At 35.7% G+C, this 72089-nt stretch overlaps 1 protein-coding gene across 1 annotated transcript; it reads right to left on the reverse strand.

Moving 5' to 3' along the window:
• Positions 1–25657: 25657 nt before the first annotated feature.
• On the reverse strand, positions 25658–30496 carry LOC113404681 (UDP-glucosyltransferase 2-like). The gene is made up of 8 exons (XM_026645641.2): positions 30311–30496; positions 28577–28664; positions 27783–27960; positions 27285–27461; positions 26778–27000; positions 26476–26695; positions 26097–26316; positions 25658–25965 (listed from the first exon to the last, which is right to left on the reverse strand). Exons 1-8 carry the CDS (start codon positions 30449–30451, stop codon positions 25692–25694), a joined length of 1521 nt encoding a protein of 506 aa, XP_026501426.2. The 5' UTR covers positions 30452–30496; the 3' UTR covers positions 25658–25691.
• Positions 30497–72089: the final 41593 nt, after the last annotated feature.

Genomic DNA, 72089 nt, shown 5'->3' on the forward strand with positions numbered 1-72089 from the left:
CAGAAATGGCCAAAATGAATTACCAGTTTAAATGGAAATAAGTTGTGATTATAAATGACATAACATGAATATTATTGTTGGTGGTGGAAATGTTATTAAGGGTACGATGGGACTGACATTTAGCTTTGTCGCTTAAAAGTCCCAAAAACTGAATAAAAAAATAAATAAATTAGGATATGCACATTATATATGCATAGGATAGGTACATTTAGGAAGTAGGGTAGAAAATTCGTTGTCGTTTCTCAAAAGAACTCCTCAGTTCAGAGAAAGGTGTCAGAGCAAGTAAAGGTTGATCTCTCTCTGGTAGTGTTGGGTGGCCGTCCCATGTTAGGACGATGTGAGTGAAGCGTGAGGAGAGGAAGTAAAGATTGCGACTGTGTTTATGCACATCACATCACACACACATCTGTCGTGTTGACTAGGCAATATCATGATAATATGATGTAATGTTTATTTCTTTGATGTAAGAGGTAAGCGGACGGACAAATGGGCCACCTGATGGTAAGTGGCCACCACCGAACATTGGTGCTGTAAGTAATATTAACCTTAGGAGCTACGATGTTTGGTCCCTTGTGCCTGGAGTTACAATGGCTCACCCTTCAAACTATAATACAACAATACTAAGTACTGCTGTTTAGAGGTATTTTTAGATATATTCAAAACCAATAAAAACTTTAATAAACCTGCGTATCTGTCTTGTAACGACATCTTCGATATTTAATTTTTGGGTGGAATCGTTTTGGCTATATATATAAATATAATAAAATAAAATCTTAAAATATAAGCAAGCACGCTAAAGAATTGCACGGCCCATGGCGAGGACTCATCGAAACATAAAAAAAAATATCAGAAGTTATATAGCACATTTTCATCGTTAATCACTGTACTGCCATCTACATTTACTTTTTATCATTATTACAACTTTCAGCACACTTGTGCCACCATGTGCCACATGTGCTGCCATCTATAATGTTGTAGGTAAACTAATGAATACCCGTAAAAGGACACATTAAACATTTGCCGAGCAGTTAATCCAAATTTCCGCAAGGTGGCGCTGTAGGTATTATAAGTACATTTCCCCGTTAGCGTATTTTTATTTGATTCGATAGAAAGTTTTGTGTTGTAATGTAGTAAAATTAAACAATAAACGTTTTATTTGTAAGCATGTTTATTACATAAAACAAAACGTTATTACGTAAGTAGTTGAGAAATATTTTGAATTGGCTTTAAATAATATTTTTTTGATAATTCTTTTTGAATAATGTTATTGGTTCCTGTGAATTTAAATATGTCATTTATAACTTCCGGTTTGAGTTGCCAATATTGCTTACAGTTTATAATCTACTTACTAAATTATAATAGCCTTTGAGAGATAAACTCTTGGGCACTACAAAATTACAGAGCACTTTTTAACTAAGTAAGCTTTGAGATACCTACGTAAGAATTAACTCATTCCGGTTAATAAGGAAGTACTTGTACATATATGTATCCAATCAAATTTAGAAATGGTTCATGTACCAATCATGACCCCATGGAATAGTGACGTAGTTACGTTTGCCGAAAATAAACCCACCTGTGCCACATGGTGTAATAACGAGGTTGCTTATGGGTTTAAAATACTATAATATTTCTAAATTCAACTGATTTTTTCTGTTATTCTAATATATATAATCCTACATCCGCTAACCGCTATTAAACCGAAGATAAACTGCCAATTCATGATGGAAAAGAATCTTGTCCAGCCGAGGGAAGCTCACGCGCTGTTCGGAGATGCGCACGCAATAGTCGCAATAGTCGCAATAATCGCAACATTCGACTTTCACGTGATGAATCCAACGCGTTCAAATTAAATTATTAGATTAGTTTGCTTGATCGCGCCGTTTCCAGGAAATAATGGAATGAATAAATTTGTGTACATTTGTTTATTTTCGGAGCGCGAACTGCTCGAGCTTTCGACGCGATATTTTTACGCCTCATCGATTTTAATGTGAAATGTATTCCAGACTGCTTATTTATTAATTCTTTCTATCACAACGATAATAATATGTTCGCGAGAAAAACACGCCCTAAATTCATACAACTAGCGATCCGCGACGACTTTGCATATCAAGCAGACTATCTCGCCGAGCACTAAAAACCAGCTTTGTATGATACAGTAATAACATTTTAATATAAATTAAATGATATAAAAAATGAAAGCGTCATTATAAATGAAGATGGTTTTTGTTGCATAAAGCGATTTCATTACATACTTATATTATTAGATTACGACTCCCGAAATCGGAGATAAAGCTGTTTGTAAAGACCCATTGCTATTTTATCTATAACAACACTGTTATAGAATTTAACCTTTAATAGTGATTCCAGGATTTATTACTGTAATTTCGTAATGTGTAACATTCAGCTCTATTTATAATTAACATCTTAGAACTATAATGATAAATTTTCTGGAGTCTGTCAGAATCTATAGATGGTTCTTAACGAGGGGGATATTCCACTAAGATATAATGGTCACAATACGTTTCCGATTCCATTCCGAGCCAACTTCCACTATATCTCTCAAAAATAAACTTCAGCTTAATCGTAACTGAGGGTCGATTGTACTTATATCGATTATGACACGACTCTTATATTCCGATCGAACTTCGACCGAACCGCAATCGGACCGTTGTGTTTGTAGAACAGGAAATCAGCTGAGCGGCAACATTAACGTTTCGATTCGATCGCGATAAAGTGATACTTTGTTAATACAATTGGCGCACGGAGCTCTGAACAAATCGCTCTCCGACGGGCAATCCGTATCGATGCGGTTACGAATTTTTGGATGAACTTACTTTGATAATTTAATTTTGAGTACATTAGAAATACAATAATTTCAGTTCTCTTAACAAATAACCCAGCCTTTATAAGTAAAACGAGAAATATTCTGAATATAAAATTTGTTGGTTCAGATTATCCAAAGCCATTAATTAGGTTACAATACAATCGGTTACAGTAAATTACCTACAAGTGCAACTTATAATAATACTACAACAATCTTTTGTCGGTACTTTTATTGAATGACTTATTTTATTTCAATACAAAAATAACTGCGATGATAAGTTATTATATATTGCGGTAAAAGCCCATGAAATTAAATTATGACCATTTATTTTCTTCTTTATTTCATTTAAAAAAGGTATTTATTCATTTTTTAACCGTGTCAATAGCTTTTGTTTTATTATCTGTTGCGGTTACGAGCAGACTTGAACTGGTTTAATATCAAGATTAAAAACCAAAGGGCTTCTATTATTAGGTACAGGTCGCGAATGCATGAATGTATTCAAGTTTACACGAACGTAGTCGCGAACTCAATCCCGTCCGAATTTAATACAATGAGTTGTATTACTCGTACTTCAGATAACATCTGTGAAGGCGAAATTAATTTCAGTTAATATCTGTCAGTTATCAGAGATAAATCTCGGCGAGCGGTATCCCGGGGTCATTGAACGCGTGTACTTCCTTGTTTGTTTTTAAATAAGGTATTATTTACATTGTACGTCGTGTTTGGGTGCGTGCGCGCATGTGGGCAGTGTGAACGTGTATGTACTCACGTCGGGGTTATGTTCGCGTCGAATTAAAATAAATATGTTGACAGGTTTTATGGATCTGTAAAAGAATCTTGTCGTCGAAATAGAATTTAAATGTTCATTTGTTTAAGCTTTTATATAAATTCACATTCCTAACAATAATTGTAATTACTTAGTAAATCTATTGATTCTGTTATCTTTTACCTGAAATAATTGTATACAGTGACATCTTTAAAAATATAACAAAAAACTTATCATAATTTAGCTAATCGTAGTCCGCGACTGGAGATTCCCCAGGCTCCTTTGGCTCGTGCTTTCGGCTTGGCTTTCGGCTCGTTTGCCACACCGCGGACTTCACTCAAGCAGTGTATACTATTATGTCAACTATATATTAGAAAAACAATCATAACATCATTTTACGATTTCGTGCGACATGTTAAGGCAAATCTGTCTCACGTCCAGACAAATTGAGTACTATGTGATTTTATGTGATCAGTTTGTAGCACAAACGCCTCGTATCAATACAATTCAATTAGTATACGATGTCGCCAGCGGCGCGTCTTGCCAAAATAAACTTTATGAGACGTGCGGTGTCTGGAACGTGTTCATGTGGATACTCTATTGACTATCCCCTGGGTAAAAAAATGACCTGAAAAGCCACAAGAATACAGTTCTCAGTTGCCAGTTTTATTATAATCTTTTCGAAAATTTCTACTTCTACTAGAAATAATGAGGGCTCAGACGATGTGTTGTTGTGCCAGTTTAACTTTATATCATGCTGACTGCTATCCTATTTTCAACGAATCGGATTTTAAAGCCTTTGAATTATTTTTCCTTTGAAATATTTCATTAAACGTTGGTAAGTGATTTCCGATTTTTAAATCATTATCATGCTCTGCTCGCGTTCTGCCTTCTGAACCATCATCTCACTCACAAATAAATAAATAACAATAATTGTAAGTATAATAAACAATCTCGCGTTTGCAAAATAAGCTCCCGTCTAAACGTAAAGGATCACCAACCGTGTGTACTGGTCCTTTTAATATGCGAGTAACGCGCACTCGCCGCAAGAGACTCCTACACGTTATCTAATATCAAGACAATCAGAAACAAGGACACAAACTCCGCATTGAGTGCTAAAACTTCTGTTTTCAAAGCCATTGGCATAGCACTCGCGGTTACGCCGCGGTCAGTCAAGTATGGTATTGTTATTTACAGACAACAGGTAAGATATAGTCTTAGAGAAACCATCTTTAATTGCTAATATTGTTAATTATCCATACATAGCGTCGCAACAGCGCAAGTTTCTAAGTTGACCGTGATATATTATTATTAACAACAATACAGCAATTAATTTGTTTATAATACACAAGTTTACAAAAAAAACTCGCAGATTATTTTGGAAATTACATTAAATAATATCGAATTAATATTATAGGGTACGTGTCAACAAGTACGAACATATGTGTTTTAAGAAATTATGAATAGGTTAAATGCTTGCTCGTGACATCTTTTGATCATTTGACATTTTATGTAGCACATGTTTCTCCGTGATTTCTTGTTGTCGGATCATCTTCTAGCCGTGTATCTAAAAAGCAATATAATGTATAGCAATCACAGGCTATTTGAAGAAAAAAACTAATATTTAAAACGGCTCCGAGGCGGTTGTAGGCTTGTTGTCGTTTGCAAGATCAGCGTTTAAGAACCAAAAAATAAAGGATGTACAAAGTAATCAATGAACTACAAAACTGGAGTAGGTCGCCGCGGCGGATTAAATAATTCAAATCCAGTTACCAGCTAATCAAAAGTTTCCTAAAGTCTTCCATCATTTCCATTAGTAAATTTCAATTTGAATAAATCGAAAGTCGGCCGTAACACAACTAACTACATTGAAGCAACTTTTGCATTAAGTAATCGACTGTTAACGCCAGACACGATAGTTAACAGGGTAAATGTTATAACGACTATTGATTTTTACTTTTTCACGAATCAAAAATTTAAAGTTTCATTTTCTTAATTCATAACTACATACATGAACATTCGAGGGTAGGTTCTGGACCTCTGAGTTGGTATGATCCACTTTTTCATCACTATGTCAATTTTTTATAGATTGGCGGACGAGCAAGTGGGCCACCTCATAGTAAGTGGCCACTACCGCCCATAGACAATAGCGTTGGAAGAAATATTGCATTCCTTACATAGATAATGCGTCACCAGCCACCACCCTTTGGAACTAACATGTTATGTTATTATCCCTTGTGTTAACACGACAACTGAGAACTGCTGTTTAGCGATAGAATATCTGATGAGTGGGTGGTACCTACCCAGACGGGCTTGCACAAAGCCCTACCATCAAGTAGGATCTTTATCTGTATCTATATTAAATATTACAGGCACAGGTGGTATTACAGTATGATAGATCACACAGCTCACTGACATCTGCTTCTAGCAGTGATAGTGTCTATAGCGACTGTGACCTCTTATGATGGCGGCGAATATATATATGCTGTTTGTCTTCTCTAACTAAAAAAAGGATAACATGCGCTTGGGATGAATTACTACCCCGATTAAGTACATAAAAATACTTGACTGGATTGGAATCCACAATCTTCGATTAAGATTCTCGTGTTCTAACAATAAAGCCACCTCGGTATCGTATGTTCCAAATTTTATAAGATATGTTAGTTGAATATCAGCTTTTGCAATGTAGGCTTAGAGTGGCGCAGTTCGGACGAGTTCAAGGCACGTCGGCTCTGCATCAGACGTCGGCCGAAATGGCGCGCTTCCAAGTTTATTTGTGACAATTCCCTCTTCCTTGTTATCATCGTAAATACTTCGTGACGTTTGTAATCGATAATTTTCATGTAATGAAAGTTTAATATGTGACATATTTAAAATTATCCCCCGCTTTCAGATGCATACACTGTGCATAGGAATAGAACATATTCAGTTAACATATTTACTTCGTGACATCGTGCAAGCCCGTCTGGGACGTCTAGGTGCCACCCACTCACTAAATACTCTATCGCTAAACAATAACACCGAGTATTGTGGTGAAGTGGTGAAGGGTGAGTGAGCCAGTGTAACTTCAGATTCAAAGGACATGGGTAACATCTTAGTTTTCAAGATTAGTGGCGGACCGTATCTTGAAATGAAAAATATTTTAATTAATATTAATTTCCATTTATTTTAGAAAATATAGTCATTAAAATAAAATATCTTTAATTAATTTATTTTTTAAAATTTAAAAGTATTTTATTTGACAGGTGGTTAGTTTCTTCATCCCACTAAACACTTGTTAACGATCGTTCATTAGTGAAAGATAATACTAATTTATATCTACATAGTATTAATTAGATAAAAAAATAACTAAATTTAAACCCGCTTCTTGTACAACATAACACTTAAAATAAAAAAAAAATACTGATGTCGTTACAAATTTGACATCCTATTCGATTAAACATTCACATTTTATATAAGTATAATAAAATGCAGGAAACGAACTTGTACGACGGGATTTTAAAGTAATTTATATAGCCTTCCACGGCCCGTGTTAGCCGATTTTGTTCGAATAATTATACATCTATGTAACTCTTGGACTTGTCCGGTATATGATATATATATATAAGATATATATGAAATTATTTAGTCATGATCATTCATTATTATCCACATTAACGCAAAATAACTACATATTTGCGTATACATTTTGTTGTTCGTATTGAATAATCGTTTTTCATAGTGTCAAATATCTTACTAATGGGCGAAGATCTTCTCCCGGACATACTGCATTGCAATCTTACATTTCAATGAATGTAAGATTCCCTCATCGCCGAGCACGGGATGTTTATTACTAACACAAATTAAGCACTTGATAACGATGTTGTGGCTGGGGCGGGGCTTAAACCCGGGGGTAAAATCGAAAAAAGGTTAAAGTCATCAGATATTCTACTACCAAACAGCAACACTTTGTGTTTCAATTGTAATCATGTGATCACCCTGGATCACGTGTGTATGTACACATATGGCACGAAACTTCTTTGATCCCGTGTTGGCTGCGCATCGGATGTGGAGGAAGTGTTTATATTTCTTACAGAGGCCGTCTGTTTGTGTGAAGATGACCACTTACCATTTCGAGGCCCTTATGTTCTTTTCAACATCAAATAAAAGAAAATGTTAAGCGAAGTGAGAAAAATACGTCGATTTTATGAAAATACGTTACAAGTGCCCACACCGGTCATAGATTTAACACACTTTTGGATTCTTACAAATCAAACGTCGCTATAAAAAATATCTCGAACGTACTTTCTGATACAAATATTTGGTATCATAAATTATAGATTAAAACATAACAGAGTGAGCCCACTTCACGATCTAGAGCGGGTCAGCTCATCGTCGGTCGACGTACGGGCTTTTAGATAAAAACAATAACTTTGGTTCTACAACACATAAAGAGGTCGTGATTATTTAATAAATATTCGTAGATTCGATGAAATTTGCTCTTCTTTCTTTTGTCTCTTGCTACTAGAATTGGTGTTGTAACGCACGACTAAAGACGATGTAATATCGAATGTTTGCATTCGGAATAAAACCCACTCTTGCAATTAAAATCTGCGATCAGTTTGAAAATGAAACTTAAGGTAAAAATGTTCATTGTTCCAGCAGTCTTGTTAAAGAAACTATTTCGATTAGAAAATGATTATTATTGTAAAGTTGTTGGACAAGACATAATGTATGAACATCACACATCCTATGATATCATTTGAGTTACGAAGTTATTAACTCACTCGGCACAATTATTATCAGTTATATAATAAGTGATCTAACGGTGTTTATCACCTGTTCATTTGAAAACAATTACGTCAATATGTGTATTCTATATTAAAGTTCATAAACCTAAAAGAAAAAACAATTGCACCGCCAAACAATAAATATATTTTATGGTCATAGAAATAAAAATGAGCCTGACACTTTTTCCTAAATGCATTTCACAGAGTACATTATAAGGCAAACAGGCGGGACATATTGTGGCAGGAAGCAGTCAGCTCAGTGTAAACAACGGCAAGGAATAGTCCATTACGACCCAGCATTTATATACGAGTATGTTCAGTAAACAGACATCAAAACACTAAAGATCAGCATGTATTGTATTATATAAGTATACGCCTATATGTTACAAATACTTTATAAATGATTAATATTGGAGATACTTTAAGGCGATAGATAAAGGAATGACTGGTGCGCATACTTTAGTAAACATTATAATATTATTTCATCGGCAAACAGCAATACTTTTTATGCTGTGTCTATAAGGATTGATTAATATTTGTTACCGTGTCAATGTCTATAAGTGGCGGTTACCGCATATGTCAAGAAAAGCTCCATCAGGTGCCGATTTGCCTTTCCTTATTTGTCTTCCTATATTTTATAGGTAACATAATTAAAACATTGCTAGGTGCAGGCATCAAGTAAGTAGGTAACTTTGCTCTCTAGAAGTTAAAAAGGACACAAGACTGCAGAATTTCCTGTCAAGTCGCACAAGCAAGTTTATGAAACCTCTTTCGGCTCTGTGGAGCGTGTTATCGACAGTAATATTTAAATATATTAAAACTCGCGTTCGTGGCAGATCCTCCACCATTTATAAATAATTTCTTTACTGGAATGTGCAGCTCTTAGATTGACGTCAGAGCTGGTTCTGTATCGTTGTATATGTTACAATTTCCCCTTTAGAACACGAAATATTCAATTACGTACAGTTTCTATTAATCGGTTTCCTGTTTAACTATTCAATTTAAACTATTAAACTAATTGAGAGCACTTTTACCTTTCACGAGAACCCTGTTAATTAAAATAATTAGAGTTTAGTAGGTCGTACAACCTTGATCTTTATAGTTTTTGGCGTAAATGTTTTTATGTGAACAAATTTAATATTTAAATCATTTGCCTAATTAGCAGCTAACACCCGCCATTCGCGGTAATGGCTCATTATTCGTTTGTTATTCATTATACCGCGGCCCCATGGGGGGACACGCGAGTAGACGACTTGGTGATGGTCGTAGATATGTCAGAAATCTTTCCGTATGTTTCAATAGCAGTAACACAACAAAGTTGCAACTATATCGGATGAATGGAAACGTTTATTTATGTATAAGATGTTTATTGATGCAAATTAACTTCCGTTGACTTGCTTAATTATCGTATAAAATTACTCAACAAAAGCTGTGTGTGTATTTGTATTGGAAAAACGTTCACGGTGGCGTAATATAAACACTAATTGTCTTTACAACGCCTCTACAAATATTTTGCTATGACAGGGTTAGAACAATGCCCACACTGTGAGTGTACTCCGATGTATTTTTAATCGAAATTATTACACAATACAAGAATATATTGAATATATAAGAGCCTAGTTTATTTATTTATTCGTTGATTTCCATTTAGAATCTGAAATAATTTCTTATCGGTAGAATTACATTACGGAGAGATTGTTTAATGTTGTCCGCGTTAAAACCTCCTTGGTAAAGTATATTTTGATTTGGATTATAAATCGACAATTAAACTGTGACGTCATACTTGCATTAGCGAATTGAAAGTTGAACAAAAGTATCGTTTTTATGACAGCGTTCATAAACGCTATCCTCGTATTTACTCGGACTTCCTTTGAAAGTCTCTTAAACGAATATTACAAGAGATTTATTTGAGTTATTAAACCGAATTGTTTCACGAAGAGTCTTTAAAAATATATTTTGTAAGACTGTAAACTTAATGCGAAGCTTTTAGATTAATTACTTTTATTCGACTATAAATATAAAAGACTATTTGGGTTATTTAAATATCCTAAATTAAATTAGTTTTTACTGTAACGCGTCACGTGCCATTAACATATGTATGTTATTTATAATTTTTATAATAACATATAGTCGTGTTGAAGTGTTGATGAATCATTCGATTTTAATATTAGACTTCTCTGGTATCGCGCTCTGCGAGCATTTTTTTTAAATCTGGATGTCTTATTCCTACGTTTTAACAATAAAACCCATTAAGTGCTAATCAAGTAAGCCATTTCTACATTCGGAAGTTCCTCTTGAAAATGGTTTTTATTAAGGCTTTAAAAAAATACTGGTGAAGCTCTCCACCTGCCCCGAGACTCCCGAATTCCGTTTCGCCGGCCGTTCTCAAAGAAAAACTACGAGGATGGGCCAACTGCGCAACTGGTTACTGAGAATTTGTTGACAGAAAAACGCAATCACTTTTTATTGGCCGACGTTAATCTCCAGACCTCGGGATTTGTAGGTTCATACGCTGGCTGCCAGACCAACGAGTTCCACAAAAGTCTTATCATATTATACGTAGTAATCTTAATAAGAAAATATTAATACAATTGTTTCGCGTGAATGTGCTCAGGGGACTAAGTGTACGCTAATTAGAAAACATTGATCCAGACAATTTGCTTATTACGGAGGACACAGAGTTTCTCTCGACGCGCGAAAACTAAATCTAAAAAGTTATTCCAGACATAATTGTATCAGAGGTTTCTTATTGGTTCGGGTATCAGCTCACAGATTTCCCACGCGACCGACGCAGCCTCGCAATGATAAATAATATTTTTTGATTTTATCGAAATATTTACTTGAAACAAGTTCTAGTTTCAGATGATTTGTTATTATGAGGGAGATGAGCAGATAACTTGGTAATAAAAATAAAAAACCAATAAAGTTTAAACTAAAACCTCACCTTCGCCGAGTTTGACATCTAAGATGTCATCGCCTTTGTGCCTGTAAATGCACTCTCAGATTCATCCATCCTTCCAATCGAAATTAAACATTACAAAGATTTAACAGAGGACTATCACTCCATTTTGCGTTGGAGGTGTTCAATATTAATAACCTACTTTACTTGGTGTAGTAGGTACCACCTAGTCATCAGATATTCTACTGCAAAATAGTAGTAGATACTGTTCCGATTTGAAGGGTGAGTGAGCCAGTGGACATAACGTCTTAGCTCCCAAGGTTTGGTGTGATGTAAGGAACGGTTTTTATTTCTCTGTCTATAGGCGATGGTGACCACTTACCATCAGCTGGCCCATTTGCCCGTCTGTCAACCGATTTCATAAAAAAGGTTTAACGAAGAGAAACGAGCAGTTTTTCTAAGCACCTTCATGTAGGAGTTATTTAGGGAAGAATCGAAAATAGTTCACGCAATCAGTGCAAACTATTCAATTTATTGTGTTCGTCCAAATTTTGAGATTTCTAATAGTTCCCGCTCGCCGATAACTTTTTAGTCTTCTAGCCTTTAAAGACCTTTTTGCTTGGCTTACCAGCACATAAAATGCACATTTCCAAATTCGTCAACTTATTACGTATGAATCGTTTGTTTATACTTATAAATATTTAATTTGAAACAAATGAATCGTGATTCATTTAAATTTGTTGATATTGCACGCGCAACTCCAGGTGACTTAGTACAGTACTATTTACGAAGATTAACGATCTCTCAATAAATGTACGTGCGTGCTTGGCCTCGGTCATGCCCGAAAACGATTCACATGACCATAGCTCTTATTACAGTGCCATAAGGTCTACGTAACGGTAACGTTCACGATAAAGCGGTTATCGGTTACGATGAAAGTCTACATCAAACGGTGGTCGTAAATTCTGATGGAGTTCGGTTTATTTGTGTTTGTATTTGCGATGCGGTCCTTTGGCCGCTTTATGCTCCTCCTCATTATCCTGTAAACAAGTTACCTTGATATTTACGAGTCGGAAGCGCTGTACAACTCACTGCTCCGGGCACCATGGATTTTTCAGTGAAGATTAATGTGTGTTTCATCGACTTTATAAATGTTTATTTACGAAGGCTACCATGTTCTGCAACTTTTTAATACTTGTTATTTCGTTTCAATGTAAATAGACGTTGCGAATATCTGCTTTATATTTACTTTAATTCGTTGTTTTTAATTTACATATATATTGATATAAATATTTGATTCTTCGTATACAGCTCATATATTCAATGCCCAAAGCGTTAAACATCACATAGATCGGTATGGATGTGTTCAATTTGGAATTAAGACATTTATTTTGTTGTCACCGCCTAAATTTAGCTGAACTTGAGAAGATGTTGCACGGTTATAAGAATTTTGAAATTGTTACTATATATGCTTAATATTGGACGTCGGTGTCTGTTATTTTGGGAAGTGTAACTTTCTAAAACAAAACTTATAGAACGAATTTCCTCTTACTTCTTATTTCTTTTAAGCGACTACAATGTTTGGACAGGATGCAATATTTTTTGCTTAAACGCAACGCAAGTGTACCATATTTTGCATTAATGTTTAAAATAATGCAAATTTGTGAATTACTCATCCGGCACTTCATCAGAACTCGCTTCTGCTCGACCTCGAACTGAGTTTGAGTGTTTTTCATTGTTTAGTCTGAAGATATAGCGAAGAAGCAGACCGTTGCACAATCTCGCGTCTCGCCTACGTATTTCTATAAACAAATCCTCGTATTTATAAAAAATAGAACTTGAAATAAAACAAATTTAATCTGTGGAGGTCGATGGATTAGGAAGGTCGTCCATTCACGAATGAATGAATGAATCCATAGTGTATAAGTATAACACACAATGTGGGTTAATTGATCATTCGGAACGGAAAGAATCGAAACGGAACCTCTTCATTCATTGATCTCTCCGCGCTTACTAAATGTAAGTGTTAACGCTGATTTGGGTTAATGACTAGTTGATTTTGGGTGCTGTTACAAATTTAGAATTAACTATCAGAGATTTGTATAACAAACATAAAGACATGTACAGACGTTGTACCTATACATTTCAATCTTTAATGAACATAGTATAGTTTTGAAATTTTATTTACTTTTCTCTGAGTTATTTTAACATTTGATACATAAAATGAACGTTTAAAACTGTTGCTGTGACTTTAAATTCAATTTTCAACCGTATAAATACGGTTCATGCCATTTCAAATTCATTCAGCAGTTATTTCAGAGGAGCTAATTGAATTTGCTCAATCGAAGAAATTGAGTATTCGATAGAACGGCAGTGTGAGACGAATCGAATTAATAACTGAGAAATCACTTTTCATGCCATTTAAGAGTGGAGTCGACTGAGAGCCGACCTTAAAAGGAAACGATAGTTTATATCACGATATTGGCTCACATTAAATAGTATCAAAAGTGAATTTATGTGAATGTTATTTATTTTTTATCGTTAAACCCCGTATTCTGTTAGACGTATTTCTTTGTTTTAAAACAAGCTTGAGGTCTAGTTGCTCGCTACTGAAGTCGTAAGTCCTGATGTACTAGGTTTTAGCCTTGGGTTGATCAAATATAAAAAGTTGCTGAGTTTCTCAGCTGCCTGGTGTCTATGATTTGGATGTGTGTATACTGCTGCTCCTCGGAAGCATCCAAAAGCCTGTCGTGTCTGATATTTCTATTCGATCGGATTATGAGAGTGACGGAGTAGAGAGTGCATTTGTTTATTTTTTTCAAACTCAAACTCAAATTCCTTTATTCAACGTAGAAGCATTACACTTTCTTATTGATGGTCAAATTAAAAAATTCCACCGGTTCGGAAAAGGAAACACCCTGACCTGAGAAGAACCGGCAAAAGAAACTCAGCGGGTCTTTTTTTTGTCAAATTAATTACATACATAATTGTATATAAATAGAAACAGCCAGGAGGCGATCGTTTCATTCCCAAGGTGTGCTATCAAACATAAACTCACTAATTGTATAGAAACCTTTAGCACACAAGCGTTCCTTAACAATTTTTTTAAATTTGGCAACAGAAGCATTTTGAACGCTTTCTGGGATCCTGTTGTAGAAGCGTATACATTGCCCCACAAAAGAGTTACTGACTCTATGCAGTCGAGTAACAGGAGTAACAAGATTGTGTTTGTTCCTTGTACCAATGGTATGAGAATCACATTTTCTCATGAAAACATTAATATTTTTCCGTACATACAAAACATTACAGAATATATATTGAGAAGCAACAGTTAATATCTTAATTTCTTTAAATTTATACCTTAATGATTCCTTGGCTCCTAGGTTATAGATTGCGCGAATAGCCCTCTTCTGCAGCACAAATATAGTATGGATAGCGGCTGCGTTACCCCAAAGCATAATACCTTAGGACATTATTCTGTGAAAGTAACTGAAATAAACTAAGCGAGCCGAATCAACATCGGTAAATAATCTAATTTTTTTGACCCCAAATGCCGCAGAACTCAGTCTACCCGCCGTTCGTATGGGGGAGCCACTGTAACTTGACATCAAGAGTAAGGCCAAGAAATTCAAAGTCAAAGGAACAAACATTATTTTTTCGGAATTGTTTATTTTTTTAAAATGGAAATTAAATAAAGCTTGTTGTCCACAATGATCTGAATTTAGTTTATTAATAATAATTTTATTTTGTGGAATATGGGCATATATGCAAATACGTTATCTATGCAAGTTGCTGTGGAATCTGTTATTCTAGTTGATTCTAAGAACAGATTTACCAGATTATATGAACTTAAAAATGATCTGAATCTAATACTTGTGGTTGTATTATGCAGTAAATTTATATTAAAATCTCCACAAACAATAATTAATTTATTAGATTCAGATAATTTCGATAAAACATTTTCCAATATATTTTCAACCAATTCATATAATCCACTAGGGGGCCTGTATACGCATACAACAATGGTACGCTCAAGCTCTGCACAGGCTATTTCTATAGTTTGCTCAACTTTTTTTGCTGACACTATTCTGTGTACGAGGCAACAAGTATTTATTTTAGCAAAATGTGAAATATCAACGATAAGCCACCGTGTTTAAATACCCCTGCGATAGTTTTTATTTAGGTTAATTTATTTTCTTATAGTACATATACAAACACAGTCAAAATGAAGGCCACCTCACAAAACAGTATGAATGATATGTTCTATAATTCCTGCCTTTATAGACGGACTGTCGAACTAGCGCATTCAGTAGTATTCAGTTTCTTTGTGTATTTCATAAATACCTAAAACATTGCCATATCATTGAATCACCAACACATGAATCATTTGTCAAGGCCAACTCATGGAACATTTTCGCACGGTCTTTGATTATTTAGTGAATAACAAGGAAATGACAAAAGTGAGAGTTAAGAGCAACAGCACGTAGCGAGTGACCCAGTGGACCTCAGATCAAATATTCCTAGTGGAAGAGGTAAACGAACGTAACTAAAATGAACCGTTTTAAATTAAGCTTCTAAGTTTTAAATTTAGTATTTTTAGTAACGTTCTCGTATAATAATGAAATATACTTGGGGTATTAGGATAAAAGAGCCGGTGTAAATTTAAATAAACACAATAATTAAGATACTAAAATCACTGTTGTCATTAACCAGATGTCTAGAGATCAGTAAATTTTGTTCAGCACAGAAGGCCCTAAGAACTATCATATGACCAGCGTATTTTTATCAACTAAAATTTATTTTCGCGTATTTCTTTTTAAAATTAAACCAGTACAATATTTTAAATAAGCGTGGTGATTTGAGTATACCTAATACTCCAAATTGTGGCAACAGGCATGCTAGAAGCATTTAAAATAAAATAAATAAGTTCTTGATTTATTTACAGACAATAATTAATCGAACTGAAGATAAAGTTGACTATTTTAAATATACCGAAGAAAAGTTTTAAAAAATATAAAACTTGGCATGTAAAACAAAGATAATACATTCTTATACATAGTTTGTTGATGCCATTTCCATTAAAATTCGTTCCGAGTCGACTAAATGTTTGCAAAATAAACAAACGGCCGGTGAAAACCGCGAAAGTTGGCTCAGGACGGCCGGCGCTCATTTACTTCGAAGGCACTTCATGTGATTGAATTAACGGTTAATCATACCGTTATTGTGTACTCAGATTAACAATTTAAATTACCTCCGTAATGGGATTTGATTTAGGACATAATTTAATAATATATATATGACTTATTTACGTCGGAATTATGTATTAATTAATAACCGTCATGTTATGCAATACCCTTTCAAATTGTTTGCAAACTGTCCGATACAACTTGCACGAAAATGATCTCCGTGCTTAAATATATGCTAAATGTTATGACGGTTGAGTGGTATTGAAGTATGTGTGCAGCGCCATATAGCAGCGGCCTATAATAAGGTATTAAAAATTGTCACGTGCAGAAACAATATCAATCAGTCAATTGATGTCGATGTCTTCTTTGACTTCACCAATGCTCCGCCAAACTTGGGAACTAAGCTGTTATGTCCCCACCTGTCACTGGTTTACTGACCCTTCAAACCGGAATACAACAATACTCATTATTGCTGTTGGGCGGTAGAATTTATAAACAGTGGATTCGTCCGGTAGTCCGGTCCGGTATGTTGATACACACCCAGACGGGCTTGCATGAGGCATTACCACCAACTAAAAGAACAGTTTTAAAGTTTAAGAATCCTCTAATAGAACTTCTATTACAAAATTTCATTCAAAATTCTTAATAGCACGAACACGCATACGCACTCACACGTAAACATAACACACACACGTCTACTAACTCACGGTATATATAGCTTTATAGAACATTCGTACATCAACATATAGTAGTTTATTCACACTTTACAACATATTTACGATTATAGCAATTCGAATACCTTCGCAAGCTTTACACGGCTTTATAGTATTAACGCTAGTTATGTTAGTATTGCGCACACGCAAACAAAGATATTATGACGTCGTCAGATGACGCCGAAACTGAAAGTCCAGCTCTGAACGGGTTGGCTACAAAGTTTCATTACTTACATACGTTATAAATTAATGATATTGTTCACACATTTATGTCTTTACTATTCAGTTCAATATTATTTGAGACAAAGATCGTTGATCCGCTGATGATACTCCTAGACTCGACACCCCGCTGAAGCCGGAAGTTTCAAGCCGGTCCTGCGTAGATTGACTGGCAAACAAATACCTAGGTCACCACCGGTCTTAGACTGGCAATGTAGGAAATTTTACCATATTTACCATCCCTAACCTTGTGCCTGTACGTATACTGGAGTACCTACCCGCACCACGAGAATAACAACTATTGCTTTTTAGCGGCAGAATAGATAAGTGGAGGAAGGAGGTGTAAAACTTTGTAATCGATGCTTATATAATATTTTTATAGACATTTTAGTATAGTTTACAAGTTTATAGCAACACATACAATGATTTTGGATAATAACATAAAATATTTTGGACCGATATGATGTTCTGTGATGGTAAATTAACATCAGCTGTAGAGTATTTGTTTTCGTATAAGTGCCTCTCTTATTATTGTAGATAATGTTGCACATCATGTTTTAAATTTACCGATCATGTTTCCGAAATAGCTCGCGGTGTCGAAATTAATTTTATTGTATTGTTGTTTTCGAATACCTTATGCCGCGCAGCCTTGATGATTTTAAATTTTTTGATTCGAATATATTTCGAGTTTTGACATATTTTATTATGTAAATAATATGCATTGAATAGGCTAGATGTGAATAAAAATATAAAATACCAATTAAGGTGTCTATATACAATTTTTGATTTGATTTTTGATATCTCAATTACACTTAACCCGTCAAAAATATCTTAGAGAATAACAATAAAAAATATCTTAAATTGCGAAACTATATTGCAGACTTATAAATAAAAATACAATCTCAGCTATACGCGCCAATATAAAATTAATTACGTTACAGAATATTTCGCCTCGTTCAGAATTAATGGATACATTAAAATCTCCTTTTACGATCACATTATAACCTTTAATTACAAAAGTTTACGCAAGACTGGACCATAATCGGCCGGATGAAATATTTTCACGTCAACAAAAAACACGCGGCTGGATTGCAACGCGGATATAACGCACGATGTCATATGATTTCAATTCTTGTTATATTTGTTGCCAAAAGTATGTGACCTTCGTATCAACTGAAGTCAGACAAGTTATTAAATTTGCTTTTGTTTGGATTTAACAATAAAACACACTTAACATTGAATTACGTAATTGACTCTATCAGCATCGACTCTACAAGCATCAACAATTGACAATTGACTCTATAAGGATCATATCCTTATAATACCTTATTTCCTTAGAGCTTGTATAATGTGTGATAATACTGCTAGACAAATGATTTGGTAGTATTTGCGTCCTCCGACAGACTGATATTAACTTTATGCTTTTACTTGCGTTTTGTTTTTTTGCCATCGTATCTGTTCGGTTAAGGCGCAGTGCAGTCTGATTAAAGGACATGTTTATAAAAAAATCCCTTAACCGAAACCCGCCGCGGGTTAGGTTTGGTTAGGTTGGAGGCTCACTCTATTTTACTCTGCCTTAATTATACGACCAATAAATAAAATATCTATAAATAATACAAACTAATATTACCCCAGGAGGGTACCATCAGCGACTGCGGTGGAGAATCCCTCTCTGGGCATCCATGCTCAGGACGTACACCACCTGAGCAGAGATGTCCAGACTGCCCTCTGAATTGTGGGGGGTAGGGCAATTTTGCGCTCGCCACTGTTCGGGGCAAACGGAGCAGGCATCATACGGCAACCCCTACCACCCTCACTGTGGACTTCTGCAACATAAGGGAACTCCAGTCCAACTTGAACGCCGTTCACTTTCACCTTGAGACGGCGAAGCCGGCCTTGCTCTTTCTTAGCGAGACCCAGATATTCTCTCCTGCCGATACGACTTTTCTTTCCTACCCCGGGTATAAATTGGAACATTCCTTTGTACCACGAGCTGGGTTGTGCGTTTACGCGTGCCTTTATAGGTCCCATAACGGTAATGCCGAAAACGGACGGACTGGTCGAACACGTCCAAATGGCTACAGATTCCGTGCTGCAGCAGATCCCATCCGCAGAGATCGTAATTCTTGGCGATTTTAATGCCCACTATGCCGAATGGCTTGGATCACGCACTACCGATCATTCGGGTAGATCTGTTCTCGACTTCGCTTTAGCATATGATTTGACACAACTGGTCACCTCGCCAACGCGAATACCAGACGTGGAGGATCATACACCTTCCCTGTTGGAACTTCTGCTGACTTCCCATCCCGATAGCTATCAGGTTATCGTCGATCCCCCTCTGGGCTCGTCGGACCACTGTCTCGTTCGGAGTACAGTGCCGGTTGCGCGGTACTCACGACCTCGTTTCGTGGGCTGCCGCCGCGTGTGGCACTACAAGTCAGCAGATTGGGATGGGATGCAGTCCTTCTTTGCATCCTACTCATGGAAGCAGGTTTGTTTCTCGCCGGATGATCCGAGCGTTATTGCTGACTCTGTTGCCGATGTGGTGCTTCAGGTATGGAACTGTTCATTCCATATTCTGCGGTGCCCATCGGTGGCAAGTCCCAGCCCTGGTTTGGTCATTTCTGCAAAACGGCCTTACGCCGAAAATATGAACGTTACTAAGACTGGGCTAACGCATCTGCGTCTCTTGATGTAAAGATCAGCGCATTCAGAAAGGAATATAACTCTGCCTCTAGGTCCTTCAAAAACGTGATTGCTAAGGCGAAGACGGAGTACATTGGCAGAATTGGCGAGAGACTGGTGCGTCTCCCTTCAGGAACACGTGCGTTCTGGTCTCTTGCTAAGGCTGTTTTAGGGAATTTCTGTCAGCTTTCCTTTCCATCTGTGCACAAGGACGGTGAGTCATTAGCCCATACCGCGAAGGAGAAAGCTGATCGTTTAGGTTCTCTCTTCGCGTCGAATTCGACTCTGGATGACCAAGGAAAGTCACCACCAACAATCCCGCGATGTGATACCACGATGCGGAGGTTAAATTCCTGCAAAGTACTGTTCGTAAAGCACTTCTTTCCTTGGGCATTCATAAGTCGAGTGGACCCGATGGCATCCCTCCAATCGTGCTACGGACTTGTGCTCCAGAGTTGGCGCCGGTCTTAACGCGTCTTTTCCGGCAATCCTATGCATTCGGCGTCGTCCCGAACTCCTGGAAGACTGCTTTGGTGCATCCAATCCCTAAAAAGGGCAACCGCTCAGACCCATCCAATTATAGACCTATAGGCATCACCTCCTTGTTCTCCAAGGTAATGGAGTCCATTATAAACTGCCAGTTCCTGCGGTACCTAGAGGAGTACCAGCTGATTAGGGACCGCCAGTACGGTTTCCGTCGGGGTCGCTCAGCCGGTGATCTTCTAGTTTACCTTACTCATAGATGGGCGGAAGCAGTTGAGAGCAAGGGGAGGCATTAGCAGCCAGTTTGGACATAGCGAAGGCCTTCGATCGCGTGTAGCACAAAGCGCTTCTTTCAAAGCTTCCTTCCTATGGGCTTCCCGGGAAATTATGAAATTGGATTACCAACTTTTTGGCAGATCGGAGCATCAAGGTCGTTGTCGACGGTGCATGCTCCGACTTAAAATTCGTCAATGCTGGTGTTCCACAAGGCTGCGTACTATCCCCACTCTGTTTCTTCTGCATATCAATGACTTGTTGCAAATCAGTAACATTCACTGCTATGCAGACGATAGCACCGTAGACACCTCATACACCGGCCGTGCTAATATTTCTCGGGAAAACGTCGAAGAAAACCGGAACAAACTTGTATCTGAAATCGAGTCTTCGTTAAACAAAGTCTCGAACTGGGGCCGGCTAAACCTAGTCCACTTCAACCCCAAAAATACACCATTCGTCGTATCTCCACGATTTGAGAATATTCCGTTAGCCGCCACAGCAAGTATCGGAATACTTTGTTGATATTTCGAGCCTCGTTCAGTTCCGCGGTCAATTGCAAGGCAAAGCCAAATTGGTATCAAAAAAGCTCGGTGTGCTCAGCAAGGCAAGACAGTATTTCACGTCGGCCCATCGCCTAAGACTATACAAGGCGCAAATTCGGCCTCACATGGAGTACTGCTCTCACCTCTGGGTGGGTGCTCCCCAGTACCAGCTCCTTCCATTTGAACGTATCCAACGTAGAGCAGCTCGAATTATCGACGATTAAGCCCTTTCTCGATCCTTTGGCTCTGCGTAGAGATGTTGTACTCACTCTGCATCTTCTACCGAATCTTCCACGGGGAATGTTCCGAGGAATTGTTTGGATTAATCCCGGCAGCTGAATTTCACCTTCGGACATCTCGTCAAAATTCTAAATTTCAGCCGCAACCTCGCGATTTTTACGACATTTTCTGCCTCGCACAACCACTCTGTGGAACCAGCTTTCGCCGGCGGTTTTTCCGATACGACTTGGGAACCTTCAAAAAAGGAGCGTACTCCGTCCTAAAAGACCGGCAACGCACCTGCAACCCCCCTGGTGTTGCAGATGTCCATGGGCGGTGGTAATCACTTTCCATCAGGTGAGCCTCCTGCTCGTTTGCCCCCTATAACATAAAATATATATATATTATTTTTAGACTTCCGATCACTTAACATTTGATACTTATTTTAAAATTACAAACAAACGTTCCAACTATGTAGCATAAGTTAAAATAACGAAACAAACTCATCGTAAACGTGGCATTTATTTTATTTAAATTGCAAATTTACTTATACATTTAATTAAAAATGCTTTAGATAATCGTAATTAGAGTTACTTTTAAAGAAGATGTAATTTGATGTATCTTTACTAATTTATTATTGTTAACATTATTTTATTTTAATTAAATGCTTGTGTTCAGATTTTATATTAGGTTAGATTGGATAATTAATATATTAAATTAAATTCATATCATTGTATTCAAATTGCTCTAATTCTGTATCATTTGTAAGTGGAAACTTAATTGGTATCTGTATTACCTTTTTTAATCATATATTTGTGTATTATGTTACTGTTTGTTTCCCAAATAAAATAAATAAATAAATATATATCTATACTTATAGCAAAAATATTTGCATCTAACTTTCACTTATACTTACTTCCACCTTGATATTTTGCCCATTTTGGATGAAGAATTTAATGACTGCAGACAGCTATCACAAATAACCAGAATTACATTTGAAATCGATCGCTCTACGTGATTAGTGCGAGTAAATCATTCGACCTCGATGTTTCTTGAAAGCTTTCGATGAAGTCTTCAATTAGAATGTGCAGAAGTCGAGCGTGTTTCGGAAATCGATCTAGGTCAACGTGTTAGGGAAATGTTTGTCTCATTTATTGATCGATTATGAAATACCATTCAAGGCGCGGATTGCGACAGGTTGGCTTTTTGTCAAGAGATGGCTCTTCAATTGGAGAATTTAATCATTACATTAACTATGACTGTTCAATCCCTCAGACTCAACAATAAGATTTTACAATAAAACATCGTCGATACTTCTACGTTTATCGATCATAATATTCTAAGCGAATCATAATATTCTAAGCTTATGTTATAAAAAACTTTAACGCACCTGCAAGCCCCCCGGTGTTGCAGATGTTCATGGGAGGTGGCTCCTGCTCGTTTGCCACCTCTAACATATCGCATATTGCAATGATGATAGATTAGCATTACGAGCGCATTCGCTGGTGCAGGTGACAGATTAAGTAAGGAATTATTAAATAATTAGATTACATTACATTATTTATTGAATTTTTTAATATATTCTGTAATAATAATAATTCGATTTAAATTATTTTTGAATTGTATTGATAACATTGATACTAAATAAGAGGGTACTTTGACTTTTCTGTTCAATATTGCGAATCATGTGATTTGTAGTCAGCTTATATAAGTGACGGAAGCTCCGTACAGAACATTTTACGACTTTTACTTTGTCCTGGGCCAGCAAGGTGTTAACATTTAAGATACGATATAATTTTGTGATAAAGTATAATTGTTATTGCTTGTTAAAGTATTGACTATTTATAAAATATATGAATTGTTTTTTTGCAATTATCAAGATACAAAGTTTGTATTAAGGGAATTGGTGTTAATGTAAATGTTATTTAACACAATATTACGATTACTACAACTATTATAATGGTTAACTAAATATTTGTGTTTCATATATAATATTTTATTGTCTTATAACCTTAAAATATAACAAAGAAATAGTAATTATTCTTAAAATATAAAAAATCTAACACAGGCTTATATATATATATATCTCCATCCCATATATATATATATATATATGGGATATAAATATCATTAAATATATTTGAAGAAAAAGAGCAACTTCTTTTTGCTGATTCCACTCGACACAGCCTACTCATTAGTTGGTGCCGCCGGTGGTAGCTTTAGGAACACATTCACGCTACTTATCTACTTTAATAAAGTATATTTAGTCTTTGTTTTTTGCTTAATAATTTTGCATTTTCTTATTAAAACATCATCGTAGTCAAAACTATTTCATAACGAGTTTAAGTTACTTGTTTTTAAACAGGATCAAGACAGAAGATGTAATTTGGATCCTTCCGCTCACGTGTTTGTGAAAGAGGTATAAGTAAGTATCATCGAAAGAGGTGATATGAAAAGGAAGCTTATTAGTGTGTACTATTTTTTGCTTGAAATGAAATCTAATCAAGCCAAATTTCTTTATTCAATAAAGAAGCATTACACTGACTTATTGATTGTCAAATTTAACACTACCATCGGTTCGGACACTAAAATAATGAGATGAGAAGAACCAGCAAAAGAAACTCCGCTTGTTACTAAACTATTTAAAAATCGGTTGAAACGGTAAACCCTTAATTGGCAACGTAAATAGACACCAAGGATAAATACATTCTCCGCGTATGGCAAAACGAGTTATTTGTTATATTTTTAGGAAAGAGAAACACACAATCACTTGCGTGTGTATTTGAGTATTATTATACAATTTTCTCAGCAAAGTTTTATGTTTCTTTACAACATTTACGAAGTGAAAATAAAAACACGGCATTAACAAGTCCATATTCAAGCGTATCCAGGCGAATGACCTCTATAAACAACTGCGCTGCGGACGTAAATCCTATTAACGATCATAATGACAGACGATTGGAGGACGCAATCGGAATACTACGCCTGATTGACGATAATAGCTGTCCCGCGTTCTTACCCCGATAGGAAAAGGATGTTTAAAGGTATTTTAAAACGAATTTCAACGGCATTTTTTGCGCCTACCCCACACCTCAATTACAAGTTGAAAAGGGACTTCATAAAGAATTTCACGGTATTAGGGTCCGCTTATTACGGCATAAAACGTATAATTGAAGATCATTAACTTGTAACCAATGCAGAATACGAAAATCCAATTAAAAACATAATATTAATTCAATCAAAATACACGATCTTTTATTTGAGGAAGTACAGAAACACGTTGTTTTCACAAAAAGTAATTAATAATTATTTATTTTACTAAAATAACCGAATACTTTTTTCCACTAAAATAACCGTTAAGGTTGTGATTGTGGGATAAATAGCTGTGGCGGTCAGGATCGAATCAATAAATACCAGTGGGCGCCTTTGATCTATTAAATGTCAGACAATTATGCACAACGTATGAAGAAGCGTAGAACAGATCTATAAATCTCAATTGTTTCCGTCAGTTGACGATCACCGAGACCTTGGTTAGGAAGTTCAAGTTCACGTGCGATCGACTACTTTGATCTGGACTCAGATGGACCACAAATAGACAGCCATTAATCAATCGATTTAAAGCGTCGTGATCTCGAAGCATTTGGATTGGTTTAGAAATCAATAAATTACTATTAATTATTTTGATTGTGATACGATCTTATGATACCGATTACAAAACATTTGTCATTCGAATGATTTAGAAAGTATTGTAACTGTTTTAATTTCTTTCGTCTTTAATTACCTTTTGATCAAAGTGAATGGTTTACGACACCAGAAAAAATATAGGTTAACGAGTTATTTGTAGAATATCGTTTTTATTAGCTACTCTAATAGCTGCAGCAGTTTAATATTGTAGATCTCACAAGATAATTACGTGTCCTATTTAACATCGATCAATATAAGTTTCAATTTAAATGTAATCATTATTAATGGTCAAACAGATGTTCGATTTCTAAAAATCACCTTAATTAAGACAAATGAGTTAATTTATGGAGACTGTTATTAAATAAGTGATCACTTTCTCAACTTATTTTTTTATTATCATCTAATACAATAAAACCATACAAATCATAAGTCCTTCTTATCTAAATCATCACTATTATTATTAAAATGGACTTTAAATACCTTTATAACTTTTGAAAAGAACCAAAGTAACATAATAAGTAGTAGAATTATGTCAATATTGTATTTCTCTAAAGTCGAGACGGTTGGGTTTGAAGAGCGTAGATGTGGAGCTCCTCGAGTGTTGATTATCATTTGGATCCAATGTTGGAATTCTTTCCGAGGAGATGTCAAGCGGTATCGAAGTATAGATTGTGCTGCTGCCGCCTTCGCTAGAAAGCTAGGCAATGAAAAAATATAAGAATTTATTAAATTGAAATGCATAGTAAATTAAATGACATTAAGTGTCTCATATTTGATATTTGAAGATTTCCATGTTTTAAAATTAATTTTATATTATTTTTCACAAACCTTTTATCACTTTCAATTATATCAATGGCGTCTAGAATCTTCCACGACAATTTATTATTAAAATCTATTTTGACCCCCCATTTTTTTTCTATCACGGAATCCATGTTTGCAATCTGATCCTCCATCACTGGGATGCCAATTACAGGCACACCATAGTGTGCAGCTTCAATTATTGATACCATATCAGCATGGCTGACTAATGCAACAGTATTTGCATGACCTGATCATCATATATGCGTTTTAACATTTTGATTAAATTTATATACATTCAAATCTTTAGTCGAGTAGTTGCTGAGACGACTTACATAATTATTATCTAAATTCAAATACCATCTAATACATTTTTTTAAATTTGTATGGCTGTAATCAAAAATCTTACTCAGTATGCTTTGTTGTGGCGGTTTCTTCATTGTATACAGATTCTTTGGTAAATTGACTAAGATTTCATCGTACTTCCATATCACAGTTTGTTTTATTTGACCAAACGCTTCTATTAACTCTTGCATAATGAATTCTTGCAAATGTTGACTGAACAGCCTAGTCTCTAAATCAACGTAGATTACGCCATCTTTACATTCATCCATTATTTTTTTCAAATTCTAGAAAAATAATACGTATTTTACTTTTAAATTTAACACGAAAACTATTGCAGCTCAGGTCTATTATTTTGGCTTTCCTTACCTTTGGCAATGGCTGTGCTACTTCTTCCATATGATGACCTCCTATATATTTAGCATTTGTGGGTAAACCTGATATTTGATCAAGATAAGCATGTGAGTTAATAAATAGTAACGAACTATTATGTACAACCGTTTCATAGTTAGGAAGTTCGCGTTCACGGTTATTGAAAGCATCACGAAAACTTTTTTCATACGCTGGGAGCTCTTTGGAGCTGATGTGGTAACTAAAATGAACGTAAAACATTTTTTATCTTAATTTTAATTCGTGATTGATTGATTCTCATTAACAGCCCGGGATCTGGAAGTTTGAAGTGTGTGCACTCCCATACCTCGAAAAGCTCTTCAAGCCGTTGTTCACTGTGATATTTAAAATTTTTAAGTAATATAACATTATTTCAAATTTGTTTAAGAACCTTTACTTATCAATCTTTTTTCATTTTTGATACAGGAACAAATATAAAAATACAGAAACACAAATTTAAAGACTTTAGTAAAAATGTACACCTACTAATTTAGAACAATCCGGTTAAGCTGCGTCCAAATATTATGTATTCTTTCAATAATTGTCAAACCTGGATTATATAAAGAGAATGTATTCACTTCTGAGCTGACTAAGCCAATTGATTTCCAAGAAACATCTGTTGATGAGTACCAGATAAGGGGACACTCATACAGTGGTGATAACCTAAAACAAAAATACGCAATAATTATATTAGTTAATTCTATCTTCCCACAAACTTAGGATTGCAAACTAATGTTGTAGGTTCAAATAACGGGAAGTTGTTGTTGCGTACTGAGCTTTGTTTATAAATAATTTCGTACTTGGTAGTGAAGAAGACCATCGAGACTAAAAACACCCGCGTCGGTCAGGTAAAGTTCAGCAATATATATAAACAACAAATCACAGAATAATTTAATATCTTCTGAGAAAAGTCAGTGAGTGAGTCAGCAATGGGATACTTACGGACTGTTACTCAATTTAAATCATAAAATTGTTTAATCTTACGGTGCTAGTAGTCCAGAGTAAAACCATTCTGCTATGATTAGATCGAATGAACACGTCGTATTCATCATCAACTCCTGCATGTTTGGATGCAACAGAGCTCGCTGCGCATATTTCAATCCAAGGTTCTCCATGTGCAAGGAGTTATTAGCTGTATTTTCTGGCTTCGGCCAGTAGTCTTCTGAAATAAAACAGATAAGTTGCGAAATAGTAAACAAGTTATTTTTTTGCCCTTTTTATAGAATACTAACAAAATGCAAGAACAATATGTAATAAGAATTGATGCGTCAATAGTCCAAAGATTAAGAGCTGTAGCTTTCCCATAGTGAGTATACAAATTGTAAAATAATATATTACTGTAAATAATACCAGCTAAGTAAGCTCGCACTCTATGCACTCAAACGCAATGAGTGATCATTACCAATATAATAGTATAGATATTAAGACGGGTCCTACTTTTTTCATTGTATTTTGGTTCATTTCGGTGTAAAAAAAACACCTGCATTCAACATAGAGCATTGAATATTTTATTCCAGGAAATGAAAGTGTTAAATTTGCTTTGGAGCCACGAGCCACACACGGCGTCAGTGGCGACTATCAAATAAAATGTGATGATATGACTCGCATTCTTGTATTATAATCATTTTGTTTTGAGCTTGAGGAATAAGAGTCTCCTATTTTAAATCCCTTCCCAACGGTTATAGTAATGAGAATATGTAAGATTACTCCCTACATTTTATTTAGTAAAAACGAAGTGAAAGAGTCTGTAGTGAGTCAGTAACACCATCTTTAATTACCTGAGTCATATTCGATATTTGAACTTATGTCAACATATTTCAAGTTGTGCACTTTCGTCTTTTGCGGAAATTTCGTCACATACGTCAACTGAAAAAAAATACAGTGTTAACAGTACCCATATAATAGTGTAGGAATAGTAATAACAGATCACAGGTTTTTAACGGATTTTTCCGTGTGCGGCCGCATCCGGGTTTGATTTAGTCTGCTCGCACTGTGGTCGGTTTTCAAAACATTAAAATTTTCTTTCATCTATCATTTTATTTTATTTACTGCATTAAAATATCAAATGTTAAAAACATTCATAACATATGGAATGGCCGATTAAAATTCGTTTTTAGGTCTAGCTAAAACCAGCGCTAATCTGTTTCGTAAAATCATCATATTACATCACTTTCGAATGCTTTTCTATATATATATATATAATGTCATATTTTATTTGATTTCAAGTCTAAATCTAATGATAAGTTTTATTTTCAACTCAGTGCTCTCTTTGACCTAGCCCAGTTCTGATAAAATGATAGAAGCCGCACAATACAATCAAAAACTTTTTATATTTAATAAAAAGTTCTTGTTCGGAAGTTTATATTTTTCGCCGTCATCAGTTATATTAATGAGTTATCTCAACTGCACGAGGAACCGTTTTTTGTTGTACTTTGGAGAAACCCACTTTTTTATAAAACCAGGTTAAATACGATGTTTATTACTTTTACAAGTTAAACTGAATTTTCATTTACAAGCTGAATAGTCAGCAGACGTTGCCTGCCATGCACTACATCCTAAAAGCTTCTCGGAATCGAACTGCGTCTTCTGCTATAAGATTTATATATACTGGCTTAATATTTTCAGTTACAGAATCCCTATATACATTGTTTCCTTATTCATTAGTAAGAAAATGCATATATGAGCATAAATTAATGAGTAGACTTTATCTTATAAAGTTCTCGAATTTATGCTTTTGAGAGAGTTAATACTGCAGATATATTTTGTGCATATAGCTGTAGTTAGCTAGTTATAAATTGTAGTATTGTAGTGGCTAACTTATATGGCTCATTCATAAGAGAATAAAATGCATCGGTGATTACAGAAAAACTTATTAGGTTAGTCTATGATATAGGCTGCTGAAATGCAGGATGCCGTAATATTATCAAAAAATAAGGTATTTATCAATTCGGCATATTTGTTTTATTTGGATTTTTTTCGACTTCTTCTATGAGTAGAAGCCAATTGGATATATTCATAAATAAGAATAAAAAACAAAGTCACCACTAACTAAGGGAGGAAGTGTTTAGGAAAACTATCTCTAGTTTTCCAAAACACTTCCTCCCATTTAAATACCTACTTTAAATATTCATATCTAAATATTTAACCCAGCCACGCTTTGATTTCAATGTAGAGTGCTTCCACTTAATACTAAATACCACGTGCCACTTAAATATGCTGTCACATTAGATATTTTTTTCAAGTAGATTTACAGTCAACCTCTAAAAGCTGTTTTATTAACACCGACCATATACTTTGTTTGTTATAAATATTTGTTATTTTTTGGATTACCTAATAAAACCACCTCTAATAAATGTAATTGTTAAAGTCATTGACCTTTGCTAATGCACCGCTAAACATTAGATCTAAGTGGTTATGTATTGTGTTTGCACCGTAACAACACTGGCTCACTCAACCTTCATACCGAAGATGTGGAGCTATGATGAAGTTTTAGTAGATTTGAGCCTACTTACCTCGTGTCCTTCTTCCAAAAGTGCCTTAACAAGAGAGTCACTGAGGATGCCATGTCTCTTCTCCGGCACGGGGAATACCACAAGAATTTTACTACTGTTACACAATCTTACAAAATATAATAATATAGCAAGTTTTAACATTTCGATTCAATTTGCTCACGGCCTTTGTAAGTGTGTCAGATTCAAGACTAGCGCATTGATTCGGCCAATGTTATCAGCTATCGAGATGATATCACGGGGCGTTATCTGTAGTCTCTCATCGTGTATGTTCTAAAGAGCGACGTTATAACTGTAAAACATTACTTGATAGCCGATAGTTAGCCAGAACACGAAAACTTATCGAACACATTTCACTTTTCTAACTCAAACTAGTTCTTCGAAAGATTCCCGGGCCCTGGAATAGAGTACAGGATGACATGGGACCATTATATACTCTATAAAGTGTTTGCCTCGGATGGAAATTTACTAGACGTTGCAAAATGTGGTTCACTGTAATTACACGTACATATTTATGGTCTAGTCTTCTTTCTTCGTTCGGGTAAAATCCATACAAAGTTATCCCTCTTATTTCCCTCCCTTGAGATTGATATTTCTTAACAACTTTTTTTAGTGAGGTTGAACGTAAACGACGTTGCGAAAAGAGTATAGCGTCCACCCACTTTAAAATATTATCGTAGTGTACGAAAAAATGGCATGTTATTAAATGAAATTATAGATTTTTATGAAATTTGTCTGACGAGGTAACACAAACTGACACTGAGTTGATCTGGATCATCTTGTAAATTTATTACCAAACTGAAATGTGTGTCGAAGTACAAAATGTATGTGGCAAGTACATGTCATATAGGAATTTTGTGTACATAAATTCAACAACATTTTTAAATAATTTTGCTGCCGTCGCCTCACAAACACTAAGACATACTGTGCGCACGCAGTTTATTTAACGTTTAGCGCGCCACAGTGAGTGGATAGATGACTATGTTATCTTTCAAGTCGATTGAACCTGTAGTTTCGGAGATCTCGTGATGTGTGATATTGTGCTTATTATATATATAGATTGGTTTAGGAATAAGGCGGCTAACGTGCCATATACCAACTATTGATTGTCAGGATGACGTGTATGAGACGAGGATCACCTGATGGAAAATGACTACCAGGGGGCTTGCAGGTGCGTTGCCGGCCTTCAATGGCGTGTGGCCAATGCCTTGCCAATGAGTGTCAGTTTTTGTCAAAGTAATTATAATTCATACGTAATAACTTATTTTAATTGTTATTATTTAAGTGCCTCGTGAGTATGTACAAATGTGGTTGCCATCTTTTATAAAATTTAATTTCGCTTTTTTGGTTTTAAAAGTTATCTCAACCGTTAATTGTTTGGGTTTAACATTTTCTCATATAAACGATACTTAATATTACAGACGGTCTTAGAACTTTCTTGTCGTAATCGCCGGTCTGTCTCGAACGGAACAACTAAGTTTCACTTCGAGATATCAGAAGCGATAACTACAACACGAGCCGTTGTAGGTAAATAACAAGAATAGCTTGGATTACATTTACTTACTCGAATATTCTCGAGCAAAATATTATAATAGAAAACCTTGTTTAAGATAGTGGATGAAACACGCTGAAGTAATTGTTATTACTTTAGTGCTCAGACATTAATAGTATATTTGACTTTCATCAAATTTAAAGGTCATTTAGAAAAAATATTCAGAAAGAATAAGCGGATTATTCTGAATAAAATTATATGCATTATAAAATATCTTGTAGGTAATATTTGTTGATTTTATTACAGAATAATCAAATTTTATTGTATGATTATTACGTATTTGATTTATGAAAAACAATAATTACGGAGCTTCTAATCGGCTTGGCTCGTTAGAACCTACATTCTTAATAGGCGCGCCGGTGGCTTTAAATTTAATTTATTTTCTAAAATAGATACGAAGGTTTTGGTAAGAGTCGATTATTATTTATTTTTTATTTAGTTTTGATTGTAATATGAATAAATCATCAAATCTGCATACGTGGTGGACGTGAACGGTGATAAAAGTACTGGATTTGAGAGGAGCGAATTTGAACAGCGAAGATTCCCCAGTAACGTTGCTGCATAGCTTAGAAAAACTAGGGCACGGACGCCAAGTCTATGGAGATTTAATAACAATGCATAAAAGAGAAATGCATCTTGTAGTGCACGTGTCTACGTTTCACCCATTCTGTCACCCACCACTAAACAAGTCACTTATTGTGGAAAGAGGCCCTTTAGATAATTATAATACGAAATCGAAACAGTTAACTGTCGATCGCACTCCTGATCACAATCATGTTGAAGTTAAACCTAAGTTGTAAGGAGACAATGAAAGTGTGTGTGGCTTTTTTATGCACTTATTTATTAATTAGTTTTTACTCTTATGATGAATAGCGCATTAAGGTCGACATAAAACTTTTACAGCTATTGTTTTCCTGTTCTTTACATGAAAATACACAATTCAGTGACATTATAATATAACGAAATACGTATAAATAGTCATTATTTATTGACATTCATTAATTATACATCGTCGGTATTGTAAAACACATTATTCATATTATTTATATTTTCAAAGAAACAATTGCTGTCGCTTTGATATATTTAAATTATCTGCTTCGAGATATTTATGTTTATCATAAAATATTATTATGTTATAAATGATCACTTGACAGATTGTACTAATATAGGTACTTCTGCATGTAAAGTTCTGTTTCCGAGACTATTTGATATATTCTGGAATAAAAAGTAGCCTATACAAAATCGTTGATGATCGAATCGATGAAATCGTTTAAGTATAGAGTCATATGTTTGTATATGTTTTTCAGGTGGACTCTGTGCTCATCGGGTGGGTATCATAGGTATCAGTTATTCTACCGAATGTCAATAATGTACTTCGATTTAAAGGATGAGAGCTTGGTTAGCACATCTTGGTATCTATGTTCGACCTTTGTTTGATGATTGACGGCGCATATTATTATTAATAATAATCTCTAATTTAATGAAATAATAAAATAAATTAATATTCGTATTCTCTACTAACAGAGATAACCAATTTACTTTGAGACAGCCAGAGTTTGTTTTATATAAACTAATATAAAACGTTGAAGCGTTTGTTTGTTCGTACGCGCTAATCTCAAGTATTTTTTGCTTTAGATTAGATTAGCCAATTTATTAAGAAAGGTTATATAATATATCACGTTTCGAGCAGCGGTTGCAGATCAGTAACGTTTATAGCGGATAAAACCAAGTGAAGCAGCTACTTTAACATAATATAGCAATCAATAAAATAGCCCCGTTGCCGTACTGTATGTGTTACAATAAAGTGATAAAGACGTACGTCGCCGTCAGTGATGGGCTCCGCCGCTCCACAGTACACCGATATTTATTTTCGCGTCCGAATGTCGGCCAAATGCCTCTGAATCTATTCCTAGCAGATGCGATATTTTTATTATATGAAATTTATTTCGGGTCAGACTGTCGGTTGTAAATCATTACGAATTCTTTTGCGAAACCATTTTATTGTTTATTTGTTAATGTAACCGGTCTAATGTGTTTGTACTAAGTGATATGTTCTATGCGCTTCGGAACGACAGCTGCGCCCACATTTACTCCAGTAACATTTGATAGTCTAAGACGATTCAAAGACTAATATCGAAGTTATATCAATATTATAGAGCTTATATCACTCTAATGGACATCTCACTCGTTTAAAATATAATTAGCAAATACATGCAGGCTCATTACTTGCAGGAGGGATATAGGTCATCGCCGACTGGCGATTTTAGACTAGGTATGTACAATAATATCAAATATTAAATAGTTTGACTGGAATAAAAGTCATAATAAATTGTCACTTTTGTTTATTTTTTTTTTGTTTTCGACGATAAAAAAATGACTTAGACTGTAAATGGGCCTTTTACAAAAATGTAATCCCCTTAACTCAACCTCATTCTCATTTTCATGAGGCAGACGCGAGCTGGTGGCCAGTTTTATTTGAATGTACATGGATAAAAGACATAGCCATTTGGAGTTAAAACAATTGGCGTGTATGTGTGTTTGCTGTACATACAATACAGAACATCCTTACTACATCCCTACTAGAAAGTAGAAAGTCGAATACCAGTCGACAAAGGTATACTCATAAAATCACTACGTTGTATATGCAAAGAAAAAAGCTACAAGCCCAAATTCATGCGGGCATTCACCCAGCTCTGCAGCTCGCTAAAGAAAGCGGTGACCTGGAAAACTGTATTTCCCAAGTCTTAACGCGGAGATAAAGGGATTTACACAGAATTCTTAGTGCCTTGCCTTGTCGTGATGGCTGAACGCGTTTTTATTGAACCATTAAAATGTCATAATGTCTTAACCCTCAGGCTACAGTGTTGCTCGCTTTCGTAGCGATTTGTCTTTCGGAAATTTTAATATATTTAATAACACGAGGAAGATTTATTGTTCAGGTTGTTATGTTTCGAAATTAGTTACTGCTGTTGTTATAGTTAATTTAATGATATTTTAACAACTCGTTTAAAGTACACCTAACCACGCAGCATACATGCCAGTGTCCTCGGACTACACCACTACTGGTGTACATAAGACAGTTCTTTTCATTGTTTTAATAATTCATTAGTTCATTTATGATCATCAGACCATCCATCTGGCGGTAATTGGTCACCACCATCCATAGATATCTATGCCAAATTTGTGAACCTTGGGAACTAAGAAGTTATATCTCTTTAGCCTTTAAAGAAGCTGGATCACTCGCCGTTCTAAGCAATACACAACAATACCAAAGAGGGTTGTTTAGTATTAGAGTGAGTGATGAGATGATGAGTGGGTCACACCCAAAGTACTAACCAGACAACATTTATTAAATCTATCTATCACTCCTCTGACCTGGCCATGAAATAATTATTTATCACAAAATAAAAACACAATTATTATTGAAAAGAGCACGTCATCATACAAATATATCAATTTGAAAATATGACTGAGCAAAACACTTTCCGTTATAAGATTACTTTAATAAGACGTTTATACAAAACATATAATTGTGTTGATTTCCAATTTCCCCCATACTTAACTTTGTTACCAATTTCCTCCCCCAATTCCCCCTACCACTTTATAAAGGTTAGGTTAGGACTGTTAATCATTCAAAACATTATTGGGGATGTTTTAAAATGACTGTCGAACTTATTGTCACTGCGATTCAACAAGATGATTTTCTTAAAATAGCTTTAAAATATGCCATCGTCCTTGAATAAATTTACACTTTCAATTCTATCTCGGTACCTGCTATAATACCTCAGCTCGTAAAATGCGCTACGTTAAGATTATATGATAACAATGGATTTATAATACAACTTTAAAATCACCGCGTCTGTACACGGAATATATTTATTTTAATAAAACTTCAATCGTGAGACATGCCTTAAGTTATTATTATAGAATCCAATTACATCAACCGAATATATAGCTAAGTTTGGTTTCATTTTATTAATAACAGGACACGTTATTAATAGTAATAAAATTAAAGTAAATTAATTTAATTTTTATTTCTGAATGTCGTTAGCATGTTCGAGACTGCAATATCATTAAATGAAATGGGTATTATTCAAGGATTTACAGTGGACACATCCGTCTATAATTTTCTTTTTTGATACAAATGAATTAATCTTTATTGAAATACTTTGCCGCTGCTCTGCTATAATCTTTAGGCATTGCGAAGATACAAACAAAAGGCGAGTGAAATACTTCAAAGTCAGAATTAATTTAATTCCCGCAGGTTTCAAATAAAACGCCATCTGAGCGAGGAATTCTCTTCGTCAGAGCGAACGTGACGTGTGTACGGACGGACGTTTTATAAGATACTATGTTGTTTTAGGTTTAATTTTCGGGGTTGGTATTAAATTAAAGTTAATTAAATCATAATAATGTTATGTAATTCTGGAAGTATTGCTTCTCTAATGAATTTTTCCTTATTTATCTGTCCATATCCAATTCCAATCTCCTTTGTGTTTAATTCCAAAATTCCGATAACAACTTCTAAGCAATGACATTCACAAATTGGCGAATTCAATATCGAATTTATGAATACCTGTAGTGATGTGATTTACATCCTGGCGCTCCTCGGCGATGAGAACGTCTTCCCGATAAATACCTTAAGTGAAACCAAATTAGAAGAAGTGAAGATAATTTACTTGTAACAGATCTAGATCAGATCTCGCTCTGTGATACTACTCACTAGTTGTAGATACATACGACCGCCAAACAAGAGTAATTCGGATCGCAATTCATTTCATGCTGAGCCAATATTTACAGACGGAAAAGAAAGTAACGACTAAGATCGGTTTAGTGGCAGGCAGAAAGTCAAAAGTTCATATTTCTATAAATTAGCACTTTCATCCAGCCGCCCTGCGCACGCTGCGGTCCGTATTATGTTAATCACGTTACTGTACTCGTGTGAGTGCGGCGAACAGTAAATTATTGCGTGCACACTGTTGTCACTGTACATATGTTCGTATGTTTACGCGCGCGATTGTTGTTATTGTTGTTGAAAATATTATTGAAAAATATATTTACGTTCTATTTAATTTCGCCAAATCACTGTAATATTATTCTTATAAAAAGATCACGAGTATCAACGATATTTCACCGGCACCGGGAGATTTTATGACGAGAGGATACATAAATTGTTACTATCGTTACACTGACCGCTTTATGAAGTCTCGCGGTGAAAACGTCAGTTATCAAGTATGAGGAAAACGAGGCACTCGCTGGTTCCGGGTTGTATTTTTTACTGTTTATATCGTAAGTATTGAAATATCCTTCTTACGATTATGAAAATCAGCTCGATTACAATAAAAGCTTTTAGTAGCCCCTCTTTAACCTGATGCAGCTCAGCTGTCAATCAATAACTATTTATACCTCTTTCAGCAATTTTTTTTGTTTTTTTTTTGTTACAAAATTAATTAATCCGTTTATTAATAATATATTGTACAAGTATGTATACATTCTGGACCGTAGGTCCGGCTCGGACGTCTTTGTCGCATTCCATCGATGAATGTTTGACATATTTCTAGAAGTTAACGAAACCTTAGTTTTAAATTAAACGTAATATTAAATTGTGCCTGTTGTAAACTACATAGATGTCAGGTATCTGGGTAATAACAGGCACACAATTCTTACAAGCAAAAAAAGTTCACGGGCTTCCAAACGTCGCTCCCATTAAAATAAATTCCACCCACCAGTAGTCTGCGTACAATATCAGTAGAATCGTTTGAGAAGGACTTCATTGAAAAATCAGCTGCAAGATTTAAATACTCAGTATTACTAACAAGGATAAATAAAAAATATATATCAAAAACAATTTTATGAGTCATCATCTCAAATACTTTTTAAATACCCATAATTGTAAACATAAGGTTCCTAAAACTATTTCAATTGCGTTATTTACCATTCGATAACCAGACCACGATGTTTGAGATTTCCCTTCAATAATATAAGATCTGTTTTCTGATCGCGTACATTTTAAATTTGGTTTTTGATCTTGTGTGAATTAAATTCAGTTCACGTACTGGAGATCAAAACAAATTTCTCATATGCGACCTACATTAGTTCGCATCAACTGGGCTGGAAATTTGTTTATCAAAAATATATGTAATGATAATATTACGATGTATAATATATAAAATAAACTTGTAAATGTGTTATTCATTTCGCCAGAATCGTTAGCAAGTACGTCCGCGATTCTATCACCGTGAATCTAGGTTCGAACAACATAGTATATGTGCTCATTCGTGTATAACAGCTTACAAAAACACATTTATATAATAATATTACTCAAAACGCTATCGATCGAATAATAATTGGGTAGATGGCAAACTTTTGAACGGATTTTGAATTTTTAAACGATGAACACGTGACAGACGTGAAACGTTCCATGAGAACATTGCATTCAAATTTAGACTCAACGTTCTACTACTCCATGCTCGCAAAGAAGTATCTCTTAAAAAAAATGTTTTTCTGACCACTTACATACATACATAATTCATATTCGGAAATATCAGAGTTAATTCGAGACACTAATAATGAAAACCAAGATACACGAGGTATCTTATATCATTATGACTTCTGTCTGACGTTCGAAGCTCATTTAGTGAGTTGATACTCTTGAATCGATAGTTATTGCGAATAGAACGACGGTCGGATTTAAGTTGAATCTCTAACAAAGATAAATTGTATCTATTCAATTAAATTTGTAATGATTCTGTTTTGAATTCCTGTAACTTTGCACGTGTACGCGCTAGCCGTGAGCCGCGACTTCGAATACGAGCTCAGCCGCAGCTCAGTGACGTCGTCACTGTCATTTCCTTTATCTTGAGTCAACGTAATACCGATCTCACGAAATAGGTGTTTATATAAGGTTACCGGAGTATTATGTTCACATTACCGACTAATTCCATTTGCCAAATTCACCGCTCGAGAGTTTGATACAAATTCCTTTTCGAAGCTGGTGTAGCGCAAAGAATATTCCTGTTGAATATAAATAATCTTTCTGTGTGAATGTTCATAAATGTACGGAGAATAACACAACTTTAAAAACTGTGTCGTTGGTCTGAAGGCTTGCTTATCTGCCTGCAGATCCAAAGTTTCTGGGTTTCAATGCTGGAATAATAAGCTATTGGGATTTCCTGCCAAGATCATTTCAGTATCAGTGTGTAGTGTTATATGAAGGGTCACCATCTCGCGTCTCGTTGAGCACGTAAAGCCGTTGCTCTTCCGCCTAATCTGTTTCTGATCAGTGAAAATTACGCAGCGTACGAAAATATCTTTGAATTAATAACTAAGACTACATTGTTGTACAAATTTATTTCAATTGCAAAGTTCACATGAAAAGGTTAGTTTATATGAAAATACAAATAATTTTATATTTATTATATTTCTTTTATTATATTTTATAATAAAAGTGATGAGATTAAATACTTTAAAAGTCTGTGTAAATATAGTTATTTTACGTTTACTCTTTCAGCCGCGGTGAATTTGTAAAACACCATATAACAATGATAAATGCTAAAACCTTGCAATAACGACGGAAGCAAAATAACTTTTTTCTTCAATCACCGGGAGTTTCCAAATATATCGCCTTTTATGTTTTTTTATCGCAGGTGGACGACGGGCAAATGGGCCACCTGATGGCAAGTGGTCATTACCGCCCATAGATAATGGCGCTGTAAGAAATATTAACCATTCCTTACAATGCCAATACACCTCCAAGCTTAAGAACTAAGATGTTATATCCTTTGCCCCTATAGTTATACTGGCTCACCAACGCTTCACACCGGAACACAACAACACTGAGTAATGTTGGTTGGCGGTAAAATATCTGATTAGTGGGTGGTACCGGCCAAACGGGCTTGCACAAAGCGCTACCATCAGATATTGTTTTAAATGATAATTACTGACTGTTATGCCATAACTTTTGATAAACGCAATCGATGCTGAATACAAGAATGAATGAAGAATGCGGAATAAAGAATAAAATATACTTTGGAAATTGGAATTCCCGCTATAATAATCCATTAAAAAATTAAATTTACAAAGATACAGACAGAAATAAAAATCATGTTTTTCATGTTTTGTTAATTTAAAATAAACAGACATTTAATGTGATTTATTTTTATACATTGAACGAATAATATATTGCCCCAAAATAAAGACAACCAGACATTCTTTATAATATACCTTATGATATTTTTGTCTTAAATACGCGCTATGTTGTCTACAGTGGAAATTGAAATTCCACTAAAATGTAATTGTAAATCGGAACGAGCACAGTGGTGGGGTAACGTTCGTAACGTGTCCGTCTGACTGATGTGTGGTTAGACTCGGAATGCTGTAATGTAGTCGAACAATTCAATGAGGCGCTGGAAGCGAGCCAGCCGATACATCTGCGAATTGACACAGTGGAACTATACAAATATTCTACTCATTTTACTCAACGGGACTTTTCAAGGTTTGTTTTGGTTTTGGGCCATAAATGTAAACCACTGTCATCGATTTTTTAACAGCATAGTTACCACGAACGTCGTTTGCTATGATTGTGTGAGTCCGATACTAATCGCTTTAGTATTATAGCTCATCTATCGCTCCAATTTAAAATTATATTTTTATGTATGGGAAAGCTTTTACACTGACGTCGTACCGTAATGTTACAACATTACTTTACGACCCCCGGGTGGAACAGTTATAGTAGTAGATGCGCGGTGGACGCTAAAATTTGACTTAAATGTCTGATGTCTCCAACCGACACGAACATGTGATCGTTAGAGTCGCTCCACGATCAAACTGCACGTACGCTCGCTACTTACGATAAAAGATAACCCACGATTTGTATCAGGACCTCTAAAAATTCAAAGCCTGCCCTGGGACCACCCGGGCCTGTGTGGCCCGGTCCGACCATGGTCAATGAAAAGGCGTCGAATGCATGTCCAGACGGGGCGCCTAGTAGGATAAGGCCGGCCTTGTTGAAACTGCGCGTAGCAGTTAGTGTAATAGAACAGAAAAATCTATAAAGGTAACTCATTATCCACTTGTCATTATGGTGGTAGGGCTTTGTGTAAGCTCGTCTGGATGGGTACCACACACTCATCACATATACTAACAATACTCGAGTGAACTCTGAACAACTACAGGCAATTAGGGCATAACATCTCATCAGTTCCCGAGGCGCATTGGCGATGTAAGAAATAATTAGTATTTCTCACACGGCCCATGTCACGACAGTCGATGGTGACAACTTACCATCGGCTCGCTCATTGGACTGACCGCCTGCCTATTTTTTAAAACAGAAGATGAAAAATTATGCTATTAGGGTTATCGTAATATGTTTAAACACTGCAGGAAAAACGGACTTGGTAGACTTTTACGGTAGGTCACCTGCCTAACACCAAACCACCCTGGGACAGCTATGGCTGGTTGGATAGTTTCCCGCTAATATACCCGCATACTAATCGACCTTGTTGTTTAATGTAGGAAAAATTATTCATACTTATGTTTAAGAAAATCCTTTGTTTTGATTCAGACGTAACACAGAACAGGTTTCCCAAAGCATTAATGTTTATAAAACTTTGGAAGAACAGTCGTTTCAGCGAACGATTAGCAAATATTTACATTTAAAGAGATCGCAATTTATAAACAATTCCAACAGTGATTTAAATTTTATGGAAAATTCGCTTCATAGAAAATTGTACCAAACACCTTTACTGATTCTACTACATAAATATTTGCTAACAACATGTCTTAGAACATGATGAAGCTGATGTGTGTAAAAAGGTCCATTTGCCAGTCTTTAGTACAAGTTTAAAAAAACATTTAAAGACTAATTATAGGAAAGAGTTTGTTCGCATAAATATCTTGTACTCTCACGGATGACTGATATTTCAAAATTATTTAGTTTGTTGTATAGTTGGTTGAATTAACTCATTATTTATAAGACAAGTATCCATTAGGATAATTTTTTTAATTGGTTCAACGTTAACCTTTATTAACGTTAACGTTAAGGTTTGACGTATCAGTTACCATTCATTTCGTGTGAATTTTGTTTCACCGGCGAGATAAATCGCTTGATTTATCGAAAGACGCAGCCCGACACTAATTAAATGGCCTCGAAGAAGAGACGTCTTGTATCGACTAGAAATTGCTTCGCTACAGCCATTCAAGGATACCGTTTACGGTAATTGTCTACAACAATATAATTATTTTATTGTTTAAATACATTATCCTCTTACAATTAAGAGGGTTTAAGTTTTAACAGAAACTACCATTTTAGTATAAAACAAGTTTAGATGATTTAAAAATACTGAGAAATAATTAAGTTATTGAACCACGTCCATATGATGTGCTTATTCCAACCTATTTAATCCGATAACGAGAAACTGATAACTGAACTGGAAGGTGGATGATGGAACCCTGGAATACCTATTAGCAAACCTATCAAGTTTGAACTCCTTATATTCGTTTTAGTAAATTTTCTGCTCTTTATTTATTTATCCGAACTTGAATGAAGAAATTTAATGTGATATACTCGTACATAAAATCTAAGTGATTTTTGTAAAGATGGCGAACATGTTATCGAGCCTCTAGGCCTATATTTCCCGTCATAAGTGCTCGGTTGCCCGTTGCATCAGGCAGTGATCTGTTTAGGATGCCTTACTATCACAACTGGGCTTGCATACAAAGAATAAATCAATGAAGAGTTCGAAATAAAATAATAGTTAAAAAATCTACGAATACGCTTTTATCAGGAGCGCGGGCCGTTTTTCGCTTAATTGACCGAAACTGTAAACATTCTGAATCACAATTGAAGAATCATTTATTACAATGAATAGCGGCCCACGTGTTTACAGCTATATATTGAGTAAACATGGATTACTCCGCGGCCCCAACGGGTAGATACAGAGAGCCGGCTCGGTTATTATTTTTTTGCTATTTTGTGCTGTAGATTTACTTGGTGGTAGGGCTTTGTGCAAGCCCGTCTGGGTAGGTACCACCCACTCATCAGATATTCTACCGCCAAACAGCAGTACTCATTGTTGTGTTCCGGTTTGAAGGGTGAGTGAACCAGTATAACTACAGGCACAAGGGACGTAACATCTTAGTTCCCAAGGTTGGTGGCGCATTGGTGATGTACGGAATGGTTAATATTTCTTACAACGTCATTGTCTATGGGCGGTGGTGACCACTTACCATCAGGTGGCCCATTTGCTCGTCCGCCTACCGATATCATAAAAAAAGGTACTGTAGGGTACTGATTCCTGTCGGTAGTTCCTACCGGTTCTTCTCCGTATGCGATAATGCCAAGCAATACACATACGTATCATCTTTCAATTACTGTATTTAGTTTCCATGTGTTTAGTTTATATATAACAGTGAAGTGTAATGAGACGGAAAGCGTGATTAAATTACTCGAATGTTTTACTTCGACGAATAGTATCGGTTAAATGTATAAGTTTATTTCACAGAAACGTTTGGTCGTGCGCGGCGCTTACGTTACGACTTCTGAGACATTGTGACATATTTTGTATAATTAGCACTTGTTATGAAAATAGAGTATTGAAACGCACCGTCCACTATTTGACAAAGCTCAGAATTAACACGTTTAGGATTCGGAGAAACATATGAACAGTTCCTAAGTACTTGACAATTCCTAGTACTTAATAGTTCATTTGAGTAGTTGCTAAAGTATTTTTGATTAACTTTAAATCCATTTATTTGTCATGCAATTTACCTGCACCGACAAATTATTTTTTTCAGGATTATATTCCTCTGTGCTGTGATCTTAGTCGAGTCAGTATTTCACAACCTATACTAATGTTATAAATGCGAAAGTAATTATGTCTGTCTATCTGTCTGTGTTTTGGTCATTCCTATCAAAACGCTGAACTGAATTTAATGAAGTTGGATATGCAGCAAGCTTGAACTCCGAGGAAGGACATTGGCTACTCTTTTAAGCCGCATCTGACAACGAATCCATAAAACGCGAGCGAAACCGCGCGCAACAACTACTTACGGATATATTCAAGTGTATGCAAATAACAATACAGGTGCATTATTTACTCTCCTAAACTCTTAGTGCGAAATTAAACCGATGCGCCATTCCTTTGCATGCTTTCCGCGGCCATTACTGCCAAAAGCCTACCTAAAAATTTCTTGGCTGCTGTCAAAAAGTTACCTATTCAAAATGTGTTGTCGATGATTACTAATTTTATTTTAGTGCTTGTTTTAATCTTATTTAAAAAACAAGCATATACACTATTAGGTAGTTATTATATAAAATTTCCGCAGTCATTAGCGAGGAGTGAATAATAGAATGTTCGATTACTTTTGTGAAATTTACTGTATCTGTGTTTATTTAGTACCGAGAATCATTTAATTGAACTCGAATCGAGATTATATAATCGGCATCGAATGAAACAAAACAATCATCCACTATGACAAAATAATACTGTAAAGAGGTCTAATTTGTTTGTTTGTATGCAGGAGGTTAAATTCGGTACTAAAAATCCAATAAAAAAAAATCATTGTATAATTGTATTTACATCATCTCATTTTCTTCATTGATAAATTGCAGCCGAGCCGAAGCGACCCTCACTACCTCCATGTATATAGCTGTTGTCTTATAATCTCCATGGCTTGGATGTATCTTACTATTGTTTGGTGGAGTTGGTTAGCCTGATGTGCCGCAATGTTTGTAGTCATTTGCGTCACAAAAATCCCGAAATATTCTGCACCGTAGATCTGATCCGATGAGGTAAACTGTCGGTAACTGTGTAATGGCGTCGATAAGGAAGTATAGCATAGTGAATATAATGCTTGTGTCTCGCAGACACGATTAATTAAATATACACAGATATACGAAGCTCAAGCACTGCAGATGACGAGGTGACATTAATGTCTCTAGCGCGTCGCAATTTTAACAAAACAGTTGGCAGGAACACAGAGAGCAAGGTCTATTGAGTATTAGAGTCAAGTCTTAGCGTCTCTGTCGCGATTTAATATGGCAGTGTTTGACATAAAGATTTGCAAATAACAAAAAGGTAGGACCTCTCTATTCAGAAATCGGTTAAATATAATTAGCATCAAAACTTTGCATCATTTACTTTACATGGTCAGCCATATGTTCAGCTGTTCAGTGTTTTGCAAAAAAACTGGTTTTACCACTTCGTTGTAAGCTAAGTGTCCACACGACTAGATGCGCTATAGCTATATTACTATATTTCTCATAGAAACGGGCCGTAGAGGAAATTGTAAAGTATATCTTTCGCTGTAAACATAGCCCGTATCTGAGCAAATTCACCCTCCCCTTTTAAGGAGTTGGTTTTAAAGGGACACGTGCAGCTCCAGTTTTCCTTAGTAGAAGCATATGAGGCAGACAACCCAGTAGTACTCTCTCAGATTTGAGTCAGTGACTTAAAATTGATCTTGACCACTGATGTAATGTTTATGCTATGCTCACACTACGAACTATAAATAAGACGTGGCGACAACATTAACATTTACACAATCGTCTCGTATATTATATGAGATACTTCATAGCGCGTCGCGACCAATGAAAAGTGATTCTAACAAGAAAATCGTTGTAGTGTCCATATTAATGGTGATCAAAGCTCGGCTCGCATGCAAATGTACCCTCTCTTGCTCAACGCGCCTTATAAGGAGATACTTGAGCAGTCACACCACACTTCTTTTATTTTAAACGATCTCGCCATGATCCGAATAAACACGGATACGATGTCTCCGGCACACGGCTTGCATTAAACTATCAAATGGTGTGTACACGCCCGAGACATTTGCAAGTTGCTAACGTTACAAGCGGAGAATTTCATTTTCTTTTTTGTACTGCCCAGCATGCGTGTATTGTCTCTTGAATTTGATTGTATAAGCACATATGTGATACTACTCGATATCGACCATAGTGATCCGCAACTCCTTCGTACTAGGGTCAGCAACGACTGTACCGACTGTCAACTCAACTGTTGACAGTTGCTATGGTTTGAGAATACAACACAAATAAAGTTATTAAACACATTGCTCAAAATATTGTCGACATTACAGACTTACTAATTTTAGCTTGTCTCTTGGCGCAGAATAAAAATTTCCTAGCAAAAAAATATATACTCGTATATAGATCAAGTAAATACTTGGAAATAAAATTAAAACGAGTCGTTAATATAAATAAATTTATTGCTTTAGGTTTTATAAACACACTTATTTTTACATATTTTGCGAGCTCTGAAATGTAGCCACAGACAAATCTATTTCCGAAATGTGTTTACAGTGGAATTTTTAATTACTATGAAATATTACATGTCATAAAATTGTTATTTATATACATATATTCTACAAAAACACACTAGTAAATATTCCATCTTACGCAATGGCGGCAGGTTTTAACCAAAGCCATTAGCACTGCCAAAAATGTAATATGCCTTGTATACATGCACACCTAAGAATATCGATGTTTAAAGTTAGAATGAATTATGTGACCGTGAAGTCATAAAGAAATAAGACCTAGTTAGTTAGAAATAATAACTAAAAAGTAAACAAAATCATTTCGAGTAAATCGTCCTGCACATTGAAACACGACCAGCAGTTTAGTTAGTAAACAATTAAAATAATTAGAAACCCAACTGCAGTGACTTGCCCGAGGATTAACTAACTAACAAAATTAAGTAAGCACTGACCAGTGTAGCTGCGGATGAGTAAATACTTTGTTTTTTTTATGACTAATATTTATGCTGTAATTAGCTAATAATTAAAAATCTCATTACGTTTACCTTTATATTTTGATATAATTTAATCAACAAAATAAAAGCTGGGACAAATGAATACTATCGTTGTCATCAAAGTAATTAACGCTGTCAATTACAAGGAATGCGCTTCATTAAAGCAGCTTGAAATTAAAACTCTAACTCTAAACAGCGTGCACTCGAAGTCAAACGATTATTGAACATGAATAAAAAAATAATCTTTTAAAATTATATTTTAATAAAGAGCGTCCGCTTCGATTGAATAGTAATTCCCATTTTAATTTTTTCCCGATCATTTCAAGGACTGATACTTCTTTAATAGGTATTGAGGCATTTAATTAATAAAATTCATCACCAAAGGATTAAAACCACTCACGTAAAAAGCAAATGCAATCAAAATCAAATTAAATCAATAAAGAGAGAAATGATTTTTGTCTCACATTGTATCTTTATAAATCCTTGAGATTAACAATCTTACCTCATTTTTTCATTTTCGTCCAAAGCGACCATCGGGAGAATTACTGCCGGAACTGGATGGGAACAGACACACAACGCTTACATAATCAATGGATCATTGGCCACAGCAAACCGTATACATTTTACACGATTTCAGAATTTTCGCAAGTCAAAAACTTAACGACCTCCGTGGTCGAGTAGTGTGTACACCGGTTTTCTTGGGTACGCCACTCCGAGGTCCCAGGTTCGATTCCCGGCCGAGTCGATGTAGAAATAGTTCATTAGTTTTCTATATTGTCTCGGGTCTGGGAGAATGTTTTACCGTCGTTACTTCTAATTTTCCATAACACAAGTGCTTTAGCTACTTACATTGGGATCAGAGTAATGTATGTGATGTAGTCCAGTATTTATTTACTATTTATTTATTTAAAAATATGTTCTTTAAAATCTATGATAATTTTCTTAAGCTTACTTTAGTAAAGTAATTTGAATGAGTTTTACCTACTAATTTAAAAATCAATGATGAATTAACAAAAAAATAAATTGTAATAATTATTTATCTGACGACGATCCCACAACGATCTACAAGAAGTAACTATGAATAAACTTATCAGAGCCATAAGTTTAGAGTGATAACGTTCATACAACGATCAAGTTGAAGCTGTGTTATAGGAATTGATAGTAACAAATGGTAAACATTTTTCCAGCTGTAACAATGAGTTTCCTAACCACCTAATATATTATATCACATGATCGTTCATAATTGACTGAATTTAAAGTAATAATTAAATGAATTTAAAGTCATCAAAATATACATATATACCGTCGTAATATTGTAAATGAGAGTGTTAGGATGTTTATTGCTTAATCACGCGCTCGAACGACTGCACGGATTTCACAGTAATAAAGACGTCGTTAATTTTTTACGACACAATATTTTGTGAAGTAGAAAATATCGGAATACTTTTATTTAAGCTTAATAATCATACTTGGCTGCGGGACTCTGTCGGAGCGTATACCCGCAGTATATTCTATCTGAAATATTCTGGTTTAAAGGTTGAGCGAGCGAGTGTAGGTACAGGCATGAGGGGTAACGTCTCAGTTGTTAAGGTTGGTGACGCATTGAAAATGCCGAGGATGTCTAATATGTGTATAGTGGCAATGTCTTGTGTTGGTGACACACATATGGCCCATTTGTCAGTCTGTATTTCTATTTAAAGTAAAAATAAAATAGTTAAATACTATAAAAAAAGGGAACGCTCAATATTGCAGTACAGATTAGAGCTAGAGGTAAATGTACATTCCACATAGTAATGTTATTTAAACGTTCGTCGTTGGTGTGCTTTTTAATAAATAAATAAATCTCTCTCACCAACATTTTTATCAAAAGTTGTCTTCGAGAGTTGGCTTTGAGCGATAAGATCGTTCGTTTTATTTGTCTCACTTTGATTGATTTGTTATTATCTTATGTCAATGTAAAATATAAACAATTGTTATGTTTACAATAAAGTAAAAATAATAATATCAGACAGCAACAGTTAGCAGCACGTGCGTAATGTTAACATCAATTTCCTTCGCATTACCGTTTGCGTTTCCGGACGAGGCAATTTCCCGATGGACCTGAATAAAAACCTGCAGCATTTTATATAAGAGGCTAATTCCAATTCTCATTCTTATTTTTTACTGCATAAAGTTTACATTACTTCATTGATTATTTAATCGAATATATATATATATATTAATCTTATTATATATACATAACCTGTATATATAATTATCAAAAACAATGAAAACATTTTTATTTCTCGTTAATGTGAACATTCATCAGCTTTTATCAAAAAAATGATACAAGCCATGTATTTTCAAAATCGAATATTAACAAACTGCTACTTTCCTGTATGAAATAGATTAATCAAGTGCCCTGGGAAGACGTCAACGATCAACAACGAAACGAATTCTAATTCGTTATAGACATCAGTATATCCGATGTTCGCTTATCACAGAGTGCAGTCATAATTTATATCTTAAATAGATTTATACACGCGCGGCCGAGACTCTCCTCGCCTCGATTTGGCAGGATTTCAATCGTTTAGTTGAAAATTATGATATTTATCGAATAGAAATATCGCCTGAACAGCTTCTTCGAAGAAATCGAAACTGTTTTATTAACTACCGCAATAAAACCTTGAATACGACGCTTGGATAATTTAGGAAATATTTTACTACTTAAATATCGATATTTTGCCGATTAAAGGATACTTGCAATGTTATTAATACCTTTACGACAACAACAGGCAGCTGTTTTAAGGGCGTGTTGCAAGTAACATCCACCTCTCCGAAACTCGATGGCCGATCTCGAAAGCTGTCATCTGCATGAGAAGTATGATAGTGCATAAGTTTAGAAATATAAGTGCACTCTCTGTTGCCTCATATATAGTATTCCTTACTCTCGTAGTCCGATGCGACCGTCATTGAATTTAACCAGAAACGGATCAGATGCGGGGTTGACAATTCATTGAAAAAAATAAAAATAAATTTATTGACATGAAAAGAAAATTCAATAACTATATACAATGAAAGTCGATAACTCGGTTCTAGAAACGGAAACCTTCAACAGCGACTGGATCTACGATGCAGTTTACAATGTACTTGATTGTACCAAATTAAGTATAATAAAATTTTATAAAAATAGTGTATGTAGTTGCTTGAATCAATTATTAATAATTAAATTTGAAAGTACCGCGAACGCTAGATCAATGAGTATGTACAACACGAATATTTTTTAGGGTTCCGTATCCAAAGGGTAAAACGGGACCCTATTACATATATATAAATATTTAAGGTGGGCTCCCATACAAAAAACGCCATTTTGTGCCTATTTTTGCGCGGTATCAATGAATGTGTGCACCTACTGTTGTTTACCTAGTCAATGGTACAGTGCCTTTCGTTGCGCGAATCCGACTTGCACTTGGCCTGTTTTTATATATGGCATTGATTCGTAGGGTTAAATCCCACTTCATCTGGCGATCTAATAAAACAATTAAAGACATTCCATATTACATAGAAATTGTTATATTTCTTATCCAATGGTAATTATACACTGCAGATAACATGCCGTAATTTGACGTATCAGTATAAATCTTAACTACATTTTCATAGCAAAACATATCAATATAAAACATGTCTTTTATTTAACTGTAATTAATTTTTAGCCTAATTTAAAAGAGTTTAAGGTAAACCCGAAGAAAATACATTGAAACTTTGTCTGGTAGAAAGAAAGAAAAACAAAATTAAAACGATAAATGTTTTATTGGCTTTTCACGTCTCTAGTGTTCAAGTTGAGAGAATTCTTTTTCAAGTTTTAAATGTGGCTTTGGAGGTGAAGTCACTAAAAGTAATTTTCTTTCCATTTCCTTTTAACGCGAGCGAGGGATTCGAATTTGTCGGATGGATTTATTAAAATATTACGTTTTACAACGAGGACGTGAGGATTTAGATCGAGCTGAATACTGTCCAAGTTTCAACTTTACGTCTATAAGTACTTTGTATTGCTGTGTTCCGTTTTGCAGGTTGAGCGAGCCAAAGTTACTTCAGGCATGGTACATGGACAGCGGACATGTGGTCTGAATTTATGACGGTACAGTACGGTAAGTTTTATTGATGAAAGTGCCAGTTTACCAGGCTACCTCCCTGCTAAAATCATCAAGATGTACAAGTTCCCGGTTTCAAAAACAAACGTATTCATAATCCGTGGCAGGGTATTTCTATTTCGGTGTAATGGGATGACTTCCCAAACTCAACCACGAGTAAACACAATATAACTAAAATATATAGCAACCCATAAATTCCAATAAAAAGTTATAATGACGTGCAATTTATTATACTTTAAGCACCTAATGTAGTAAAAACAGACAAAATTGGTGAACAATGAAAATTCAATGATGTAATCCGACCCCGCGGTCAAGTGCTAATAACGCTTTATAATTGAGAGGTTTGAAGTGAAGTCCTGCAAGACACTCAACCCTTACAAGACATACAATACCACGCTTATCATATTACGTTTTTAAACCCTTCTCAATGAATATTTCAAAAGCTTAGAAAACAGAACCATTTCGTTCAAAGTAAATGACCCGAAATGTTTGTAGGTTTTGTTGGTGCACTGTTATTCGCTTTCGTTTTCGAATGCTTCCACTGACATTGCACTTTGACACATATAGTATATGTATGTGTATAACACATGCAATTTTTGTAATTGATATACGGTAGAAATGTAAAATACCTAACAATCCTATATTGGTACATCGATAATATATTTTCTGGTCAAGAACCGGTCTATTGGCGACTTAGTTTATTTAATCTACATTTGAATTAAGAAGGACTCACTGTCCGTCAAAAATAGATGACTGACGACGACGACCACTCGAGGATAAAGGACGGCAAGGCTGCAGATGAACTGATGATCTCCGTTTTATCTTTTAAATTATACGTTCCGATAACGTGGTATATGTAACGGTTGCCTAGAGAGATGCCTAGAATAACAAACTAGTTTTAATAATTCTTAACTCTACCCCGAATCATACTATCTCAAAATTATACGTTTTAATCTAAAATTGGTATCGAAGAATTTCCCGTTACATGCAGTAGTAATTACTGCGAACAAAATGACAGGTTTATTTCCAATTTGAGCGAGCAGTGCCCATAATAATCTGTCCCGTTAGTGATACTGGTATATCGGAACCGGTGAGCCTTCGCTGTAACGCTATGACGGATGCGAACACCGAAGGCAACGGGCTGAGCTGATTGCGAAACATCGAACACTTATATGGACGAAATAGCTACTCGTATGTAGTTGTCGCTTTTATTTTTATTATTTAGTATGACGCACTGAATTCTATCAATATATTCTATGCAAGATAAAGACGAACGTACGAGTATATCAAATATTAGCGAAATGTGTGCGAAACTATTCTGAAAGAAATCATTTCAAGATTGTCTTATATCTGATGAACACGAGATGTATTTATTTTGTCATGATCTGAATATTATCATCAAAACTTGAACAAGTCCTTAATATAATTACTAATATTGAAAAAAAACCTGTAAAAGCAAATGAGCACCGGATGATAAGCGGTCACCTACACGAGGCAATGCCATTGTTAATGTCATGCGTATTGATTTTGAACTATACGAGCACATGGCCACTTGTGTGGGTAACAATTTAACATTCGTGCGCGTCCATGAGCCAATTAGTATTTCATTCGGGGCTAACTCACATTGTGAAAAATACACGGGGTTTTATCTTAACCGTTACAATTAAACTTAATGTTCAAATGAGAACAATATTATGGTAAAAAATAAAAACGAAATACAAATCAAAACGCTGATTAAAAAAATTGTATCGACTCGGTGCAGGTTCTGCGATGCGGCCAGTTCAGAGCAGTCGGAAGCGATGTCTCCTGAGACTATTATTAGTACGTGACAAGTACCGCTAGGTTGCCGGCAACATATATCCGATCTGATCAAGCACTTCATAATACCGACGGTTACCTTTTTGGAAAAAACTCAGATTTCAATTAAGATACATAATCATATACGGTATAAAAAGAACAGCATAAAATTATAATTTAAAGAAAGTATTTTAACTTCCTTTTCTTGATTGTCTTTTAAATGTATCCCGTCTTAATTTTAAACAAATATATGTACGAAATAATATTGTGTGTCAATTCATATTATGTATTAATTTAAAGTACATTCGTAATTATAGTAGTCGCCTAAATCATAATTAAATTATCTTGCAAAGCTTCCCTTGTCGTTAGCCCCTAGATTTGAAATAAGGTTTATTAATATTGTCAATTACGTTTCGCCGCGCGGAAAATATGGAAATAACAAAAGCCGCGGCATTGAATAACGCAGTATCAGTGTGATATTGAAATCTTTATAATAAGACGCCATTCGGCAACACCCACTGTCCCAGCTCACTTGATACACAATACACTTATATGGGCTCATACAAAGAGGCCAGTACTTCCTAATCACGCGCCGGGTCTCATGAGTAACGTGCTAGTTCTGTCCGTTAGGCGTGCTTAATAGCAGTGCTCGTTCCCAGGAGACATGACGACGGGGTTTCCAGCGTTATTGTGTCAGGTCAACAGGCAGTAACGGGCTAACGCGCCTAGACACATTTTTTGCTCAGATTTGAGCATTATATTGCTTTTATCATTTATGTTGCATTGTCGAACAAAATACACATTATTTGTAGCCCTGAAATGATAAAGACATACATTTTGTTTAATCGCTGTTATTTTTTAAACTTTGAGATATAGCATTCGCTAACCGATCTATTTACCTGTGCTGTACTAATGCCTCGCACAACACCCCTTAAATTTAATAATTTCAATGTCGTAATATTTCTTAAGCTACTAGTTTTTTAAGTGTGAAGTAAAAAGGGCAATATTTTAATTTCTTTATAAAATGTTTGAGAACGCGTTGACAATTAAATTAAATTTCATGTTAATTTTTGCCATTTATTTAAACATAAAAATTGTTAGTATGAAATTGTATTACCTCTTTATAATATAAGTGTGATGTGATACGGACACAGGAAGTTTGAAAATACCCGCGACAGAAAGTCTGACGGGAGACGTTATCTAAAGCGGACATGTAGTGCGGAGGATGAATGTCATATTACAAGAAACGTGTTAATATATAAGATTTAATCCTACGTGACATTGGCGAAATAATCTGTGCCCTGTGGCACAACTAAAAGCCATTAAACTAAGAATTGAATTATAAGATTTAATACCAAAAAAGAATGGAAGAATGCTGGATGATATGTGCAAGAAGGGAGAAACCAGGGAGGGGAGAGAATAGATAAGAGCCAATAATGACGATGATGATGATAAGATATAATTTTGTAGTTTATGTGATTTTTGTATATTATATTAAATAAGTTTCTGTCTATTCTTTAGTCAAGTAGGCTTATGATACAGGATTACATTAGATGCAAAGCTATCACCAGCTCTTAAGTTCTTTCGAGATATGCTGGAATGTTTTTAGACTTCGATCCGGATATGGTCCGCTTAATAATTTTGCGGCGATTATGGACCAAGTCCTATCACCTTCCCGTGCAGTACACAACGTAGTAGAAATCGTGACTCGCATAATGGCTGAATGAGTCCGGGACGAAACTGAACGTCTTGATTTCCTTGACTATGTAAATAACATAAAAGTCGGGAGCAGCATCTTTGCCTGTATATTTTTTTCTTGTCAATTTAAATAACAAATAGCTCTTGCTGACGACTTCGCCATTAATTTTATTTAATAAACGAAAGACAACTTTGTTTGTTTCATATTAAATAAAAGCTCGTTTCACATTATGACAGGAAAGCCACCCACGCACCACATCTGACACGCGTTACGCGTCTAAAATGAAAATATGTAAGAATAACGCAAACCCTTTCGAAACTATGAGCGAAATTTAAATTTACTAAACATTCAAAACTGAAAAGGGAGATAAATATGTATCTGTTTCAAGTATGTGATGATGGCTTCCTGATCCGTTTTGCCCGCTGCGCAGCGACCTGTTATAGCGACCTGGAATGAGCGCAAACAAAGATACTCTCTCTATTCTTTCTATCTGTCGTATTCTGACGGGGCGGCATATAACAGGAGCGTCGAGTTTACGTGCACAAGCAACAGCTTGATGTTTCCGAGGTAACGGAGTGTAAGCACTACAAACTCCTAACTTCGGAAGAGTAACAATCCGAATTTATGAACAGAAATCAGAATAAATCTGTAATGTTTTATATAATAATCCCTAGGGACTTACAGCCTAACGAGCTAGCCACTAGACCATTGGAACTCGAACTGAAATAGATAAAACAGAGTTTAGGTTAATCAGTAGTGGCTCCCAGACCTTCGCGCGTTTCATACGCCAAAATGATAACAATCGGGTATTTACGTAATTGTATCCACAGAGCGCGTGTCGTCCTCGCTTTACTTCCTAAAAAGTGAATCTACGCAGTCACTCGTAACTAATTTCTTAACTTAACTCGGCAAACATTCTCACCCTTATTTGGTACAAGGGTGCAAATTATACGTATAAATATAGGTACTTTATACGTATTTGTCAGTCTAAGGTTCACATTACACTTGATTTATGAGGTATCTGATTATTATATTATATATATTCCTGGTCTTGAGGGATGGTGGGAGGTGTGCTGTCAGGGGTCGGCATCGGCCCACGCTTTTAATAATAAATTGCCGAACTAATTAATACTCTGATGAGAACTTTTTAATGAAACAAGCCAAGTGCGAGTCAGATGCCCGAATTAATATTCTGTACAACATTAATTCTAATATTAGTGATGGTTTAATAAATACAACTATTTAATTACATTTATTAAACGTCGTTCTGTATTTATGTTACAATTAGTATTACATAAAAATATTCATAGTCTTTCCACTCAGACTTTAGCCGATGTACGGTTTGCACCTGGACGAACTGCCTATTAATCGCTGAATTCCGATACCAAGGTGAGTGAGCCAGTGTTCATGCAAAAGGAACATAATTTTTGCTTGTTCACTTTAGTGCGTCATTGGAAAGTAGATGTATTTTTACCCTTACTCTTGGCGAAATATTCGAGAGTTCTAGACTGTTACCTCTGCCCCCTAACAGACATCGATTTTAGTATAAAAAAACACTACATTAATGGATACATAAGCAGCCCGACGAACGTCGTAGTTTTCTTTTTACCTATACCTAAGAGTACGGAATCCTAATGCCAGACGCGGAGCGGGGACACCCACGCCGGACGCGCTCGTCGCCTTTTGAATGCAGCCAAACTTTGTTCCTTAGTGTCGATACGGAAACTTTACGAGTACTCATAAATAATATAAACCAATAAACTATATTTATATCGAACTTTAAATGAGAAGAAGTTTCAAAATTCGCTTGAATATCTTATTGTATATGTATATTTATTATTTATTATAATTAAGTAATTCTCAGTTCCTTTTGGAGTCGATGCCGGAAAAAGCGAGAGATACGAAAACACGTAATATGATGGATTTATATCAATATAGATTTTCCTTTACTAATAACTGTATGTGCTCACCTTACAAACGCTTTTAAGTGGTTTTTTATTATACGTGTGCGCCCAAGCTATTGATTGAGTTACTTTTTGTGCAAGAAAGGTTTTTTGACGTTTAATAAGACAATAATGCAGCTACGAGATAGCTTTGGCCGTTGTGACGTAAAACAGAATATATATATAAAAGTAGAGACTAGTCTAGCATTCACGTTGATTCGAGTCGTATATAAATGCTCGGCTCGGCGACGAGCGCAGGATAAAATTAAAAAAGTACGTAACGATGTTACGTCTCACTTGCTTAAAGATTTTGCACATTAATGGAAATGTGTTAGGAGCAGTCGTTAGGCGCGGTGTCGAGCCTACTCGGCAGGCGGGTGCAGCGAGGCAGCCAGGCAGCGACGCAGCGAGCTAGCAACAAGAGACACTCGCCCACGCGCCAGTATGATTTACGCCCGTTTGCATTTTTATTCCGAATGTTTTTCACACATTTGTTTTAAGCATAGCGTACATGACGGTAGAATCTTTTTAAGCTCTCATTCGTACGACCAAGGTATCATTATAACGTATTATACGTTGGGTTATAGGACTCGGTACGCGCGTGTTCCAGTACGAAATATATAAATTTAACTAATGAGTCAGTCTAATGACAGACAAAAGAAGGAATAGCATCTTGATTTTTTTTAGGTAGAGCTTTTTGCAAGCTCCCCTAGGTAGATACCACCCATTCATAATATATTCTACCGCTAAACATCCATAATGGTACATACATATTTCTAACACCACTAATGTCTGTGGGCCCACGGTCAGGTAACTCGCCTTTCGATTACACAAATTATTGGAAACTCACCTGAGCCTCAGCGCGGAGCTCGTAAGGCGCGATAGTGTGCGCCAACCTTTCCCGCGCGCGTCACTGGCGCGATTTATCGTCGCCTCGTCCGTGTGTCACGCGCGACTATTTCATGCGACGGAACTCTCAGACATGTCAATTTATTACGCCTATATTTTTCCGTAGTTATCAAATTATATTTATATTTTTAAAAGCGTTTATTAAATGATATGCGTGGAAATAGTTTTTGTTTCTATTGAATTCATAAAAGATTTCACGGTCGGCTTTCGTGTTGTTTGAAGGTGAAATTAGTTTAAATTGGCTAATTGTTAGTTAGTTACGTAGTATACTTTTATTAGTGTCATAATTGATAGTGTGCGCGTGTCCTCGCCGTGTTTTATGGGTATAATAACATCTATTTATTTGTCTCAGCTTAAGAATTAAAGTGAGCAATACCAAACAATGCTTGAACATTTTGATATGGCTTTTATTTATAACGATGGCGATCGTTGCGTAGTGTTTAAAGGGTTTTATGGGTATTCTCAACAACTCTATCGCCATCTCCGAAGATAAATTTAGTTAAATCATTTGCATACGTTTAAGGTACCTTCAATCTTCAAAGGACTCATTTTACAAGAAAGATTATAGGAAACATTAAATGTTGAAATTGAATTTGGTCACCTGATCGTGAGCTGTGACATAACTTAAAAAACATATCTCACAACGTCAATGCTGATGACGTCACCCCTGGGATCTATTTTGTGAGATATATTTACAGGCTAAAGCGTCATTAAACCGGTAAATTCGTATTCTATTTTGAGTCTACTAACTCTAATGTTTAAATGCAATGCAACGTATTAAGGTTCAATAGCTGCGAGGTTTTCTAAATTACAAAGTAAAGTTGAACATAAATTAGTTCATATTCTTCAATTCATAAGTATAATTGTCATATTTAGTATCTGTAGTAAATGACATAGCATTAGCCACGTCATCTTCCTTTAACAAACCAAGTTATTTCAGTACAGCGTAGTGTATTTTGGGCGATAGACTTACTGTCACCTTCAGAGTCAAGCGACGAAGTGTAATTACGTTTCGGTAAGTATGTATCTGGTACTGTCACTTTCATTTCTCTTTGGGACTCGCGAGCCCCTTGTCAACGTATTGAAAACAAAATCACCGTCTTGCTCAATTAAAACCAATCAAGTGGATGTGAAAACAATGGAATTTGAACAATTATAATTATACTTCATTCCGAAGATCGAGTCAACCCTCGGATACAAAAGTATTGTGTTTCTTTAGAATATTCGATATTAATCACGCCAGCAGACTGAGTCTTACGTCAAATATTTTATTTAAAATACGATACATATTTGAGTCAAAACCAGAATATACTTTATTAAGGTAGCTTCTAAAGGTTTTTTTTTTAATTATCATTTCACGAGATTTGATTGAATATAAAGCTACAACGGATCGTAATTTTACCGAGAAGAACCGAAATGAATTTCAGTGGTGACTATTTTTCGTCAATTACATACCAGTAATAATCATACAACGACGATTAAATTTATCAAATATATATGTAATTTTTTTTGTACGTATGGAAACGAAATGTTTCATTTTGTGTATTGAATATTAAACTAGTGGGAAAGCGGAACTCGTTTCAGTTCGGACAGATTCGACCTCGGCCTTCACGATACGCTGCCTGCATTTATCTCGAGTACCGTTCAATATTCAATAGTAACTTTTAATACCTGGTGTTAAAACTCAGTTTAGAATAGAATAAACAAAAATTAATGTAGTGTACCGAAATGTCTTATTTCATGAATAGCAATCGAGGTGCAGGATAATGGAGAAATAAACTGTACTGCCGTGTTTGGCTTTATATCGGATAATGAGGGTTCTCGTGTTCTCGCGCTGGTACTCAGCAGACATTCCGTGTTCGAAAGTGTTATGTGTTTAAGTCGTTCGGAAAACCAGTCGCCGATATTTAAATCGAATCAAAAAACTGTGTAGGCTCGCATGGAGTATGAAATATGAATTAGAATATTAATAAATAAAACCCATATCTTTGAGAATGTTATGCGATATAGAGGCTCGGTGATGCGTTAAGGCGTTTAGTAGTATTGCACTATCCGTGTGGGCGTACGTATACCAGCAGTACCCGTTGAGTTCATACATCCATCCTATACATCAAGTATTATGGTCTTAACTGAATACTACAGCTACTGCACATTTATAAATTAAGCTGACTTTGCAGTTGAAACATCGCAAAATCATCTGCAGGTAGTCTAAGAGCACATTTGTTCAGTATCCTCTTGTTACTTGATATTCCCATTTGTCTCGTATTTCTATTTTGTTTTGCGGTTCGGTATAACTTGATTACATTAAAGCAACATATACAACAATTATTTGCATAAGGCTACGCAATTAAATATTAAATATAGCTACTGTAAACATGACAGCGACATTATTTGAGCAGCGGCTTTTTTATATGGACCATAATATAAATACAAGGAACAAACACAGCACCTGTAACAGGCATTTGCGCAAGTCTATCTGGGCAGGTGCCACCCATTCATCTGATATTCTACCGTCAAGTAGCAATAATTCGTATAGTTGTGTTCCAGTTTGAAGCCAGTGTAACTTAGTGTACTTAGTTCCCAGGATTGGAGTCGCATGGGCGGTGTAAGGAATGATTAAAATTTCTTGCGGCGCCAATGTCTATCTATGTATATCTTATGGTGATAACTAAGCATCGGGTGGCCCATTTACCCGTCCGCCAACGGATGACATAAAAAACCCTGCGTTAAATGTTATTTTACAAGATCATAAATTTATTACTTGTACAAAAATCGTAGTCTATTGCTCCATAAAGAGCCGGCGCGCTTCGAGCAGAGAAAGTACGATCGGAATGCGATGTAAACAATCATGAGACACTAGATTTCCTATAAAATAATGCGCCGCCGATGTGGGCGCTGATTTGATTAATCTTAGAATCGTGAGAGAACGCGCTTACAGTAATATTAATGGATTTCCTATTTTTACTTTTATTTGTATCAAGCGCGTGCCTCTTTACCTCGATCGCAGTGTCAATATTACGCTAACGATATGTTACACTGAACAGTAATCCGTTGGAATTAGTTTAATGACCTGAATCAAAACATATTTGTCTAGTATACTTGACATTATCTAGTACAAAAAATATGTAGGCGTTTTATTGAAGTTGAGGAAAAGGACTTATTTTACATACTCTATTTAGCCTGTCACGGTGTATTGTTGCACTAAAGCTACTCCGGAAGTGCCCCAGAACTTCCGATCCTACATCTTTCGCATCCCTTCAGACCCCTTATTTATCGGCCATCCGGTTGACTCTCCTCTACATTTGCCGATTTGTAGACTGAGACTACACATAAGATGTCACCTCTTCCAGAGGTCATTGGACCTGCGAGTCAAACCAATTGGCATATCAATGTAGTCAGCTAATATTGCAAAATGTATCGGTAATTTTATTAGATAATATAATGTCTTATTGTACAAATATTCAAGCACAGATCGCTCCACAGGATCCTAATTTGTAGACCAATACCACTGGTATTACCCACGCGCCAGCGCCGTATGACGTGACAAGCGTAACTTACCAAGTGTCCTCAGGTGAGCGAATCGTCTTTGTCTATTTTGTGAGCTTGATTTAATAAAAACCCAACTCAAATTATTAATATTATTATGGAATTTGAATATTTATTGAGTTCAGTAGTGAATTATGGCAAGTTCCAACTTATATTTAATATTAAGATAGTCTTATTTGAATGTTTTATGTCTATAAACGAAAGCGACCAGGAGCTGAGGAAAAGTATATGTTTTATGAATTCTCTATTTGTCTACCCAGTCGTTGCTCCCGAGAGACCAGACCGAAAAATACCATAATCAGAAAGAGTACTTTCCTTGTGTAATTATGTTCTGATTACAGATTGTAGAATTTCGTCCCCTGACATTTTATATTCCAACAGTTAAGTCTGACGTGCAGCGTGACGCGTGGGAAAGTCAATAACCTGAGCTCGGTTATGGTTCCTATTTATACAGACAGATCGCTTGGACAAATGTACCTTTTGAGATCGAAACGATTTATAGTCAGTTACTAAAGTAACGGTATTACATTATATTAGTTTTAATACTCGGAACACGCGTATCATTCGGTGGTACTAGTGCTTTGAGCGAGCTTTTCAGGACTACGTACCACTTACTCATCACATATTACATAGCCAATCAGCAATACTTAGTATTGTTGTGTGCCGATTTGAATGATTAGTGAGCCAATTTAACTTTAGGTACAAGGGACATAACAACTTAGTTCCTTAGGTTGGCGCCGCATTGGTTATCTGAGGAAGGGTTAATATTTCTGACTGAGCCAATGTCTATGGAAGGTGGTGGCCACTTATCATCAGTTAATCCGTTGGACCGTCTGGCAAACTTTGATGAAATATATATTAATAGTAATACAAAAAGTTAAACTCATCAGTCAAATTATTAGTACTACGAATACAATGAATCTAAAACACTTCTTGCTTCCGTCTTCGCAACGATAATGATTCGTTTTCTCCAAGTGCACACGTATTTAATAAGATCCCGCCGTCTGTAGTTGAACCAAGCAAACTTCGACTTCTAATAAAAATAATCTCTTCATTACTGAAGAGATTGTTTTTATCTACTTTCAGTAAATTTACTCTATTCGTATAAGAATGTTTTAATAAATAAAAAATGACATTAATGATTGCTAGATCTCGTGTAGCAATTAATTAGTTGAATTTAATTTATAGCAAATACTGACTTTCTTACCGATTCTACTCGGTATAATCCACATTCCGAACCGGAGGTAACGATTGACGTGAGTGTTCGTAAAATTCAATTTGAAATAATTTTCTTATTGTTTACCTCAAAAGGCTGTCACCTCTCACTCCGATAGCAAGAAAAGGAACAACAACCGGACAAAAGTGTATAAGCCGATCAGAAGAGTAAAACTTCGGAACTAAAGCACACATATACGAGCCCCGACGACAAATGAAACGGTTTAATTTCTCTTTCATCGGTCGTCCTTGTGTATAACGAGCGGCTTCCGACCGTCACCCGCTTCCCCGGTCAGCGCGTCCTACAGTTAAGTGACACCGACGCGCTCACCTCGTCTCCAGATTCCTGCCTAATGATGCGTCTCGGTCGGTGTCGGCGCCGCGCCACGAGTAGCTGTCACAGTAACTCAACACATTACGATCTAGCAGTTGCATAAGTTCGTTTTGTAAAATATCCTATTATACTATATGCCGAGAGCTGTCTGTGCGCTTTCCGCGTAAACGAAGATCTTTGAACCGGTGGTCTTTGTCGGTACATGTATGAATATGCATTGTTTTCAAAGTTTAAACGCGTGTAATGTGTGTTGATGTATTACAGCACTTCGCTTTTCGTCGCAGTCTCGTGTTGGCAGCGGGGTAGTGGTACAGGAAACGCTCAGCTCTATACATTATACTTAATTTCTTATATTGAATAATAATGTGCGTCTTGTACGTCCTTGATTTGCACAAAGCTAAGTTACCATCACTTTTATAACCGTGCGCTTCAAACAACTTCTGAATGTCAGTATTACCGCCATGCTTTTGTTTTGCTTCCATTATTTATTTTCACTCGTAAATACCACTGTCAATTAGTTATCTATCGAATGTGATTAACGCGTCACGGTTCCCGAGCGCCGTCATCTCTCGTAATGTGTAATCAGGGACTGCACTCATTCACAAAAACTATGTCAAGCGATAAGCTGAAGTAAATAATAAACGGCATTATGCAACGTATCTATCGTTATCTTGTATTCATAGAAAAAATGGCATGATATCTTTCATTTACAAATTTCTTCACGAAAATCATTTTTTAATTAAAGTTATTTAATTTTAAAAATAAACATTTAATATTACTATAGCGGAAAACTATATGTTTAATCACTCGATTGCTGCTCCTGTCGCATCAAAACTTTCATAACATACATAATTATATATACCTACTAAATATTATAATATACAATTAGTATAATATTTTATTTTTATGTTATATATTTTATAAAATATTAGTAATTATGTCAAGCTAGGACATTATTTTATCAAACAACTATAACTTGATACAAAATTCAAACTTTGTAATTTGAAGTATTCGGAGACGTTCTTAATGAATTTGAGAAACCTTTAATTAAACTTTTGCACTTGTAGCGTATTAGCATAATAATTCTCTTTAAAATAAAATACAAAGTTAAAAAGCGTAGAACAAGCCGCGCGATACATTAGTCCGTAGTAAGCAGGCTGAATACATAATACGTTTACTGTACTGAGACAATTGCTTGTTAGATATGTTTCTAGGAGATAAGCCATCAAGTGTAGCCGAGCACACTCGTGAAAAGCTGCTCGTGTAATAAATAAAGCAGTGAAGTGGCGACGATGACTCCTGCTTTATTGCATTTTATAAATTTATACACAATTAAAACCTTCGTAGAAAAATCTAATACTTACGAGTAGGTAACATTCCATTAAAAATAGTCTTTGTCCTCTTAACGTGTAAAATGTCCATAATTTATATACAAAGTCACGATGGAAGCGATAGCTGTCATTGAAATACAAGTCGTCGTTTTTGTAACGCTGTGATTCCGCGATGAGCCCTCGGGCGCATTAATGTGACAAATGGCCGGCGCCCGACGGATTCGGAACGTAACGTACGACATTGAGAAGAATGTCAAGGGATCCCGGATTGTGTTCCCGGGCTGGTATATTTAGAATAACCATGAAACAGGTTGTCGCGTCGCTTTAAATAGTTTAGCAGTTTTAATAACAAAGTTAAATATTGTTGAAAGGCAGCAACTAAGTATAATATTACCAACAGCTTACAATAAATATATCCTTTCCAACTACATATGTGAAACACTCTATTTGCACTCGTTTACATATGAAACGGCAAACATCGTATGAGGTTTGTTGTTTACAAAATAGGATTCGATGTAGAATGAACTAACCGGTATTACTTTTGAGGCTGTTGTTTAAGAGTACGAGAAACGAATGGTTAAGTTGCTTCTATTGCCATCATTTAATACGTCTAAATAGTATTGGGTGTGAATATTTTATATAGGATAGACAAGTAGTTTGGGATGTTTTATTTTAAAAATATATATAAAAACTCTGCAATTAGTGCGCGCCTTTCGTCTAACAGGAGTGAGTAAGAATTTACAACATTTCTTCGTGAACAAAAATGTCAGGAGGTCGGCACGCCTTCAGGGCATGTCTCACAAGAAACTACAATAAACTCGACTACGAGAATGCTATATTTGTCAAAAAGACTCATAAAAATATAGTAAACGTCGCTCTTTTACGTCGTATTCGAAATAATATGATTCCCTCTTACATCCTAAAACATTATAAGACGGTATAGCGAGAAGTTACAGAACACGAGACATACAATCCCCGTAGCGAGACTCGGTCCGCGCTCCGGGTCGCCTGCGACGGGCAGATTCGGAGATCAAACTTTCGATAGGGCGTAACAGAGGGAGTACTGTGTGTATATTTAGATGAGGTGTGAACTGTCTATGAGAGACGGGCGTGCGTTTTCATTGTTACGCGATCCGACTTCGTATGCCTCGCTTTAAATATTTTATATAATATTTCTAAAAAGAAAAAATCAGTTGGATTGTGTTTCATCTCTTGTCATTTTTCAGTCGTACTGCTTTTTAATTGTTCTCACGAGTTAAAAGATTTGGCACCAGACTTAGTTACAAAAACTAATCGTTATGATAATATTAATAAATTTATATAAATACCACTGTTGGCACCACAACGCGCTTCTCTGTTGGTAGGTACCACTCACTCGTCAACTATTCTACCGCCAAAGAATAATTTACTATTGTATTCCTGTTTGGAGGATGATTAAACCAGTGCTAATACAGGCCCGCCTCGTTGGCTTTCTGCGATATTCCTTTCCATACCGTTATGTAGAAACTAAATAAATTTATACGCAAGAGTAACAGCTCCGGTCACACCAGTCGGAGTTCATTAGGCTTGTGCGATGCGTGCCGTGTAATGGACACGGGTCTCGGGAGAGAGGTCGCATCACCGTGCAGCGTGCAGCGAGATGTGGCGGACGGCGGTCGTTGCCCGCGGGAGCGGCTCGGCTCTCGTTATCGACAGCCTGCCTGGCCTTTAACCGCGCATCCGCCGCTGACCCGGCTATCACGGCGAACGACTCGTTTGAAGTTTCATAAAAATAATCGAACACAACTGAGCGGTGTTGAGCGATGGCTCCTGCGTTACGTTTCAATCGGGTTCGAGCTTGTGTTTATTATTGGGGTTTACTAGGGCATCGGTTTTAATATCTTGCGTATGTTGATTCGCACCCGCTAATTTTGTTATTCAAATAAATGGTACCCACACGTATATCGAGTTATTATTAATATCGTTATTTAACTGGTAATGTAATTATTACACTGGTACCTATAAGTTATCAAACAATATCTTAAATTTCGCATTTAATAAACCCTGTTAACTTTATCCAAAGTAGGTACGCGTCTCACAATCTACTTTTATCTTTTTTAACACAAATATGCTTCATATTCTGCCTGAGCTCCGTGAGAAACACAATGCCGGAAGATGTGAGCGCGATCGCTGCACGTGCACTTAGCATACGCGCCGATCCGCCATCAGTATGCGCCGGCGCATCGCTCTCGTGGGCGCTTGCATGCGTCCCGCGCTTGGCACCTCATGTGACAGATCCTAGGCGTACGACGACTATTAACGACGAGGCGCCGTCGAGAATATATTTTGAATTCATATTTTCACTAATGCAAAATAAACAAAATCTTTATAATAATGCAAGAACATCAAAAATTATATATTTTTTTTTTATTATTTTTTTTATGATATAGGTAGGCGGACGAGCAAATGGGCCATCTGATGGTAAGTGGTCACCACCGTTCATACACAATGGTGCTGTAAGAAATATTACCCATTTCTTACATCACCAATGTGATGCTAACACAATGTGATGTAAGGCTAGCACAAAGCCCTACCAACACGTAAAGCTGGCAATTGTAAAAGGAGAGTTATAGACAATGATGTCATTCCAAAGTACTGTACGATATGTTTTTGCGATAAACCTTCACAAAAAAAATCATAAAATATGTTTTTATAAGAGCGCACATTATTGTTAATGCTTGTATAAGGAGGAAATGAGAAATAATGTATTTCTTCAAAGTAGGCGAGGCGTCTTTTTAAACAAAAAAAAAATCAACGAAATTTAAACAAATAATTAAATAAAAATACAATAAATATAATACTGCTGGCAGTGAGAAAAGCGAGCCAGTAAAAAGGAACACACAGAAATCTGTTAAAATAACGTCTCGTTTGGAGTCACAGAATGACTTCCGAACGGAACAAATGACCGCCAGTCAACGGACGCTTAAAAATCGGTCTAGACGGAAATATTGGAAGCAAGGTTTTATACATCATAATATTTGGTGGACAAATATTCGAGCCCTAGGACCTCAAAGGCGAGCGCGGGCGGGGACGAGAAAGTTTTTCGCTTAAGCATATCTCAAAACCTCTCGGCTCGAAGTCGAGAAGTGTTATTCCAAACAAAAGTTTAATCACCATTTTGATTTAATTAAGGAAATTGTTATTTTTTATTAATATTAATTAAAATAAATTACGTTGCGTTTTAAGACTAGCAATATTAAATATATGAATTCTGATAGTAAATCGCCAATCATAAGGGTTTGTGCAGTCTCGGTGGTACCATACATTTGGTACATTAATTACTCGAGTATTAAAGCCTTGCATGACTCTGATAATGTTTTTGAAGGCGACGAAGGCCAGTGTAACTCACTATGAAAACCTGGGACATAATATCTAATAGATATTTGTCGGTGCATTGATGTCGGAGAAGTGATTTGTACCCGCACTGTCAGTGTCCATGATCTCAGGCGACCCCTGACGCTATTCGCTATTCTGCCTTTCTCATAGGAATTGAGAAAAAAGAACATTAACAGTCCTTGCTCAGCTATATTACGATACGTACAATGTAATGAATCTACATAAAACAAATAAAGCAATTTCTGTATACTGCATGTTCACTTCCTGCTCGCCGCTGCATGCAAAGCAATCTCTTGCCCACTTGTAAGTCGCGGCGCATGCGCGGACACTCGCCCGAGTAGAAAAAGCTTTTTTTAATAGCTGATATCGTAAATATTTATACACTAATTAGAATAATGGTATACATGCCGTGTTTGTAAGCAGCCTTGTGTTTATAGTGTTAGCGTCATACATATTCATCTTAATCATACAAAGAAAATAAATCTATTGACGCAACGGAACTTGTTACTAATATTTTTAGTATTCATTTTTTTTATGAAATAGGTGGCCGGACAAAAGTAGTCAACACAGTAAGGTATATTTACTATTCCTAACATTGCCAATGCACCACCGACCATGGGAACTAAGATGTTATGTCCCTTGCGCCTGTAGTTACACCGGCTCACTCGCCCTACAATTCGGAACACGACAATACTAAGTATTGCTGATCGGCGGTATAATATATAATGAGTGTGGACCCACCCAGACGGGCTCGTACAAAACGCCCGACCAAGTGAGTTTACCTCAGTTCACTTAGTAGTATCTTTAAGAGATCTTTAAGAATCTTTTCTTAGAAAAATATATATTATTTTATATTTGAATCACATTCTCTGATATTATATACTACGTTAATCGACAGTAAAATGACCGCTACGATCAATTTATTTAAAAATAAACAAGTCCCGCGCCAAAAGCAAGCTGACCCAGTGCAGACGAAAATTCGATCGATGGCCCAGACAGAAATGACAAAGTTCCAACTGCAGCGTCTAACTCCCAATATGCGCTAGCCTCCGACATATTTGTATCTAAAACTTTGCTGATACGTGAGCTTTATTCATAAATATATCAGACAGTGAGTATTCCTTAATTATTTACTTACTTAGATAAGTGTTCACGAAGCTTGAGAATATTTTAATGGTTTTCATCCGTAATAAAATTCATTGAAATAACAATTACCTCCAAATTTAAAAAGACCACTTCTTTGAGTGATTGAATGAATTTATTTATAACCAGCGTAACTCGGGATGGTGGAAGGATTCTAAAGGTACCCAAATCTGTTCAAGCATTTAAAAGTTTTGCTGCCCAAAAATGGAGTGTAATATTTTCTAGGTTAGTTTATAAATGTAATCCTAAGGTTTTAACAAAATTTATATTGAGTAAATTATTGTAAATACAAAACACCCCGTCGTCAGGATAATTTAGGAGTTTAATTTATTCGGCAAAATTTTATCCAACATAGGCGAAGATGTATTCCCTTAGCATCGGCACGACATAAACACAAATTAAGCACAAGAAAACTCAGTGGATCTATGTACGCTCTACCCACTGGGCTTTCTCGGCTTTCAATATTTGTTAAGACTAGATGAAAAGTAAATCTTGGATATCTAAATTTTATACGATCATGTTGCTGGAACACCGCCTACATCGACCGCTGCAAGCTTCCCAATAAACTTCCCAATAAAGGTCGGCAATACTTTTGCGGAAATATGATTACATTTACGATTTATTTTGGATATAAAGAACGATTCGTAGACCTGTTTTCTGAGGAAATGTCTTATTTTCGTACTGGAATATTAATTCCAACTCCAATGTAAGTATTTGTTATCATGCGATCCATCTGCTCGTCTGCCTGCACCCGTGAAACAAAACCGGTTACTCGAAGTGAATAAACGTTCACTTGATGTCAGTTGTTAAATAAAAGTTTAGATTATTTAACCGCAAACAGAACAGAAACAGGAAGCGTAATAAAAACCTTCGCCGGCAGCACCGTTACTGCACGCTGGCTTCCCTCCACGCTGCCTGGATCCGCGACAAATTATTGTAATTACACAGTGAAATTTTACGCGTTTGCAATCTGAGCTATATGTAGCGGAAAATATTTTTCCTGGTTCCCGCCAATTCAATAGAATATCATTATTTTACGCATAACGTGTGTGTTTAAATAAACACTGCTATAGAAATGTTCAGCCCATAATTTGTGTTTACAGTTCATCTCGTGACGTTCTTGGCGGTGAAGGAAGATCGTCAGGAAACCTATGCAGATTGAGGTTCTCATTTGTTATCGTAATTAGTATGTAATTCAGACACGTGTATATCCACCGCCCTGTATTGGATCAGTATTAAGGAGTAAGCATCAAGCCTACTTCGTTTATAAATAGACCTTAGGCCAACAGTGAAACATTTACAAGCTAAAACTTTTCGTTTTACTTTACGGTGCAGGCAATGCATGAGCATTTGAGATAAAATTTGAGTTAGCTGCTACTTGACTCAGTAACGTAGATTACTGGCTATATAATAGATTTCAAAAATTAAATGATATCTTATAGTTTTCGTCTTCTTCCAATTCGACGCTTCTAAATTAAAATGTTCCGCTTGACAAAATCCTCAGTTCTTATTTGTCTAAATTTAACAAAAAAGACAAAACTACTCGTAGCGAAGAATTTAAATAAAAGCTTAGAAAAAATTACAAGTGAATTTTTAATTCTGTATATAAAATAGTAACGCTATAAGGAAGCGAGTTTTTGTAACGCTTGCTCAGTCTGTGCTTACATATATGTAGACGTAATCACTTCCTTAAAGGTTTCATATTACGGTGTTCCTAACGGACGCCATCCATAGTCGATTAATTATTTTCCTAACGAGCAAGTGTAGCGAGACCCGCTCACATACACACTGCGTCCATTCGTTTGTTTTGTTGACATATCTTGTACCGAAAGACAATTAATTACTTATGAAACGGGACTTTACCACAAGTTTTATTCTTAGTTCTCTTTAACGTCCTTATTCCGAAAATAATGGTATTAAATATACAAAGCCATAGGAAGTGTGTCTACAAAAAGAGGGTTTAATAACAACTGAAATAAGCCTAATAATGTTAATAAGCGCTGTTGATACAACGTATGTTTAAACAATTATATTTTACAAGAATCTGACTTAATTCAAGTCGATCAAACAAAGTTTAATTTTTTTACGATTTTATCGTAATATGAAGTATTTAATATTATATTTTGCAGTGGATACGACTCGCAAAGCGTTAAGACATGGTCAACGCTCGCACACACGCAAAAGTAAAGCATTAAAACTATAATATAATGCAAATGTTCTGCTGGCAAAAACTGAACATTACCATACAATATTTACCTTACCGTAAATAATCGAACTTTTTCTGATTCCATTGGTTTTCTATGATTTTATTTTAATTCATCGAAGTGTAAGTAATATTACTGATATTTACTCGCGGCTATGGTATTTTTCCCTGAAAATCCGGCGATCCGTTTCTTCGTAGCCGTGTGATGAAAGGACAAAGCAATCAACTGACCCGTTTATAATAATAGTGAAACATTTAAATATAACTATCGTTCTATACGATATACAAACTATTTCCTCCGTGTTTGTATTTGAGCTCGACATAACACTAGAGATTCGAAGCGATATAAATGTGGTAATTAAATATCCAGTTTCTATTTAGACAATAAAGTTGCCGCAAAAATTGTATAAAATGTCACAATAATGACATTTATTTAAAACATTGCTAAACGCTATTTGGTCGAATCATATGTAAGGTCTGTAAATTTCGCACTGCTGGGCCTAGGTTTCCTCTCGTTTTCGAGGAGAAGGTTAGGAGCATATTCCACCACGCCACTCCAATGTGGCTTGGTGGATTCACATGCGGCAGAATTTCACCGAAATTACACATGCAGGTTTCCTCACGATCCCTTCACCGCCGAGCACGAGATAAATTATAAACACAAATTCAGTGGTGCTCGCCTGGGTTTGAACCCGCAATCATCGGTTAATATGTACGCGTTCTTACCACTGGGCCATTTGGCTCTTTATTTGGTCGAATCAGTTCGGTATAAATATCACTTCTAAAGGTTCATTCTAGTAAAATTTAATAAAGCCACCAAATCCCACCGAAAGCCGCAATTGCCATAAGACACGGCTCAAGAATGTTGTCGTGTCAAACGAATCTATCAATAGTATCGGCATTCAACGGTTTAACAACCCGACTCAACAAAAGCATTCCCAAGGAACCCTACTTGCCGACAGGTAGGCTTAACTGACTGCCAAATCTTTATCTTGCAGGACAATAAAACTGCACCGAAACCAAATAAATAGAATAAGGGCAGGCAAGCCGATTATATCATCGTAACGCGTTCAAAGGAGATCTTATCGTTCAAACTACTTTCGGTAGAAGTTTGGCAAGGGAACATGTTAGTCCAGGTAAAATGTTAAATATGTTGTCGTAACTTGAAGTATAGTAATATACTTATATATATATGAAGATACACCAAAGGCACGGACAACACTTCCTGGGAAATACAAATATAACAGTAGTATAATATGGTCATAGACCTTTTTCTTTTTTATCATATTTCTTGATGTAATATTACCAAACCAAATGATATGCACAATTTAATAGAATGGATTAAATCCAAAAAATATTACTTATTTATTGTATACCTAGAGTGTATTAAAGTAATAAAAATAGTAAATTTCCCACTGCCGGGCTAAAGATCTCTCCTCTTGAGAAGAAGGTTTGGTGCTTACTCCATCACGCTGCTGTGGATATTGTACATCTACTGTACTCGTAGTACTATTTATATAATCAACCGCTGAATGTCACAATAATTGCACGAATCACATATATTTATCGCTCGTATCTAAGACAAAACGGTAAGACCCTTGATAAGATCTACAGAGTAGTTTTAAATCCCAAGCTCGATATAATACATGAGGATAAGGAGACGTATCCTGAAGTATTGGTGATGCGGGCTCTTGGCTGGTCTTGTGAAAGTAATGTTTGCGTAGTGTTTTATTATTCACAAAACATTACATGGAGACGGATTTGAGACGATGGGAATTGTAATGACGATGGTGACATTTGACATTGTCCCCGTTGGCGATGAACTCATACCTCATAAAGA

Source organism: Vanessa tameamea, chromosome 8 (genome assembly GCF_037043105.1).
Source record: "Vanessa tameamea isolate UH-Manoa-2023 chromosome 8, ilVanTame1 primary haplotype, whole genome shotgun sequence".
NCBI lineage: Eukaryota > Metazoa > Arthropoda > Insecta > Lepidoptera > Nymphalidae > Vanessa > Vanessa tameamea.

Coding starts and splice junctions, on each gene's coding strand:
- LOC113404681 (XM_026645641.2), bottom strand. CDS start 30,451: ATGTTAAAACTTGCTATATTATTATATTTTGTAAGATTGTGTAACAGT. Junction 26,696..26,777: donor TAGCACAGCCATTGCCAAAG/GTAAGGAAAGCC, acceptor TTATTTTTCTAG/AATTTGAAAAAAATAATGGA. Junction 25,966..26,096: donor ATAATTGAAAGTGATAAAAG/GTTTGTGAAAAA, acceptor TTCATTGCCTAG/CTTTCTAGCGAAGGCGGCAG.